The sequence below is a fragment of the Nyctereutes procyonoides genome, unplaced genomic scaffold (assembly GCF_905146905.1).
Source record: "Nyctereutes procyonoides isolate TBG_1078 unplaced genomic scaffold, NYPRO_anot_genome, whole genome shotgun sequence".
In the NCBI taxonomy this organism is placed as follows: Eukaryota; Metazoa; Chordata; class Mammalia; order Carnivora; family Canidae; genus Nyctereutes; species Nyctereutes procyonoides.
This window is the reverse complement of record NW_026575025.1, coordinates 15,057,478-15,129,566: the sequence shown is the minus strand read 5'-3', so window position 1 is coordinate 15,129,566 and position 72,089 is coordinate 15,057,478. Positions and strand designations below refer to the sequence as shown.

Genomic DNA, 72,089 nt, shown 5'->3' with positions numbered 1-72,089 from the left:
CTAACTCTTTATTGGTTGTGTTGTTTACAAATATCTCCTCTCATTTTGTATGTTGCCTTTGAGCTTTGGTTGTTTCCTTCACTTTGTGGAAGCTTTTCGATTTGATGAAGTCCCAAGAGTATTTTTGCTTTTGTTTCCCTCGCCTCAGAGGCATATCTAGAAAGAAGATCCAATGGCCAATGTCAAAGACGGTGCTGCCTATCTTTTCTTCTTTTTATGGTTTCAGGTCTCACGTTTAGGTCTTTCATCCATTTTGAATTTATTTTTATATACATTGTGTAAGAGAGTGGTCCAGTTTCATTCTTCTGCATGTGGCTGCCTGGTTTTCCCAACACCATTTGTTCTTATCCTGGGGTCAGGGTTAGGGTTTGTTGAAAAGACTCTCTTTGTGCCATTGGATATTCCTTCCTGCCTTGTTGTCGATTAATGGATCATAGAGTTCCAGGTTTGTATCTTGTTTCCGCTTTCCATTCTGTTCTATTGATCTAAGCGTCTCCTGTTGGGAGATTCCTGATGGCTGATTCAATTTCTTTGCAGGTTATCTGTCTGTTCCATTTTCATATTTCTTCCTTTTACATTTTGCTATGATTCGATTCAATTCGATTATTTTCGATTTGATTTGATTATTTTCTTTTTTTTTAAAGATTTTTTTAAATTTTTTATTTATTTATGATAGTCACACCGAGAGCGAGAGAGAGAGAGGCAGAGACACAGGCAGAGGGAGAAGCAGGCTCCATGCACCGGGAGCCCGACGTGGGAATCGATCCCGGGTCTCCAGGATTGCGCCCTGGGCCAAAGGCAGGCGCTAAACCACTGCGCCACCCAGGGATCCCTGATTCGATTATTTTCGATTGGATTCGATTCGAGTATTTTCGATTCAATTCAATTAGTTTTGTTTCGATTCAATTCGATTCTTTTCGATTCGAATCGATTCAATTCTTTTCAATTTGATTCGATTATTTTCGATTCAATTAGATTATTTTTGATTCGATTCATTTCGATTATTATCGATTCGATTCGATTAGATTATTTTCGATTCGATTTGATTATTTTCGATTCTATTCTATTAATTTTGATTCGATTCGAATATTTTCAATTCGATTCGATTCGATTCTTTTCGATTCGATTCGATCATTTTCGATTTGATTCGATTATTTTCAACTCGATTTGATTATTTTCTATTCTATTCGATTCGATTCTTTTTGATTCGATTCGATTAATTCGATATGGATCGATTATTTTCGATCCGATTCGATTTGATTCGATAATTTTCCATTTGATTCGATTCGGTTATGTTTGATTCGATTCAATTTGATTATTTTCATTTCGATTCGATTAGATTTTTTCGATTTGATTCGATTCGATTATTTTCGACTCGATTCAATTATTTTCGATTTGATTCGATTATGTTCGATTCGTTTCCATTATTTTCGATTCGATTCAATTTGATTTGATTATTTACCATTCGATTCGATTCAATTCGATTATTTTCGATTCGATTCGATTATTTTCTTTTCGATTCGATTTGTTTTTTTCAGTCGGTTCGATTCAATTCGATTCTTTACCATTGGATTCGATTCGATTCGATTATTTTCGATTCGATTCAATTATTTTCTATTCGATTCGAGTATGTTCGATTCGATTCGATTATTTTCGATTACATTATTTTCAATTCGATTCGATTCAATTTGATTATTTACGATTTGATTCATTTAGATTCGAATCGATTATTTTCGATTCGATTCGATTCGACTTGATTATTTTCTATTATATTCGATACAATTCGATGATTTTCGATTCAATTCAATTATTTTCTATTCAATCATTTTCAATTCGGTTCTATTCGATTATTTTCAATTCGATGCGATTATTTCGATTATATTATTTTTAACTCAATTCGATTATTTCCGATTCGATTATTTTCGTTTCGATTCCATTCGATTATTTTCGATTCGATTATATTTGATTCGATTCAATTATTTTCGATTCGATTCGGTTCTTTTCGATTCTATTCGATTATTTTCTATTCAATTCGATTATTTTCTATTCGATTACTTTCAATTTGATTCGATTCGATTCGATTATGTTCGATTCGACTCGATTTTTTACATTTCGATTCAATTCGATTCGAGTATTTTCGATTCAATTCGATCATTTTCGATTTGATTCTATTCAATTATTTTCGATTCAATTTGATGCGATTCGATTATTTTCGATTATATTCTATACGATTCGATTATTTTTTATTCAATTCGATTCGATTCGATTATTTTCGATTCAATTTGATTTGATTCAATTCTTTTCGATTCGATTTGATTATTTTCATTTCGATTCGATTATTTTCCATTTGATTCGATTCGATTCTTTTTGATTCGATTTGATTAATTCTATTTGGATCGATTATTTTCGATCCGATTCGATTCGATTCGATTATTTTCCATTTGATTCGATTCGATTATGTTTGATTTGATTCGATTATTTTCGATTCGATTAGATTTTTTCGATTTGATTCGATTCGATTATTTTCGATTCGATTCGATTTGATTTGATTATTTACCATTCGATTTGATTCAACTCGATTATTTTCGATTCGATTCGACTATTTTCTTTTTGATTCGATTTGATTTTTTCGACTCGATTCAATTCGATTCTTTATGATTGGATTCGATTTGATTCGATTATTTTCGATTCGATTCAATTATTTTTCTATTCGATTCGAGTATGTTCGATTCGATTATTTTCGATTACATTATTTTCGATTCGATTCGATTTGATTATTTACGATTTGATTCATTTAGATTCGAATCGATTATTTTCGATTCGATTCGATTCGATTCGACTCAATTATTTTCGATTATATTCGATACAATTACATGATTTTCGATTCTATTCAATTATTTTCGATTCAATCATTTTCAATTCGGTTCAATTTGATTATTTTCGATTACATTCGATTATTTCGATTGTATTATTTTTAATTCAATTCGATTATTTCCGATTCGATTCAATTATTTTCGATCCGATTCGATTCGATTTGATTATTTCCGATTCGATTCGATTATTTTCGTTTCGATTCGATTCGATTTGATTATTTGCGTTTCGATTCGATCGTTTTCGATTTGATTCGATTATTTCCGATTCGATTCAATTCTTTTTGATTCTATTCGATTATTTTCGATTCGATTTGATTATATTTGATTCGATTCGATTATTTTCTTTTTTTAATTTTTTTTAATTTTTATTTATTTATGATAGTCACAGAGAGAGAGAGAGAGAGAGAGGCAGAGACACAGGCAGAGGGAGAAGCAGGCTCCATGCGCTGGGAGCCCGACGTGGGACTCGATCCCGAGTCTCCAGGATTGCGCCCCCGGCCAAAGGCAGGCGACAAACAGCTGCGCCACTCAGGGATCCCCGATTCGATTATTTTCGATTCAATTCTATTATTTGCGATTCGACTCGATTCGATTATTTTCGATTTGATTCAATTATTTTTGATTCGATTCAATTTGATTCGATTCGATTATTTTCGATTCGATTTGATTATTTTCGACTCGATTACTTTCAATTTGATTTGATTCGATCCGATTATGTTCAATTCGACTCGATTATTTTCGTTTCGATTCAATTCGATTCGAGTATTTTCGATTCAATCATTTTCGATTCGATTCGATTCAATTATTTGTGATTCGATTCGATGCGATTCGATTATTTTCAATTATATTCTATACGATTCGAATATTTTTTATTTGATTCGATTCGATTCGATTATTTTCGATTCGATTTGATGCGATTCGATCATTTTCGATTATATTCATTTCAATTCAATTATTTTTTATTTGATTTGATACGATTCAATTATTTTCGATTCGATTCAATTATATTTGATTCGATTATTTTCAATTCGATTCGATTATTTCCGATTTGATTAGATTATTTTTGATTCGATTAGATTTGATTATTTTCTATTCGATTCGATTATTTTCGATTCGATTATTTTCGATTCAATTCGGTTATTTTCAATTCAATTCGATTATTCTCGATTCGATTCAATTATATTTGATTCGATTCAATTCGATTATTTTCGATTTGATTCGATTCGATGCGATTATTTCGATACTATTATTTTCGATTCGATTCGATTTGATTCGATTATTTTCGATTTGATTTGATTATATTTGAATCGATTCGATTCGAATATTTTCGATTTGATTCGATTCGATGCGATTATTTTCGATTCAATGCGATTATTTTCAATTCGATTCGATTATTTCCCATTTGATTCCATTCGATTCCATTATTTTCGATTCGATTTGATTCGATTATTGTCTATTCGATTTGATTAGATTCTTTTCGATTCAATTCAATTCTTTTCGATTGGATTCGATTATTTTCAAATCATATCCATTATTTTTGATTCGATTCAATTCTTTTGGATTCGATTCGATTCGATTCTTTACTATTCGATTCGATTGCTTTCGACTCGGTTCAATTGTTTTCGATTCAATTCAATTCGATTCGATTATTTTTTATTCGATTCGATTATTTTCAATTAGACTCGATTTGATTATTTTTATTCGATTCGATCATTTTCGATTCGATTCGATTCTATTATTTTCGATTCGATTCGATTATCTTCGATTTGATTCGATTCAATTATTTTTGATTATATTCGATACGATTTGATTATATTCGATTCGATTATTTTCAATTCGATTCGATTATTTCCGATTCATTTCAATTATTTTCGATTCGATTCGATTATTTTCGATTCCATTTGATTCATTTATTTTCGATTCAATTCAATTATTTTCGATTCGAGTATTTTCAATTCAATTCGATCATTTTCGATTCAATTAGATTATTTTCAATTCGATTCAATTATTTTCGATGCAATTCGATTCAATTATTTTTGATTCGATTCGATTTGATTTGATTCGATTATTTTCGATTTGATTCAATTATTTTTTATTCGATTCGATCTTGTTTTTTAAATAACGATTTTATTTATGAGAGAGAGAGAGAGAGAGGCAGAAAATTAGGCAGAGAGAGAAGCAGTCTCCCCACCAGGAGCCCAATATGGGACACAATCCCAGACTCCAGGATCACACCCTGAGTCAAAGGCCAGAGGCTCAACCCCTGAGCCACCCAGGTATCCCGGATCCTGTTTTTTAAGCCACTCTGATACCCTATATCTTTTGATTGGAGGATTTAGGCTATGAGCATTCAGAGTGATTATTGAAAGATATTATGAACTTATTGCCTTTTTGTTACTGGTAGAGTTGGTTTCTGGGGACCATCTCTGGTCCTTCTAGTCTTTGTTGCTTTTGGTCTCTTTTTTCCCCCACTAGAAGAGTCCCTCTTAAAATTCCTTACTGAACTGGTTTAGTGGTCATGAACTCCTTTATATTTTTCCTGTCTGGGAAAATCTTTATCTCTCCTTCTATCCTGAATGACACCCTTGCAGAAGAAAGAATTCATACAAATTGGACTCCAATAAAAAGAAATTTAAAAACATAAAATAAATTCTTGCTATTATGATTGAGGAAAATGGCATTTAGGAGGAAAACCAGAAGCTGAAAGAGAGGAGGACAGATTTCACCATCCATAGCCTTCACAGGGACCTGGTGTCCTTTCCTAGGAGGGCCCCCCCTCCGTAGGATGCTTCCTGCCCCTCTGTGCTCCTTGTTGGAACCCAGCAGGCACATCTCCATGCCTCCAGCACCTCTGCAGTCGTGGTTTATAGCATCTTCCATGTATCCTAAAGGGGACCACAGCGTCGTGTATGTAACCATCCGGCTGCTGTTTGACAACATTGGGGGGATTCCGACTTTTGTTGGTTTGGGGGTGTGCGTGTGTGTCTATCACATGCAGCTATCACGTGCAACTATCTGATGCTCTGGCTGGGTCACCCAAATGCTGAAATGCTTGGCACAACATCATTTCTGGTGCTGGTGCTGGGCGGCTAGCTGTGCTCTCCTGGCCGACCTGGGGCTCACTACTGCAGTGACTTTCCGCTGGAGAGTCATCTGAGCTGGAAGGTCCTGCTTGGCCACATTCCAAGTAAGGGAATGGCCTAGAAGGCATATCTAGGCCTAGAAGTCCTAACGACGAGGGTTAATGAGGTGGAAGAACGAGTGAGTGACATAGAAGACAAGTTGATGGCAAAGAGGGAAAAAAGAGACAATTAAAAGACCATAAGGATAGATTAATGGAAATAAACGACAGCCTGAGGAAGAAAAACATACGTTTCATTGGGGTTCCTGAGGGCGCCAAAAGGGCCAGAGGGCCAGAATATGTATTTGAACAAATCATAGCTGAAAACTTTCCTAATCTGGGGAGGGAAACAGGCATTCAGATCCAGGAAATAGAGAGATCCCCCCCCTAAAATCAATAGAAACCATTCAACACCTCGACATCTAATAGTAAAGCTTGCAAATTCCAAAGATAAAGAGAAGATCCTTAAAGCAGCAAGAGACAAGGAATCCCTGACCTTTATGCGGAGGAGCATTAGGGTGACAGCAGACCTCTCCACAGAGACCTGGCAGGCCAGAAGGGGCTGGCAGGATATATTCAGGGTCCTAAATGAGAAGAACATGCAACCAAGAATACTTTATCCAGCAAGGCTCTCATTCAAAATGGAAGGAGAGATAAAGAGCTTCCAAGACAGGCAGGAACTGAAAGAATATGTGACCTCCAAACCAGCTCTGCAAGAAATTTTAAGGGGGACTCTTAAAATTCCCCTTTAAGAAGAAGTTCAGTGGAACAATCCACAAAAACAAGGACTAAATAGATATCATGATGACACTAAACTCATATCTCTCAATAGTAACTCTGAACGTGAACGGGCTCAATGACCCCATCAAAAGGCGCAGGGTTTCACCCTGGATAAAAAAGCAGGACCCATCTATTTGCTGTCTACAAGAGACTCATTTTAGACAGAAGGACACCTACAACCTGAAAATAAAAGGCTGGAGAACCATTTACCATTCAAATGGTCCTCAAAAGAAAGCAGGGGTAGCCATCCTTATATCAGATAAACTAAAATTTACCCCGAAGACTGTAGTGAGAGACGAAGAGGGACACTATATCATACTTAAAGGATCTATCCAACAAGAGGACTTAACAATCCTCGATATATATGCCACGAATGTGGGAGCTGCCAAATATTTGAATCAATTAATAACCAAAGTGAAGAAATACTTAGATAATAATACACTTATACTTGGTGACTTCAATCCAGCTCTTTCTACCCTCGATAGGTCTTCTAAGCACAACATCTCCAAAGAAATGAGAGCTTTAAGTGATACAGTACCAGATGGATTTTGCAGATATCTACAGAACTTTACATCCAAACTCAACTGAATACACATTCTTCTCAAGTGCACATGGAACTTTCTCCAGAATAGACCACATACTGGGACACAAATCGGGTCTGAACCAATACCAAAAGATTGGGATCCTCCCTTGCATATTCTCAGACCACAGTGCCTTGAAATTAGAACTAAATCACAATAAGAAGTTTAGAAGGACCTCAAACACGTGGAGGTGAAGGACCATCCTGCTAAAAGATGAAAGGGTCAACCAGGAAATTAAGGAAGAATTAAAAAGCTTCATGGAAACTAATGAGAATGAAGATACAACCGTTCAAAATCTTTGGGATGCAGCAAAAGCAGTCCTAAGGGGGAAATACATCGCAATACAAGCATCCATTCAAAAACTGGAAAGAACTCAAATACAAAAGCTAACCTTACACATAAAGGAGCTAGGGAAAAAACAGCAGATAGATCCTACACCCAGCAGAAGAAGAGAGTTAACTAAGATTCGGGCAGAACTCAACGAAATCAAGACCAGAAGAACTGTGGAACAGAACAACAAAACCAGGAGTTGGTTTTTGAAAGAATTAATAAGATAGATAAACCATTGGGCAGCCTTAGTAATAAGAAGAGAGAGGACTCAAATTAATAAAATCACGAATGAGAAAGGAGAGATGACTACCAACACCAAGGAAATACAAATGATTTTAAAAACATATTATGAACAGCTCTACGCCAATAAATTAGGCAATCTAGAAGAAAACGACGCATTCCTGGAAAGCCACAAACTACCAAAACTGGAACAGGAAGAAATAGAAAACCTGAACAGACCAATAACCAGGGAGGAAATTGAAGCAGTCATCAAAAACCTCCCAAGACACAAAAGTCCAAGGCCAGATGGCTTCCCAGGGGAATTCTATCAAACGTTTAAAGAAGAAACCATACCTATTCTACTAAAGCTGTTTGGAAAGATAGAAGGAGATGCAGTACTTCCAAATTCATTCTATGAGGCCAGCATCACCTTAATTCCAAAACCAGACAAAGACCCCACCAAAAAGGAGAACTAGAGACCAATATCCCCGATGAACATGGATGCAAAAATTCTCAACAAGATACTAGCCAATAGTATCCAACAGTACATTAAGAAAATTATTCATCATGACCAAATAGGATTTATCCCCGGGACACAAGGCTGGTTCAACACTCGTAAAACAATCATTGTGATTCATCATATCAGCAAGAGAAAAACCAAGAACCATATGATCCTCTCATTAGATGCAGAGAAAGCATTTGACAAAATACAGCATCCATTCCTGATCAAAACTCTTCAGAGTGTAGGGATGGAGGGAACATTCCTCAACATCTTAAAAGCCATCTATGAAAAGCCCACAGCAAATATAATTCTCAATGGGGAAGCACCTGGAGCCTTTCCCCTAAGATCAGGAACAAGACCGGAATGTCCACTCTCACCACTGCTATTCATCATAGTACTGGAAGTCCTAGCCTCAGCAATCAGACAACAAAAGACATTAAAGGCATTCAAATTGGCAAAGAAGAAGTCAAACTCTCCCTCTTCGCCGATGACATGATACTCTATATAGAATACCCAAAAGCCTCCACCCCAAGATTGCTAGAACTCATACAGTAATTTGGCAGAGTGTCAGGATACAAAATCAGTGCCCAGAAGTCTGTGGCATTTCTATACATTAACAATGAGACTGAAGAAAGAGAAATTAAGGATCAATCCCATTAACAATTGCACCCTAAAGCATAAGATACCTAGGCATAAACCTAACCAAAGAGGTAAAGGACCTATACCCTAAAAACTATAGAACACTTCTGAAAGAAATTGAAAAAATTTCCATGCTCATGGATTGGAAGAATTAATATTGTAAAAATGTCAATGTTACCCAGGGCAATTTACACGTTTAATGCAATCCCTATCAAAATACCATGGACTTTCTTCAGAGAGTTAGAACAAATTATTTTAAGACGTTTGTGGAATCAGAAAAGACCCCGAATAGCCAGGGGAATTTTTAAAAAGAAAACCATAGCTGGGGGCATCACAATGCCAGATTTCAGGTTGTACTACAAAGCTGTGGTCATCAAGACAGTGTGGTACTGGGACAAAAACTGACACATAGATCAATGGAACAGAATAGAGAACCTGGAAGTGGACCCTGAACTTTATGGTCAACTAATATTCGACAAAGGAGGAAAGATGATCCACTGGAAGAAAGACAGTTTCTTCAATAAATGGTGCTGGGAAAATTGGTCATCCACATGCAGAAGAATGAAACTAGACCACTCTCTTGCACCATACACAAAGATAAACTCAAAATAGATGAAAGATTTAAATGTGAGACAAGACTCCATCAAAATCCTAGAGGAGAACACAGGCAACACCCTTTTTGAACTCGGCCACAGTAACTTCTTGCAAGATACATCCACGCGGGCAAAAGAAACAAAAGCAAAAATGAACTATTGGGACTTCATCAAGATAAGAAGCTTTTGCACAGCAAAGGATACAGTCAACAAAACTCAAACACAGGGATCCCTGGGTGGCGCAGCGGTTTGGCGCCTGCCTTTGGCCCAGGGCCCGATCCTGGAGACCCGGGATCGAATCCCACATCAGGCTCCTGGTGCATGGAGCCTGCTTCTCCCTCTGCCTGTGTCTCTGCCTCTGTCTCTCTCTGTGTGTGACTATCATAAATAAATAAAAATTTAAAAATAAAAAAAAAACTCAAAGACAACCTACAGAATGGGAGAAGATATTTGCAAATGATGTACCAGATAAAGGGCTAGTTTCCAAGATCTATAAAGAACTTCTTAAACTCAACACCAAAGAAACAAACAATCCAATCATGAAATGGGCAAAAGACATGAACAGAAATCTCACAGAGGAAGACACAGACATGGCCAACATGCACATGAGAAAATGCTCTGCATCACCTGCCATCAGGGAAATACAAATCCAAAACACAATGAGATACCACCTCACACCAGTGAGAATGGGGAAAATTAACAAGGCAGGAAACCACAAATGTTGGAGAGGATGCGGAGAAAAGGGAACCCTCTTACACTGTTGGTGGGAATGTGAACTGGTGCAGCCACTCTGGAAAAATGTGTGGAGGTTCCTCAAAGAGTTAAAAATAGACCTGCCATACGACCCAGCAATTGCACTATTGGGGAATTACCCCAAAGATTCAGATGCAATGAAACGCCGGGTCACCTGCACCCCGATGTTTATAGCAGGAATGTCCACAGTAGCCAAACTGTGAAAGGAGCCTCAGTGTCCATCGAAAGATGAATGGATAAAGATGTGGTTTATGTATACAATGGAATATTCCTCAGCCATTAGAAACTAGAAATACCCACCAGTTGCTTCAACGTGGATGGAACTGGAGGGTATTATGCTGAGTGAAGTAAGTCAATCGGATAAGGACAGTGTATGTTCTCATTCATTTGGGGAATATAAATAATAGTGAAAGGGAATATAAGGGAATGGAGAAGAAATGTGTGGGAAATATCAGAAAGGGAGACAGAACTTAAAGACTCCTAACCCTGGGAAATGAACTAGGGGTGCTGGAAGGGTCGGGGGTGGCGGTGAATGTGTGACGGGCACTGAGGGGGCACGTGACGGGATGAGCACTGGGTGTTATTCTGTATGTTGGTAAATTAAACACCATTAAAAAATAAATTTATTAAAAAAAAAGATCAAACAACTAAATATTTATGCTGCCAACATGGGAGTACCTAAATACAGAAACCAATTAACAAAGAGTTAACAGGTCCAGGTGGGTCCCTGTTAGGGAACAGTGTAACCATGTCCTGATGCTACCCAGGTGGGTACCAGAGCCACCAGGTCCAGGTGAGGCCCAGGTGGGGACCAGAAACATGAGGTCCAGGTGAGGTCCTGGTGGGAATCACAGTCACCAGGTCAGGTGAGGCCATGCTGAGGATCAGTCACCAGTTCCAGGTGAGGCCCAGGTGGGGCCAGAGTCACCTGGTACAGAAGAGGCCAAAGTGAGGACCAGAGTTACCAGGTCCAGGTGAGTCCCAGTGGGGAATAGAGTAACCATGTCCCGATGATGCCCAGGTAGGGACCAGAGTCACCAGGTCCAGATGAGGCCCAGGTGGGGAGCATATTCACTAGATCCAGATGAGGCCCAGTTGAGGCCCAGAGTCACCAGGTCTGGTTGTTGAGGCCCAGAGGGGTACCAGAATCACCTGGTCCAGGTAGGTGACATCCAGATGGGGACCAGAGTCACCAGGTCAGGGTGAGGCCCAGAGGGGTTCCAGAGTCATCATGTCCAGGTGAGGCTAAGGTGTGGAACAGAGTAACCAGGGCCCAATGATGCCCAGGTGAGGACCAGAGTCACCAGGTCTGGGTGAGGCCTAGATAGGATCAGAGTCACCAGTTCCAGGTGAGGCCAAGAAGGAGTCCACAGCAATCAGGTCCAGGTGAGGCCCAGGTGGGGACCAAAGTCACCAGGACTGGGTGAGGCCCAGATGGGGACCAGATTTACCAGGTCCAGGATTTAGAGTTAGGGTTAGGGTTTAGGCTTTAGGGATTAGGGCTGGAGGGACTCCATCCCTGGTCTCCAGGGTCACACCCGGGCTGAAGGCAGCGCTCAACTGCTGGGCCACCAGGGCCGCCCCCCAATTTTTTTTTGTAAGATTTTATTAACTTATTAATGAGAATACACGGAGAGGAGAGAGAGAGAGAGAGAGGCAGAGACACAGGCAGAGGGAGAGGCAGGCTCCACGCAGGGATCCAGACGCGGGACTCGGTCCCGGGTCTCCAGGATCACGCCCTGGGCTGCAGGCGGCGCCAAACCGCTGAGCCCCCCGGGCTGCCCCCCAGTTTCTTAAAAGCTGCGCCCCATACAGTCACCAGGCCTTCTCAAGCTGTGGCTCGACCGCCACGCACGCGGTTTCTTGACTGACTCCCAAAGTATCTGAGCAAAAGTTTCAATCGCCCACTAGGGGGTGGGCGGGGTCCCTGGGGCCACGTTAAGAGGCGACTGGCGCGTTCACATCACTTTGAAAATAGCTTTGAAACTGACGAACTGGGATCCTGCGCCGCTCACTCCGCAGGCCTGGGGAGCAGGCGGCAAAGCCAGGTTTTGCGGTCCTCTCGCCTCAGCTGCGTCCCGGGACCACAATTACAGGTGCCCCGGCGGGACCCTTCCAGGCCCCGACAACCCGGAAGTGCCTGCCCACGCCTGCCCACTGCGCCTGCGCGAGGCGCCCCTGTCCGGCGAGCGAGGAGACTGGCGCTGGGCCTGCCGGGAGGCTCGTCGCGCCTGCGCGGAGGGCTCCTGGCGTGCTGCGTCCTTACTTTTGAAACGAGTGGCGGGGAGCTTCCGTTGGAGGCTGTGGCGTCGCCGTCTGCCGGGTAGCGGCGCGCTCCCTCGTCCCTAGGCCTGGCCATGGCGCTGCAGCTCTCCCGGGAGCAAGGCATCACCCTGCGCGGGAGCGCCGAAATCGTGGCCGAGTTCTTCTGTAAGTCCCCGTTGCGCAGGCCAGAGGGCGGGGAGAACTGAGGCCAGGCCGCCCTGGAGGCCCGCGGCCCGGCCACGGAGGCGGAGGCGGAGGCGGGGTCGGGGTGGGGGTGGGGGCGGGGGTGGGGGGCGGGGGCGGGGGCCGGCTCTCTCTGCTCCAGCCCCCGCCGGGCCGGAGAATCTAATCGAGGAAGAGGCGGATGCAGGCGCCACCGCCGGGCGCCTCGCTCCTGGTGGAGCGGGAAGCCCAGGTGCTGCGGAGGCCTGCCTGGCGCTGCGGCCCCTCCACCAGCAGCCTTGCTTTACACTGCGGATCCGACACGCGCCCCAGCCCGGCCCCTACGCCCACCCCGAGCGGGGTGGGGCCCCAGTATATTTTGAACAGCCCATCCACCAAGCTTTGATCCCGGTACTGACGGCGATGGACTAGATCTAGGAAACTCTGCCCTGGACCAGGCCATGTTTGTACCCTCTGATAGAATCTGGTAGGAGAAGAGGAGGGAAAAGTGAGGGAGAGGCTTGCTTTGGAGCATTGGGCCGGTTAATCAGTTGCTAATCCAGACGCAAAAGCCTATTTCGACACCCTGTGATCACATAACCTGAATTGGGGCTTGCATTACCGTGAGCTTGTAGTTCTACTTTGACACTAGGTCAGTGCAGTTTGGCATTTTTATTTCCGCATAAACGCAGGTATCGTGTTCTTTTTACTTAGAAGCAACATTTTTAAGGATTTTCAGTGGCACTTTTCACCTACTCTGCTTTCAGCAAGACACCCACAAATGCACGTTTAGGCTTTTTCAGTTTGAAACCAGGAATGAAACCGCAGCCACATCTAAATAGGTTTTATTTTCCAGAGTTACAAAGTGAAAATGACGTTAACATTCCTTTTGTTTTCAGCATTTGGCATCAACAGCATTTTATATCAGCGTGGCATATATCCATCTGAAACCTTTACCAGAGTGCAGAAATACGGACTCACCTTGCTTGTAACAACTGATCCTGAGCTCATGAAATACCTAAATAATGTAGTGGAACAACTGAAAGGTATTTAAAGAATTCTTTTTTTTAAAAAAATTTTTATTTATTTATGATAGTCACAGAGAGAGAGAGAGAGAAAGAGAGAGACAGAGAGAGGCAGAGACACAGGCAGAGGGAGAAGCAGGCTCCATGCACCGGGAGCCCGACGTGGGATTCGATCCCGGTTCTCCAGGATCGCGCCCTGGGCCAAAGGCAGGCGTTAAACCGCTGCGCCACCCAGGGATCCCCGTGAAAGGTATTTAATTGTTGAAAACCATTTTGAGTTCTGCAGGCCTTCTTGGACCCGTACTTTCTGGCATCTTGGTGTTCATTTTTCAGCGCTATACAAAAAGGTGTAAAACACTGCAATCTCAAATACAGTGATTCTCAATTGGAAGGAAGCAAATAATAAGTTGAAAGAAAGTCCACTCTTCCCTACCACATTTTGAGTGGGTTAAATACTTTGATGTTAGTAATCTGATCTGGCTTCACAAAACAATCTCTATCAATTCCCTTTGAAGTGATTTTTGCAGTTCGTGTAGCCAGGTGGAACAAGTTGGAATTTTACATAACTATGATGATGTTTATTATTGGAGAGAAATCCACTATATATCTTTAACATGAAATGTTTTCTATAGCTGCCTAGAGTTTAAAACCATCATTATTTTAAGATAAAATGAAATTGGATCCAGCCTGGGAACTAAACTTAAAAAAAAAAAAATACTACTAATAGAGTACCCAATAAAGTTTTTTAATGTCTTACTGTCTTCATTTGTCTTTGTTAAAATCCTGCCTGTAAGTTAGCCATTTCTATCTGAACACTCACTGTTTTTTCTTAGCTCAAGAAATTACTGAATACCTGTTGAATGAATACTTGTTCTCCATCTATTCTTTTTTTCCCCTCATGTTTTTCTCTACTTAGGATTCTCACTTCTAATTTTTCTGTGTTATAGGATGTTTCTCCCTGGCTCCTCATTTGACCTTCCAAAACTAGTTCCAAAAAAACATTACAGTAATTTTTTTTAAAATTCCTGAGTCATATATATATTTTCTGTTTCAAGGGGCTTTATTTTTTAAATTCTATTAATTGTATTTTTATCATCTTCAGGGCTAAATCACCCAGGGCTATACTCAGATTACTTAGCCTGAAACGTAGAAGTAACTAAGAATCTATGTCACCTTAATTTGATGAAGAAGCAAGCCCTGCCTAAGCTACTGATTTTAGGTTGTCTCCTTTAAGACTACACTGATGACATTTCACCTCAGTTGTATGTAGACCTTCCGATTTAATTTGTCCCTTTTATTTTAGTTAGAATGGAGGAATTGCTCTTCTTAGAGGCAAATTGTTCGATCTCTGAATCCCCATCACTCTAGCCTTCCTAAGGACTTTACCCTAGTTCTTCTCTGGTATTTTTGACTTCTTTGTTTTGAGATATTTTCATTGGTGTCATCTGTCTTCAGTTTTAAAAGAAAAAAATTTCCACCCACCCCAGATCTTTAAGTGACTACCCAATCTCTTCCTTTTCAGAGCAAAATTGAGAAAAAGTTGATTTTTGTCAAGGGGTCAGCAAGACTGACCGCCCATATCCAGCAAGTGGCCTATTTTTGTACTACCTGCAAACTCAGAATGTTTTCAGATTTTTAAAAGCTAGTTTTTAAAAGACTACGCAAGAGACCTAGGTGGCCCACAAGCCCTAAATATTACAAGATTGTTTTTGTCTCTTGAAAAAAAAACAACAACTGTGTATTCTTGAGTATATTATGCCAAGTTCCAAGATTAATTCTGGGCTCATTATGAGGCCCTCTTATTATGATCTCTAAGATGATTTCTGACACATACATAACTTCACTAACAATCTTTGTGTAGTTGACTCACAAACATACATCCAACCCAAGTCTTCTCTTTGCTCATATAGTAAGTGGCTCCCTTGATATCCACATGTGGCTATCCTAGTGATACTTGAAAACTAAATTTAAGGGGGTCCTGGCTGGCTCAGTCAGTAGAGCATGCAACTCTTGATCTTGGGTTGTTAGTTCCTGCTCCACATTGGGTGTGGATATTACTTTAGAAATAAAACCTTAGGGCAGCCCGGGTGGCTCAGCGGTTTAGCGCTGCCTTCAGCCCAGGGCATGATCCCGGAGACCCGGGATTGAGTCCCACATCAGGCTCCCTGCATGGAGCCTGCTTCTCCCTCTGCCTGTGTCTCTGCCTCCCTCCCTCTCTCTGTCTCTCTCTCTGTGTCTCGTGAATAAATACATAAAATCTTTTAAAAAAATGAAGAAAAAGAAAACCTTAAAAAAAAAAAACTAAGCATCATGTCTCATTTCCATTCTCTTTCTCTCAGTGAACGAGAGGTTGGATCAACCTTCCAACCAGTGGTATAAACCAGAAAGTTGGGAACTATCCCTGAGTATTTCCTCTTCCTTAGTTTCATTAGTATCCAATAAATCTTAACAATTTTAACCACAAAATCTCTGGACTCTACCTATGCTTCTCTATCTCTACCAATTTATCCTTCTATAAGCCTTCAGTACCTCTTGCTTGAGGTAATCATTTAGCATCCCTAGATCCTCTCTTTACTTCCACTCTACTTTCCACACATCACAGGCAAAAGCATAGTCTGAAATATAAGTTTAATCACATCACACCCTATACAAAGTAATGACTTCCCTGGTTCTTGAAGTATAAATTCTTAAATTTAGTCCATGTGGCCTTGTGTGGTCTGACCCCTATGTATCTTGCACAAACCGACCTTGTTCATTCTCCCTTTTTTTTTTTTAATTTTTTTTAAAATTTTTATTTATTTATGATAGTCACAGAGAGAGAGAGAGAGAGGCAGAGACACAGGCAGAGGGAGAAGCAGGCTCATGCACCGGGAGCCCGACGTGGGATTCGATCCTGGGTCTCCAGGATTGCGCCCTGGGCCAAAGGCAGGCGCCAAACCGCTGCGCCACCCAGGGATCCCCATTCTTTCTTAACTGTATTTGTATTACCCTTTCAATCCTCTGGTCAGATACTTTGCGCTTTTCAGTATTTAAGACCTGAACCATTTTCTGTATCCTTTTGCATATTTAATGGTATTTATTTAGAAGTGAAGTCAAGTGAGAATTCCCTGAGTCAAATTTTCCTATATTCTCTCATTGGATCACATACTGTACCTTCTTAGCATTTATTACAATTAAAATTTTACATTTATTACTGCAGTGATTAGGTTAATGCTCATCTTCTGCAGTTTACCTTGGATTAGAGTATACTGCATGTTTACTACTCTGTCCTTAGCATTCAGTACTAACTACATCTGGTACAGATACTAAGAATTGGAAAACAGGGGCTAGGTTATTATGAGGCAAGTTTTCTGTACAGGTTGGAGGAGTTCCAAAATACCAGTGGTAGGAATTTGCTAAGGGTAGAAAGTGAGACCTGGGAAGAGAGTTACTTTGTAATGCAGTGAACCAAAAAAGATGCCTTGTTATGCATTGCAGATTGGTTATACAAGTGTTCAGTTCAGAAACTGGTGGTAGTCATCTCAAATATTGAAAGCGGTGAAGTCCTTGAAAGGTGGCAGTTTGATATTGAGTGCGACAAGACTGCAAAAGATGACAAGTAAGTATGAATTAAATTGCTTCCACTTTCATAGATTTTTTTTTTCCCCAAAACTTGTTTTCTTGAGTAAATGAGTTCTAACTATATTGAAATAGTTTCGTATAAGGTAGTTTGTTTCTAACTATGTTAGATTCGATCTTTCATCTCCCGTGGAGAATTAGACTCACAAACTGTGGTCACAAAAGAGTTGTGCCTATTATGGACTTGTATAGTGTACTTTTAACATAATTGCCCTTAGTCTAAAATCCATAAATTTCAACCTTTAGTATTTATGGTGCTATATGTAAGCTACACATGATGTATTAGGTGGGCCATTTAATGAATTGTGTCAAGGTACTTTTAACCATGAAGTATTATCCTAGACTTTCTACTAGCTTATTTTGCAGCTCTACTGTATTTCATTTAATGCTATGAACTTCCTAAGACACTCTTAACTGAAGTTCTTAGGTCCTCTGGTTGGGAAATGCCCCTCATTATATGCTAATTCTTAGCATTGTCCTAGGCATGCTTACCTGTAAACTCAGAACTCTCATAATGAAATGTAGTTCCTGAAGCCTTTGGTCTATTTTAGAAAGTGTTTAATTATAAAAATAACTTGATATAACATCTTATTTGAAGCACTACAGAATTAGACATTTAGGTATTACTAAAAATACCAAAATGATTATGCCAATTAAAGATCTTAGGTACTACTTGTTATCTTTGTTTTACAATATGCTGAATGTTTCCTGACTTGAAGCACTTGGCAGGTTTTCTAGTCATCTGTTATTTAATGACCTGATACTAAGATCAGCCTTAAATACTGGAATAATAAATGAAATTATAATCGTTTTTTTAAAAACTCCTTTTGAATGCATTACTTAATTTGAGTTTTGAAGCATTTAATCAAACAATCTTACCAGTGTTTTAAATAATTTGTTAAAACTTAAAATGTATCAACTCATTTGGTTTCCTCGGTAGCACACCCAGAGAAAAGTCTCAGAAGGCTATCCAGGATGAGATCCGCTCCGTAATCCGACAGATCACAGCTACCGTGACGTTTCTGCCACTGTTGGAAGTCTCTTGTAAGTATTAAATGACTTCACGTTGGTTCAGATTTGTTGTGGAAAGACTAAGCTATTACTTTAAGAACAGTTTTGTTGAATTTTTTCTTAATTATCCATGTCATGGTATACAAGTGAGAAAAACGTCATGAATCTAAAGTAATGCTGGTTGCATTTTATTTACAAGTGCTGAAAAGGGAAAGAATGAAAGTTTTCTACAGTACTCCTGAATATTTTGATGTAATTTCTTCCATTTTATTTTCTACATATTTCCTTGTATATAATTAAGACTTACAGGTATAACTGTGTCTTTCTTTTCTAGCTTAGTTACTCCTTCATTCATCAGATATACCCTAAATACCTACTGTATGCCTGACACGGTATTGGGCATTGGGATACAATGGTCACAGAACCAAGATGTTCTCTTTCTCTGGCTTAGATTCATGCTGTCTCGTGATTAATTATATACTTTCTGCAAATATCTTTAATCGCTTTTCTCTTTGAAGAAAAAAAAAGATTTTTTTTTTTTTAGTTTTTCATTAAGTAAAAAGGAGTACAGTATTTTCTGTACTAAAATTTCCATTGAAGAAAAGCAATTAGCTAATATAACTGATTAGAGATCAAGCTAAACTAGCTTTTCTGACATGATAGGTGGCTCATATGTGAGGGAGACAGGAAGGATAGTTGTACCTTTCAAAAAATAATTGTACTTTAATGATCTTATCCCCAATTCAGGTTCATTTGACCTACTGATTTATACAGACAAAGATTTGGTTGTACCTGAAAAATGGGAAGAGTCGGGACCACAGTTTATTACCAATTCTGAGGAAGTCCGTCTTCGTTCATTTACTACTACTGTCCACAAAGTAAATAGCATGGTGGCCTATAAAATTCCCACCAATGACTGAGGATGAGATAAGGACAGTGATGTACTTGTAGTTCTCAGATGCAGTTTTCCTGAAACCAAGTCAACTATAGTTGATAAATTTTGTTTCACTGGTTAATTTTTAGACTGGGAAAACTTAACATTATACATCTATTGAACTGTGCATAATTGTTCCATTTTTTTGTTACCTGTATGACTTTATACAGGGTTGGCATAAATTATTGCACGTTGTTCAAAAGGGAACTAGCAGATCACATCAGCATTGTTGTCAATTCCTTGAAAGTGGTAACTGTAGATGGATAACTTTTGCCATAAAGCTAAATGCCTTCTTAAATCAGACCTTTTGGTTAAGTACTTTGACTCTGGAATATAGGCAGGGAGATATTGAATGTAAAATACAGCAAAAGAAGTCTGAATATTGAGAGTCTTTGTTTAGATTCTGAAATTATCTAATGATAATCTGCAAGTAATGAAACATTGCTCATAATAGGTCTCTGCCATTTATTTCATTTGTATATTTTCCATATTGAAAACATTTCCAATTATTTGATTTTAATTTGTTGTAGAACTCGAACCTACAAAGCTATGTATATTGCCACTGTTTAAATTCCTGTGATACAGAACTCTTAAATTTTTTTTTATGTTTTATAAAATCAAGCTTTAAATGATGGTGAAATAAAGTTAAATATGTATGTTTAAAATTTGTCTTAAAATATGTTTATATTGGTGTGGTATTAACACATACAATAGAATGGATTCAGTATAGCAAATAATATCTTGTGCCTACCAAGGCCTAAAGATACAAACTTGAATAAATCTGGAGGTACTTTCAATTTAATGGACAAGCTTTGATTATATCCCTTTAATCTTATAACCTTAGACCTAAAATAAGCATCATTCTCTGTATAAAATAATACATGTCATTTGGAATTAATTCATTTTAGCATGTAGTGGACTGGAGAACTTTTCTATGCTCTTAGCCTTATTGCCAGCCTAGTTTTCCTTATTTTTTAAGGATCAGTTTAAGGCAAACTTCTAAAGACTTTTCTAATCTCTATTCTAAATGTTACCTTGTTTTGTAATTGAGTGCTTAGTATCAGACACTGTTCTAAGCTTTTTATATGAATTAACTCATTAACCTTCACTATAAAGTAAAAACACATAGCCTGTATCACTCATTCAGAAATTACAAAGTGAGCACCTGTAAAAATGCCAAGTATTAGGATGAATGAAACAAAGTCCTGGTCTTTCTGAAGCTTGAGATATGGATAGGAAAATAGATGGCAAGCTTCCAGGCAGTTACTACACAGGTTTATCTCATTATGTATTTGTCTTTGTTTTTTCACCTGAGTAATCTAATCTCTCTGATCCAGTTGCCTGCTTGTTAAGAATAAAGGGCAATTCTCTCATTGCAAGACAAATAAGTGCCAGTATTTGATGACAGGTATAGTGAATGCTATTGTGAAAGCCCATTGCCTTGAGAATCGTTGAAGCTATCTAATTGAGGTCCACCCACATGTCTTTTTCCTGAATAAGAAAAGTAGTTCTGCAGAAATGAAAAAGATGTTGAATTAAGGTATGGTCAAGTCTGGTTTTCCAAACATGAGGTATGTTACAAAGTGGACACTAGCAAGATTAAAACATTTAAATTCTGGGCTGTTAAACTGTGGGAGGAGCCATGATGTCCTTGGACAGATGAATGAATAAAGAATATGTGTATGAGAAAAAAAAAATATGTGAGATCTACAGATAGGTAGATAGATAGATAGATCTTGCCATTTGCAAAGACTGGGATAGAACTAGAGGGTATCATGTTAATTGAAATAAGTCAGTCAGGAAAGAAAATTACCATATGGTTTCACTCCTATGTGGAATTAAAGAAGCAAAACAGATGGACATCTGGGAAGGGAAGGAAAACTAAAGAAGATGAAAACAGAGAGGGAGGAAAAAAGGGACTCAATCATAGGAAACAAATAGGGTCACAGGATGGGAGGAGGTTGGGGAAATAGGGTAGCTGGGGGATGGGCATGAAGGAGGACAGGTGATGTCATGAGCACTGGGTGTTATATCCAACACCTCTTAAATTCTACCTCTGAAACTAGTAATACACTATATGTTAATTAATTGAATTTAAAATAAATTCTTCAAAAAACATCAAAAAAATAAATCCTGGGCTGTTTGTAACCTCTAAACATGAAACATTAGGTTGAGAAGGACAGCAGAACTGGAAGTTCAATAAAAATATGAAGAGTTAAAAATTCTGGTCCTACTTTTGGGACAAAAGTTTGAAATTCTTTTTAGAAAGCAGTAACTGCTTTAGGAAACACTAAATGCCTCTGCTAAATAACCAGAAATAATGTGGTCGTTCCCTGAAAAACGTTCACCAGTAGCAACTTTAATAGATCACTGATAATACTTAAATTTCTGTCAGTTGTTTTTATTTGCCAAATTAAACGATCCTAATATTACCACTTATAATTTGTGGCTTATTACACTAGTGATTCCTACTAGTACATATATTGGAGTTGAGTTGGAGCCAAGCTATGAGCTTTATTGGCAAAGCTCAATTGGAAAAGCTTTGGCCTATGGCCCCAACTAAACTTGTCCTGCCCTCTTTTCCTATACCTTGAAGTCCACCTTAAGAGGAAGATATTTAAACCAACAGATGCAAGAATTGCGAATGACCTATGAACAGTTAGTATTATATGTAATGATGAATCACTAAATTCTACTCCTGAAACCAATATTACACTATATGTTAACTAAGATTTAAATAAAAATTTGGAAGAAAAAAAAAGCCCTACATGACTTCCACACCATGTTAAACAGAGAAACCAAGATTCTAAGAGAGTCTGATGGGCCTGCCCTGGACTCTTGACTCAGCTTTGCTTACCATAGGTAGAGGAATGGAAACATGTTCCAGCTGGGCCTATCAGGGTCTGAAATAGAGCCCCAGAAGGGACTGAACCACATGTCTCCAGGATTCTTCTCCCAGTGTCATCAATTGAAGAGAGGAGTCAAGCCTCCATGGGAATTCACACAGAGGTGTGTAATAGTCTCATGTATTAATTGGCTTTTGCAGCAACCATAGAATAACAATTTTTTTTTCCCCTGGAAGTCTGTGGGTTACCTGGAGTGCTTGTCTTCTTCTCATGCAAGTCTGCAGGGCACATGTCTCGTTCTATCGTTGAAGGGGCAATGCCTCACCAGGACTCTTAAAGCTTATATTCAGAACTTTCACACTGACATTTTTGCCCATATTCCACTGATGCAGGTAAGTCTTAAGGCTAAGCCAAACTTCAGTGGAGCCAGAAAGTACACTCTTCCCATGGACTTGAGGAGAGGGCTGTGTGAAAATCTGATGAAAATGATATTATACAGGAAAGATCAGAATACCTAAATAATGCTACACTGTAACTCGTTTTCCACCAGATGTCACTAATGCTACAATATTCAAATTAAGGTGAACTTTTAACTTTAATATTCAGCTTTTCCTATTGGAAATTAACATTGGGATTTCTGGCTACAAAAATAAAAAGACATCAGAGGAAGAAAACACAGCACCTATATTGGCTAGGTAATATTTAATTTTCCTGCTTTAGTGCACAAGTAGAATTGCAGGATCAATGGACTCACAAACAGCTCTACATTTTTTAAACTTTAGATGGTCTCTTCTGTCCATGATCAAGAAGCTCATTTGGCTCCTCAGCAAGCACATCAAAAGAAGTGTTTCTTCATCTTTCCTAATGGCTCCTACCCTTTTACATCCTTTTAGCAATTGAATGTCCATAACAAATTACTTTCTATTTACTTTCCATTTCCATTTCCAGGTTTCTTTGGGAGCATTATATTTACACTGTCTTCAGATGACTTTAACCAATTAATGGCAGGAACCAAAAGACAGAGGACTTAATCCTGTAACTTATCTATATTGTTCAAGGAATAAATAAAATATGAATTTGTGAGCAGTGGTGAAACACTTTCCCAACCAGTCAAAAGAATTGTTCATTAAATAACCTGTTACTCTTTAGGGAATTAATTTTTTGCTAAAGTTGTAAATAATAATATCTTATTTATTTTATTTTATTTTTAAATTTACGATAGTCAGAGAGAGAGAGAGAGAGAGGCAGAGACACAGGCAGAGGGAGAAGCAGGCTCCATGCACCGGGAGCCTGACGTGGGATTCGATCCCGGGTCTCCAGGATCGTGCCCTGGGCCAAAGGGAGGCGCCAAACTGCTGCGCCACCCAGGGATCCCAATATCTTTTTTTATTAAATATGTAAAGTTCTGTTTTAAGTTATTTTTGTTCAGTGTAACCATGATAAAAACTTCTGTGTTGGAATAACTATGGAATAGAAATGCTGCTAAATTTCAAATTTTATTAGTTACATCTTCTTAGAGCAGATCTGTATTTTTTATTTTTTAAATTTATTTTGTATTGGAGTTCAATTTGCCAACGTAGAGCATAACACCCAGTGCTCATCCCGTCAAGTGCCCCCCCCAGTGCACGTCACCCAGTCACCCCATCCCCCGCCCCCTCCCCTTCCACTACCCCTTGTTCGTTTCCCAGAGTTAGGAGTCTCTAAGAGCAGATCTTTAAAGATCTTTCCATTCTTCGTGATTATGGCTTTGAAAGCCAGCAGCATTAACTGATGCTTATTTTTTTTTTAAAAATCTAGTTGGGAAAGCTAGTTAATCTTCATTAGAATTGACAATCCTCTTCCAATCTGGCAAAAACATTGTAGCCTTAGCAACAAAACTATTAGAAAAAGCTTAGAGAGGAAAATATCAAGAATTTACCCTCTGATTACACAAGTCAGTTTATGTTACCATTTCACCTATTTTTGTGCTCTTACCATTTGGTCTATTTTTTTTTAATTTTTTTTTAAATTTATTTATGGTAGTCATACACACACAGAGAGAGAGAGGGGGGCAGAGACACAGGCAGAGGGAGAAGCAGGCTCCATGCACCGGGAGCCCGATGTGGGATTCGATCCCGGGTCTCCAGGATCGCGCCCTGGGCCAAAGGCAGGCACTAAACCGCTGCGCCACCCAGGGATCACATTTGGTCTATTTTTACACTAGAGAAACATAATTTCATTTATTTGTATGAAGTCCATTTTCATCTGTGTTTACACCATTTTGCTATGCAAGCTTGTTTGCACAAAGGAACACATGAGATCAAAATCTTTATTGTTTTGGCATTTTATCTGTGCTATAAAAAGCCTCTGAGTATAAGCACGACCACTCCTGCTCCACTTCCATGCAAGGGAAAGATCTCAAACCTCTTCAAAAACTATCTAGTTATGGACATACCCAGTGGATACCTAGACATGGATCTGAATTTCTTTCTGAATGGCAGGGTCACTCACTCACAAGCATTATTACTTAATCCTCACAACAACCCTAGAGGGGGGTATTGTTCCCATTTTACATGTATAAAACCTGAGACTCAGGAAGGCCAGGTAATTTGCTGAACTTCAGACATGCAGGGTCTAGCACCAGGCCCGACCCCAAAACCAATATTCTTTCTCACTGGTTTTCAGAATCTAGGCAACAGGGGAAGGTGCCCTGCTCCAGTTGCAGGGACTCAGCCAGAAAGACTGGAATATTACATGACTCTACCAGCAAGTTGGGGAAGGAGAACTCAACACTATTTGAGTATTGAGTTGCATTAATTTTTTAAAAAACACTTTTTCAAAATAAGCTATCATTAAATGTTTATATATACATAGTATTTTGCTGTATAATAGCAGCATGCATTTTCTTCCATCAACATTTTCTTCTCTCATTCTTTCACTTGTTTTTGTAACTACATGCTGTGTTGGAATTTGGGCTTCTTTATGGGTTGGAACCAGTTTGGGAAAGAGGGGAGAAAGAAGGCGATTGAGATGTATGTTATCATCCAAATTATAGGGTTCCCTAGTAAAGCTGGATAGAAGCTTAGACCTTTAGCAAAAATAGGGCTTGCTGCACCTCCATAAACAAGCCATGGGATGGCCAGACAACTGCAGTTGTCCTCACTCAAGCCCATTCCAATAGGGGACCAAGAAGCTCTTTAAGTACAAAAGCTTTACACAGCTTCTATAGGTCTTAAAAAGGTCTGTTCTGGGATCCCTGGGTGGCACAGTGGTTTGGCGCCTGCATTTGGCCTAGGGCGCGATCCTGGAGACCCGGGATCGAATCCCACATCGGGCTCCTGGTGCATGGAGCCTGCTTTTCCCTCTGCCTGTGTCTCTGCCTCTCTCTCTCTCTGTGACTATTATAAGTAAATAAAAATTTAAAAAATTTTAAAAAAAAGGTCTGTTCTACGTTGCTTGGGATGGTGTGAGAAAGTGAAGACAGCGAACCCAAATCTCTTCTCCAAAACCATGTTCTGTCATCAGGATTGGAGTAGAATCCTGAAGAGGGGAATAACACGCATCCCTCCTAATATTTGCCAGCTTTTTAATTTTTTAAATATATTACATTGTGGATTCCGCTGGCATCATGTGAGTTGTTTTAAGTAGCATACTCAGAGGCTTTTGTTTTTTCAGTTTTAGTAATTATGTATGTATTTTCTTTTTTTTTTTTTTTTAATTTATTTATGATAGTCACACAGAGAGAGAGAGAGAGGCAGAGACATAGGCAGAGGGAGAAGCAGGCTCCATGCACCGGGAGCCCGACATGGGATTCGATCCCGGGTCTCCAGGATCGTGCCCTGGGCCAAAGGCAGGCGCCAAACCGCTGCACCACCCAGGGATCCCTATGTATGTATTTTCATCTGTAGTCAGAAAGATACCTGTTTTTTTTTTTCCTAGCATGTTTTAACACATATTACCCTGAGCAAAGATTGTAAAGTCCACGCTGAATACTTAAAAGCATGTCACTTTTTGTAGAAAAGTCACGAAGGCAGTTCACACATGATGGAAGGCTGAGAAACAATGTCATAACCCTTTGTACTCAGGCATCAGAAGGGGACCAGGGCAGCTGTCCCTCTCAGCCGAGTGGTGCATGCTCACAGTGCTGCTGTGTTCACACAGGCCCCAAGTCTGCTTCTCCCTACACAGAGTCCTTCTGGAACTGCTTGAAGGGCATTTTGCTTTTTGCCCACAAAAGACTAGCACCATGAGTCAGAAAGTACTAAGCTGAAAATTCTCTCTCTGATTCTATTTCTTATCACTAATTATGCCCAGTCATGTCGTCCAAAATAGCTCACCAGAGGGAATGTGAACTGGTGCAGCCACTCTGGAAAACTGTGCAGAGGTTCCTCAAAGAGTTAAAAATAGACCTGCCCTATGACCCAGCAATTGCACTGCTGGGGATTTACCCCAAAGATACAGATGCAATGAAACGCCGGGACACCTGCACCCCGATGTTTCTAGCAGCAATGTCCACAATAGCCAAACTGTGGAAGGAGCCCTGGTGTCCATCAAAAGATGAATGGATAAAGAAGATGTGGTTTATGTACACAATGGAATATTCCTCAGCCATTAGAAACGACAAATACCCACCATTTGCTTCGAGGTGGATGGAACTCGAGGGTATTATGCTGAGTGAAATAAGTCAATTGGAGAAGGACAAACAGTGTATGTTCTCATTCATTTGGGGAATATAAATAATAGTGAAAGGGAATATAAGGGAAGGGAGAAGAAATGTGTGGGAAATAGCAGAAAGGGACACAGAACATGAAGACTCCTAACTCTGGGAAACGAACTAGGGGTGGTAGAGGGGGAGGAGGGCGGGGGGTGGGGGTGAATGGGTGACAGGCACTGAGGGGGGCACTTGACGGTATGAGCACTGGGTGTTATTCTGTACGTTGGTAAATTGAACACCAATAAAAAATTAATTAAAAAAACAAAATAGCTCACCAGACTTTATGAAATGAACACAGAGAACTGTATCAATATTAAAATTTCCCAAATTTGAACAATATGAAACTCATTTTTATTACTCAACTTCCCCACAAACTAAATCCCCTTGCAAATAAAAGCTCATAGAAATTAAAGTCCAAATGCTCTCACTCTCCATTTTATACAATTGGCTCAGTGTCAGCCAGAGGCTTTTACTCAGGGCCAAGGTTCCTACAGCTGCAGCTGTGTCCTGGGATTTCACAGGAATGAGTATAGCTTCTTCAGCCTCTTCAAAGTTGGTTCAAATCTCTAGTTCTAGTCTCCAAGGGGTCAGCAGTCACAAAAGAAACTGCATCTCCACTATAGAAGTTGTCACAAACAAAACTGTGGTACTCCAATTAAGTGAATATGTAATGTCATCTGACACTGCTATCGGCCAAAGAGCATAGCAGATAACTTAGTAGCACCTATGCTGGAGACAGCGAGGACCTGGTCTCAGTCTGGTGGCAAGCCAGCCAGCTGCACCAGCACTGAATCCACGGCCTGTGAATCTGTATGACTGAGCAGAAAGTTCCCATCAATAGTTGTGCTTCCACATGTTTAATATAGGTATTCCTTTGCTTTTGCTGTTGTTATTGTTTTGTTTTGGTGATGTGTGCAGGGGTCTTCCATATATATTACCTACTTTCTCTCAGAGAGTGACATTTGAGACATTATTGCCTTCTTCAAAAATGTAGATAGATATTCTGGTTTCTTCATTTGCTTGTGTCTTGTGTCTCATGTTTTGGCTACTTTGGTGCAAGATTGTGAGACCACAAGTCTAGAGAAAACTTCTACTCCCAAATTCTTCCAAGTCTGTTCTCTCCAGAACAGTGAAGTATACTCTCCTCTGTAAACGCATGAGGAATGGGATAATGAACATCACCCTACTCCCTTATTACTATGTTTAACTTACTAATATATGACATTTTATTTATTCTGAAAATGATAATTGTCATCTCTTCCATAGACATTTCATTCCTACCTAGGCAGGTTGAGTTGGGCCAGGCAAAGCAGTAGTTCGCCAGAATCAAGATTCTAAGAAAATAAAATACTGTGATCACAGTAAGAGGCAATGAGTCAGGATTAGTCTTTTGTCAAGAAGTAAAAGAAGGATAACAAAGTTTAGCAAAACTTTCAGGAGATTCTAGATATCACAGATTAAAGTAGTCAAAAGTTAGTATTCCAAAGAGTTGCACCATTGAAAAGATAGAACCTAAGCACAAACCAAAAAGATTCCAAAAAACTTAAATTTCAGGACAGAAACTTTTCTAGTCTCTTTTACTCCTTCTATCTCTGTAGGATTGGACCACTGGTGTAAGGAGAGAGATTGCAGCTGGGAAGGAAGTGGTGCCAAGAGCTGCAGCTGCAAAAAGTTGAGTTGTTTTTTTTTCTTTTAACTTTTATACTTAAAATTAATACATACACATGTTTTAAAAATCAAGCAGTACAGAGTGATACCAAGTGAAAAGTAAATTCTCAGCTTGAACTTGTTCCCCGACTCATTTCCAGCTCCCTATTTTTAAGTATTTTCTGTTCTCCTGGTGGTTATCACAATACCTCTGAAATATATGTTAATACTTGCACTTCTTTTATCTTGTTTATCAACTTTAGGTAGCATCTATTAGAAGATGAGAAACTTATTTCTTTGATCCATCCATGTCTATGTTTTTCCAGTTACATTGCTTTGATATTTCTGATGATTATCATTTTAAAGAGTATACTTAAACTCTATTTTGTTACATCAATTTTAGACAGTATATAATTGATTTCTTGCTATATAAATAAATAGGTGAGAAAAATCTGTGACATTATCCTCCATATCTCTCTGCTGCTTTAATATTCAGACTTCCATTTTTTCATATTATCAGTGTTAATATTAGATTCTCTTTTACAGTTGTTGTCTTCCAAGCTTTGTTTGTATGTTGATTCTACAAATTAAAATAGCATTTCCGTTATTCCAATGATTAAATTACTCCTTACTGAAGGACTAAATAGCTCTATTTGTTGAGAAAAAAAAAAGGGTAACCGTAGGTCATTAAAACTGAAAGATGAATGTTCCAAGTGTCAAGGTCAAATGGGATTCCTTGAACCAATCTTCAAGACTTTCTTTTAAATTCAATTTGGTCGATGATACCTTTAATATACAAGAAATCTTTATCTGCCTTTGTTCTTATTTCATAGCCACCTCTTTTTTGGCTTCTTGACTCTGAAGATGTTAGTTGGTTTTGTTTTCTTAATTTTTTTTTTCCATTCTCTTACTTGTTTTCCTCAGGAGTCTACTGTTACAATATCTGTTCCACTTGCACCTTCTCTCCCCCCGCTTTTTTTTCAGTTTATTCTAAATTTCCTGGGTCTTTTTCCCATATATGCAAGTGATGAAAAAGGTTCATCAGCACTGGTAGCATGATTTTCCACTGTGGTATTAAACCTCTTTCTTGAATGAAAAGATGGATGGCAGGGTCTTTGTACATATAAGCTAGTAGTACTGTTTTAGGGTACATTTCGGTATTTTGTTCATCATGTATTTTTTGAAAATTGACTTTTAAAAATATTACATTAAAATATATCTTCCTTAGTTGTTTGGTGCATCTCAAATTTTGTGTGCCTGGTTTCACTCAATGCAGTATTTCTGCTTTGGGACAAGGACCTAGAAGGTTAAATGTAATTTCCAGATATGGTCAGTAGAGGGCAGCAAAGGGTAGTGGCGTGAACACTCACTGTCAAGGCCTGGGCATCCCTTTTTTCCCTCTTTATAGAGATCAATTAGTGGTAGTAGAAAATCCAGAGTGCCAGAATCAGGAGAGAAATTACCCATAATACTGATCCAGGATGGGCATAAAGCTTAGACGGCAGTGGAAATGTTTAGCCACAAATTCATAGCCTGGTATCTATCAAAGAGATGTGAACCATGGACATTAGGAGGGGAATCATTAGACTTTTCACAGTCCTGACTCTTACTCCCAGACTGTCTAAAACCTAAGATCTCATTCTGTAAAGTACCAGGAGTCTCTTATCCACATTGAGAGCTGATGCAAATTTCCTGTCTGACAGTCAGTTCATGGTACCAGCAGTAGCTCTAGGTTCCACAACCAGCCATTCTCGGGAGAAGAGACTGAGTGGGACATGGGCACCATATGTGAACACTGACAGTTGATGAAAACACTCACTTATGTGTCAATTAAATATTTGGGAGCCAACCTAAATGGGATGTGGCTTAAAATATATTTTATTTCCTCTTCCAGGAGGGAAACATTGTTTAGGCAAGGAAAAATTATAGGACTTTGAAATTAGACAAACTTGACTCTATGAATTATTAGGTATGTGGTTTTCAGTCACTTAACTTTACTAAACTTCAGTTTCTCCAAGTGGAAATAATGATTCTTACCTCACAAACCTGCTACAAGGAAATGAGATGATGTCCATAAACTGCCTGGCAAAGAACTTGGCAATTTGTAGTTACTCAGTTGGCACTATTACAATCTCTCCCTATCTTTGGTCATGGAGAATACCCATGATATTGTTACTATTTCTGAATAAAAAGTCTCAATGTCTCTTATAACTAAATCATTTGAAGGATTACTCTGTTAGGTATCATACTAAGATTTCTGCAGTATGATCTCATTTAATTCTCATAACAACCCTATGAAGCTGCTTTTATCACCATCCTGATTTTATAAATGACAACAGTGAGGCTTCAGAAGTGTAACTAGTTTACCCAGTGTCATATAGGTAGTAAATTATGAGGAAGGATTAAAACTGCATAATTTGATTCCAGACCTCATGCTCTTGCCATTACATAATGTTTTCCAATGTACACATGTAATCAAAGATTTAAAATTTTAAGAGAAGAAATCAAAGAAGAAGTTTAAAAATACTTGGAGACCAATGAAAATGAAAACACAATGGTCCAAAAACTTTGGAATCCAGCAAAAGCTGTTCTAAGAGGGAAGTTTAGAGCAATCCAGCCCTACCTCAAGAAGCAAGAAAAATATCAAATAAACAACCTAACCTTACACTACAGAAGCTGGAAAAAGAAGAACAAATAAAACCCCAAACCAGCAGAAGAAATAAAATAATAAAGATTAGAGCAGAAATAAATGAAATAGAAACTAAAAAAACAAACAACAACAACAACAACAAAAAAACCCACAAAAAACAATAGAACAGATCAATGAAACCAGGAGAGCTGGTTCTTTAAAAAGATCAACCAAATTGATAAACCTTTAGCCAGACTCATAAAAAAGAGAGGGGCGGGGGACGCCTGGGTGGCTCAGTGATTAAGCATCTGCCTTCAGCTCAAGGCATGATCCCGGAGACCCGGGATCGAGTCCCACATTGGGCTCCATGCATGGAGCCTGCTTCTCCTTCTGCCTGTGTCATGGATAAATAAAATCCTTAAAAAAAAAGGATAGAGAGGGAGAGAGAGAGGACTCAAACAAGATCAGAAATGAAAAAGGAGAAATAACAAACAACACCACAAAAATATAAAGGATTTTAAGAGAATATTATGAAAATGTATGCAAACTAATTGGACAACCTAGAAGAAATGGATAAATTCCTAGAAACATATAACCTCTCAAAGCTGAGTTGGGAAAAAATAGAAAATTTGAACAGACTGATTATCCACAATGAAATCAAATCAGTACTCAAAAAACTCCCAAAAAACAAAAGTCCAGGACCAGATGCCTTCACAGGTAAATTTCACCAAACATTTAGGAACACCTGGGTGGTTCAGCAGTTGATCATCTGCCTTTGACTCAGGTCATGATCCCGGAGTCCTGGGATCGAGGCCCACATCGGGCTCCTTGTGTGGAGCCTGCTTCTCCTTCTGCCTGTGTCTCTGCCTCTGTCTCTCTCTGTCATGGATAAATAAATAAAATATTAAAAAAAATTTACCAAACATATAAAGAAGAGTTAACACCTACTCTTCTCAAACTACTTCAAAAAACAGAAGAAGGAAAGCTTCTATGTATTCTATGAGGCCAGATACCAAAACCAGATAAAGAGACTACAGAGAAAGAAAGAGAACCACAGACCAATATCTCTGATGAACGTACATGCAAAAATCCTCAACAAAGTATTAGCCAACCAAATCCAACAATACATTAAAAAATCATTTACCATGATCAAGTGGGATTTATTCTTAGTATGCAAATGTGATTCAATATTCACAAATCAATTGACATCATACATCGCATCAACAAGAGAAGGTTAAAAAACCATGATCATTTTAATAGATGCAGAAAAGCATTTAAAAGTACAACATCCATTCATGATACAAACTCAACAAAGTAGGTTTAGGGGGAATATACCTCAACAGAATGAAGACCATATATAAAAAAACTACAGCTAATATCATACTCAATGGTGAAAAAGTGAGAGCTTTTCCCCCAAGATCAAGAACAAAACAAGGATTTCCACTCTCACTACTTTTATTCAGCATAGCCCTGGAAGTCCTAGCCCCAGCAATCAGACAAAAAAATAAATAAATAAATGGCATCCAAATGGGTAAGGAAGAGGTAAAACTTTCACTATTTGCAGGTGCCATGGTACTATATGTAGAAAGTCACAGGATACAAACCAATATACAGAAATCCATTGCATTTCTATACACTAATAATGAAGAGCAAAAAGAAATTAAGAAACAATCCCATTAACAATTGTACCAAAAATAATAAGATACCTAAAAATAAAGTTAAACCAGGAAGTGAAAGTTATATATATACTGAAAAACTATAAAACATTGGTGAAAAAAATTGAAAACAACACAAATGGGAAAATATTCCAATATGCTTATTGATGAGAGAACAAGTATTAATAAAATGTCCCATACTCAAAATAATCTACAGATTTGATGGAATCCCTGTCAAAGTACCAATAGTATTTTTCACAGAACTAAAACAAGTAATTCATAAGCATTTATGGAACCAGAAAAGACCCCAAATAGCCAAAGCAATCTTGAAAAAGAAAAACACTGGAGGTATCACAATCTCAGATTTCAAGATATATTACAAAGCTGTAATCAAAACAGTATGGTATTGACAAAAAGAGACAATAGATCAATGGTATGGTGTTACGAGCATAAAGATCACCTTACAGTATCTCTTCTATTTGATATTTAGGGTGAAAACATAGGTGTTCGGTGAAATAGATGAAAACAGATCCTAGGGCAGCCCAGGTGGCTCAGCGGTTTAGTGCTGCCTTCACCCCAGGGCATGATCCTGGACCCGGGATGGAGTCCCACATCGGGCTCCCTGTATGGAGCCTGCTTCTCCCTCTGCCTGTGTCTCTGCCTCTCTCTCTCTCATTCTGTGTCTCTCATGAATAAATACATAAATAAAGTCTTTTAAAAAGAAAAGAAAACAGATCCTATCACTATTCTATTTAGAGCTCATTCATCAAATTAAAATAAATAACAATGGTATTATGGAAGAAATTAAGCTTTAGCTATTACTGCAAAGGTAATTATGACATGGTAAAACAAAGCTCCCTTTATCTTTCTCAGACAAACTTTTCTCTCCTTTGCTTTACTACAAGGAGAAGATGCTATCAAACACTGTATCTTTCTCAATTAATTCCTGAAAACCAGTGACTCACAATCCTGGTTACATGTAAGAATCACTCAAAGAGCTTTTTCCAGATCTGATGAATCAGAACCTCTGGGGGAGGCAGTTTCAGAATGAGTGCCTGAAAAGCCTTCCAAATGAGTCTGATGCATATCAGAATTGATCAACAGGACTAGATTCTTTTTTTTACATATAAATTTTTTTAATTTATTTATGATAGTCACAGACAGAGAGAGAGAGAGAGGCAGAGACACAGGCAGAGGGAGAAGCAGGCTCCATGCACCGGGAGCCCGACATGGGATTTGATCCCGGGTCTCCAGGATCGCGCCCTGGGCCAAAGGCAGGCGCCAAACCGCTGCGCCACCCAGGGATCCCAACAGGACTAGATTCTAAAAGGAGAGGTTTTCCTGGCCTCTAAATCTCTAACCTCCCTGAAGGGAGATGCAGAGAATGGGACACAATCTGAGAATTGGGGAAGGTGCAGAGATAAGTCTGCCTATATTTTTGACCTGAAATAGATTATTTTTTACCTGAAATAGATTTTGACAGGTGCTTGATGGGAGGCCAGAAAGTCTTGCCCAATGAGCCTCCATGGTTCTAAATACAGTCAAGCATGGCCAGACTAGCACTTGTCCTTTAAAAGTGGTGAGAAGGGGCACCTGGTGGCTTAGTTGGTTAAGTTTCTGACTCTTGATTTCGGCTCAGGATTATGATATCAGGGTCATGAGACAGAGCCCCAGGTCAGACTCCACACTCAGTGCCATTTGTGCTTCTTCCTCTCTCTCTCTCTCTCTCTCTCTCTCTCTGCCCCCCATCTCTTGTGCACATGCACTGTCTCTTTCTCTCTCTCTCTCAAATAAAAAATTTTTTTAATTTTTATTTATTTATGATAGTCACAGAGAGAGAGAGAGGCAGAGACACAGGCAGAGGGAGAAGCAGGCTCCATGCACCGGGAGCCCGACGTGGGATTCGATCCCGGGTCTCCAGGATCACGCCCTGGGCCAAAGGCAGGCGCCAAACTGCTGCGCCACCCAGGGATCCCAAATAAAATATTTTTAAAAAATAAATAAAAGTGGTGAGAAGTCTGGAGGCCACTATCTACATGCCACTTCTGTGTTAGTTTGGTTTTAAGATGAGAAGCCTTAATAAAGTCTAAAAAGACTACCAGGACTTGTGCTCTCACCTCTACCTAATTTACAGGCCGGTTTCACTCTCCTGTACCTTCTGCTTGTGTCTCCAATCCAGCAAAGTCTTCCATGTTTCTGAAACATCTGTCAGTCACATTCTGTCCCTTCAACTGACAAATGTATCTTCCCTCCCTTCCCCCTTCCTTCCTCTTTCTCTCTTCTAAGTAATCCCAAATTATTCTTTAAAGGTCATTTCAAATGAGCTCTTCAAAGAAGCCTTCCTCTCCATAACTGAAATCAGGTGTCAAGTCCCTCTCTAAATTTCTCATCTCACTCTTTAATTTTCCTCTGCAGTACTTTCCAGAGGCTGTGTTAGGCAGTTATTGATGGCATTCTCTGTTTAATTTCTGTCTCCCCCCCTCCTCATTTAAATCCTGGTTTTGTGAGAGTTGGGCCTGGCTCCCTGTTGCCCAGACCTATCAAGTGCCTTTCTCCTAGTACAGGTTCTAACACTATCTGTTGAATGAATGAAGTAAATAAGAGAAAGACTGTTTTATGTCATGCCTTTTTCCCTGTCCATCCCTGCCAGAAAACTATTTCATTCACTTGTTCAATACAGAATTTTTTTTATTCCTCTGACGTGCCAATGTTTGTGAGAATTTAATGATAGATCAGACACAGACTCTTTCCTTGAGGTCCATAGAGTCTAGTGGGGAATAAAAGATAGGTTTTCACATGCCTGTTACAGGAGCCTGTAAGGGAAACCACAAACTTTGTCCATAGGATCAAATTTCAGTCCTCCACAGTTGTCAAAGAAAGACACTGTCCATGTGGGAAGGTGGGGGGGCAGCTCACAGGAAGCTGCGTGACCTCCTGAGTCAGCTGGATTTGAATCCTTCATGCTACATCACGGCTGCTTGGATTCAGAGTCCAACCTGTATGTGCAGGAGCCTCATCATCTGTAAAACCATTAGTTTCCTAGTGGAAAGGGAACACCGTCTTCATGTAACATGTTTTTAACAGGCTCCTGTAGGTGCTGTGACACTGAAGGAGATGTCCAGGTGGCAAATCAATGGTTAGTATCACTAACCATTAGGGAAATGCAAGTGAAATCCACAGTGAGATATCACACTACACAGCTATCAGAATAGCTAAAATGACAACACCAACTGCTCGTGTGGATGAGGGGAAACTGAATGACTCATACAGTACTGGGGAGAATGTGAAATGGCACAGCCATTCTGGAAAACAGTTGGACAGTTTCTTAAAAAACAAAACATAGCAGCTACCATATGACCTGGCTCTTGCACTCCTGGGCATTTAGCCCAGAGAAGTAAAGACTTAATGCTGACACAGAAACCTGTATGCAGATGTTTATAGTAGCTTTATTAGTGACAGCCAAAACCTGCAGACAATCCTGAACTCCTTCAACAGGTAGTTAAGCAAACTGTGATACATCCATATCATGATGTACTACTAAGGGACACAAAGAAATGAACTGTGAATACTTGCAGCTGTCCAGATGAATTTCCAGTTACATCAAATGGAAAAAAGCAAATCCCCAAATGTCATAAACTATATGATCCCATCTGTATAACATTCTTGAAATGGCAGCATTATACACATGGAGAACAGATTTGTGATTGCCAGAGATTAAAGAGGTGGTGGAGGGGGAAAGAAATTTGTGTGGTTGTAAACGGGTAATAGGAAGGACCCTTGTGGTGATGGAAGCATCTCTGGAAGACTCCATCTGTAAAAAACTGATGTTATCTCTCTGTATTATTTCTTATAGCTGCAAATGAATCTACAGTTATCTCAAAATAAAAAGATAACTTTTAAAAAATCAAAACTTGGAGGCCAAGATAGGGAAACCAGTATGTCAGTTTGGCAGTTATGACATGAGCTTTGAATCTGTGACATCATAATGTCAGTGATCTCGGACCACTGTGGAATCTTCAGGCTTCAAGCATTTGACAGTACTCTGCCAAGTGCTGTAGACTCACTCGATTTCCCGTCCCATGAATTGAAGAAAAAAGGATGTTCACGTCAATCAGGAAGCATGCTGAACTTACAGGTGGTCATTCAAGGCTTCACTGCATGAGGTAATCTTCTGATACACTATTTCTGATCATCCAAACAGACTGGCAATAACAGGAAGTGGTGTTTTCTTTTGTTTCTTCTAATACATAGAAACTAATAAGTAACTTCAGCACCAGCTTCCTGAAAAGCTGCTCCTGTTCGTAAGATTCAGTGCTGATGAGCAGAAGGGAGCAAGCTTTATACATCCTTGGGGGAGGCGGAGATACTTTCTTGGCTCCACGAAAGAGCCAACTCTCTCTCTCCATGAGACAGAATTTTCAGCGGGTCTATAAAAATACCTGTCCTATTTATGAAAGAATTTTTACATTCTGTTCAATTGAGTTGTTTTACCTATTCTGACCAGGAAGTCCTGTCAGAGCTCAGCCAAATAATAGCTAAACTCTTGTGTTCAGAAACTTTCTGAGGTTTCCAGTATTTTTGCTCATCTTTGAGAATTTTTACCCCAATTTTGAATATTGAATTAGATAAGATGGGGATCAATTTCCAGAATCTTCAGTTATCTTCATTTTTATCTTAACATAAAAGCAAATTGTAGTTAATTCTTCACACATTGTTTTATTTTATATTAGGCCACAAGTTGTCCTGTTTGTTGTTGTTCATTCACCTTCTTGTAATCTGCTCTACCTTTGGCTTCTTGGCTCTCGCCCGCCTAATGGCTCATGATTAGCTTTGCTTCTTTCTCCACCACACCTCTAAGTGTTGGCATGCTCAAGGGCTTTGTCCTTGCAACTGTCCTCCCTCAGCATCAGTTCCTCAAGTGACCTCACCTCTTTCTATAGCTTTCTGTAACTCAGGGATCCCTGATTCTGAGCTCTGGAGCTCTGCTTTGGGGGTCGAGACTAAATTTTAGTGTTGTGTAAACCTTGACACTTGGCATTAAACTATATTGTGTATTTGACTAGTAACTAGCTGCTCTGTGTTTGATGTATTGCAGGAAGAGCTCGTCTGTGGAGGTGGACACCCACAGCGAAAGCACTACATCATCTGAGGGTGCCACTCGTACTGTGCTCATCCATGGCCCCGTTGAACTCAAGAGGGGCTGGAGGAGGCAGAAGCGGCAGCTTTTCTTGTACAGCAATTTGTTGCTGATATCTAATACCAAGTAGGTGTACCATGTTTCGTGCTCTTGTGATTCTCAAAAAAATTGCATTTCTCTGTGAGATTTCTGTTCATGTCTTTTGCCCATTTCATGACTGGATTGTTTCTTTGCTGTTGATTTTAATAAGTTCTTTATACATCTTGGAAACTAGCCCTTTATCTGATACGTCATTTGCAAATATCTGCTCCCATTCTGTAGGTTGTCTTTGAGTTTTGTTGACTGTATCCTTTGCTGTGCAAAAGCTTCTTATCTTGATGAAGTCCCAATAGTTCATTTTTGCTTTTGTTTCTTTTGCCTTTGTGGATGTATCTTGCAAGAAGTTACTGTGGCCAAGTTCAAAAAGGGTGTTGCCTGTGTTCTCCTCTAGGATTTTGATGGAATCTTGTCTCACATTTAGATCTTTCATCCATTTTGAGTTTATCTTTGTGTCTGGTGCAAGAGACTGGTCTAGTTTCATTCTTCTGCATGTGGATGTCCAATTTTCCCAGCACCATTTATTGAAGAGACTGTCTTTCTTCCAGTGGATAGTCTTTCCTCCTTTGTTGAATATTAGTTGACCATAAAGTTGAGGGTCCACTTCTGGGTTCTCTATGCTGTTCCATTGATCTATGTGTCTGTGTTTGTGCCAGTACCACACTGTCTTGATGACCACAGCTTTGTAGTACAGCCTGAAATCTGGCATTGTGATGCCCCCAGCTATGGTTTTCTTTTTTAAAATTCCTCTGGCTATTCGGGGTCTTTTCTGATTCCACACAAATCTTAAAATAATTTGTTCTAACTCTGAAGAAAGTCCATGGTATTTTGATAGGGATTGCATTAAATGTATAAATTGCCCTGGGTAACATTGACATTTTCACAATATTAATTCTGCCAAGCCACAAGCATGGAATATTTTTCCATCTCTTTGTGTCTTCCTCAATTTCTTTCAGAAGTGTTCTATAGTTTTTAGGGTATAGATCCTCTACCTCCTTGGTTAGGTTTATTCCTAGGTATCTTATGCTTTTGGGTGCAATTGTAAATGGGATTGACTCCTTAATTTCTCTTTCTTCATTAACCCTTACTATAAGAAAACATTACTTTTTTTTTTTTCCTTTTGTGTTTGCCAATACTTGAGTCCTTCATTCCATGAGTACTTCTGGAGGTCTTGTTTTGTGTCATGTCCCTGCAGCAAATACAATTGACAATGTGACAGGCCAGTGTCTCTCCTGCCTGGGACTTACAAATGATAAAAATAAGAGGGGGGATGATAATGATTAGTGTTGCTGATAGAAGGTGGATGGGGGCTGTGCGGAGAGGGTGGGAACATTATTAGAGAGGAATAGTCTAGGAGGGCCTCTCTGAGGTGGAGCATTAAAACCAAATCTATGAGAGGAGAAGCAGCCACATTCCCAGACAATGTGCCTGAGCTGTCGAGGCTGAGGGACTTGCAAGCCTATGTGCATACAATCTGACCCCTCAGAGAGAGGGGCTCAGGGAAGACTGATTTGACTAGAGCCTAGAGCATGGGCCATGCTATCAGATATGATACTGTGCTCAAGGGTCTAGTCACACAGGGTCTTCACAGGCCATGGTAAAAAGGTGGAAATATTTTGCCAAAGGATTTTTAACTAGGGGACTGACCAAATCTGATTTATATTCCTAGCAAATTATTCTGACTGTTGGTAGATAATAGATGGGTGGGTAAGCAAGAGTGGAAGCAGGGAGACTAGTTAGGGGAGGCAATAGTCCTGATGGATGGTATCAGGGCTCTGTCTTAGCAGTTTAGTAAAAAGGAAAGATGGAGCAGGGTAGCCCGGGTGGCTCAGGGGTTTAGCGCTGCCTTTAGCCCAGGGCGTGATCCTGGAGACCTGGGATCGTGTCCCACATCAGGCTTTCTGCATGGGGCCTGCTTCTCCCTCTGCCTGTGTCTCTGCTTCTCTCTCCTCTCTGTGTTTCTCATAACAATAAAGAATAAATAAAGAATAAATAAAGAAATCTTAAAAAAAAAAGATGGAGCAGACAGATGGAATGTAGGAGAAAGAATCGACTGTGTGCACTATCCTCTCAACCCTGAACACAAATGCATCAAATATCCAGTCTAGAACATAATTGCTCAATAAACGTCTGGGAGCAGGTCATGGAAGGTCACCTGTTTACTTACTCCATCTCTGTTTGCATTATTCACAAAACATGGAAGACAAAGAAGACTCCCACAAACAAAATATCAAGAAATTTTTTGGTCATGAGAAAAAAACTAACCCCCTCTTTTTTTACTGCCTTCACCCTAGATCCCAGTTATGCCATGTCATAGGTAAGACATGCTAGTAATAATTTGGCAAAATGCTATACTCATCTGAGTTACATTAATAATTTATGAGGGGCTTACTACACGTCAGATGTTATGCTAAAAAACTTTATGTACCTAATTTTGTCCAACCTTACAACTACCCTGCGAGATCAGATTATTTTTATTTTGGAGAACCTTGATGCTCAGAGGTCTAATGGCTCTGCCCAGGTTACCATATTAGTAATTGACAGACTCTACATTTGAAATTAGGTCTATTTATTTCAAAGCACAGGCTTTTATTCACTATGTGGTGCTACCATTTCTATTCTCTCTTTTTTCCTGAATTTCATAGAACATTCCATGAACACCTAGATTCTTTCATTATTGAAATCAACCCTTCCTTTACGTTGAGTGAACAATGAACTCCAATCTGCTTGGTAATAAAGAAATCAGAACACTTAGTGAATTGAAAAATGAAGGAAGTATAGCTATCAAAAAAAATCAAAGGCAAAGATAGTAGTAAATATATATTTGAGATTAGGGAAATTGCCCATAGATGTAACCTTGAAGGTGGTGATGTCATAAGGAGGACAAAGAGAAAAAGAATGTCCAGACCTTGGCATGAGGTCCATATGAAAGACTCTACTCCTCCTGATAGAGGGCCAAGTCATTATTTTAAAAATGCAGACTAGTTACCGTTATCCAGATTTAACCAAGGTGAATATGGGAGACCAAAATATGTGGGATGCATGCTGGAAACCACACTAGGAACATCACAGATGCCTCACCCACCTGGGTTTCTCAGTGATTGAGCATCTGCCTTTGGGTCAGGTCATGATCCCTGGGTCCTGGGATTGAGTCCCACATCGGGTTCCCCACAGGGAGCCTGCTTCACCCTCTGCCTATGTCTCTGCCTTTCTCTGTGTATCTTTCATGAATAAATAAAAATTTTCTCACAGCCCTCCGAGGCCAGTATTTTTTATCATCCACAGGCTGCAGAGATGAAAATGGGGACAGGGGAAGTCTCAGAAATGGTACAGTCATACAAAGGGAAATCATGCAAGAGCTTCCAACCCAGGCCTGCCTTCATCCAAGGCCATGTTCTTCCTCCCATACCATGTTGTGCCCTTCCATCCTTAGCCCAAGAGACATGCTAACAAATAGCAAACTCATTTCCTGGTTGTTAGGACCTTACAGACCACTCATATTCAATTTATAAGGGGAATACTGTTCTTCCTTTTTTTTTTTTTAATCTTTGTAATTATTATAGCATTTAGGGAGAGGAGAAGACTTTCCTTTTCTTACTAGAACCATTTATTGTCCTGGGTGCTGGTTACCTTTCAGCGGGTTTTGGCAGAGCCTACGATGTTCTGCTAAAAAGATTTTATATAAAGACAGTGTTCTTTTTCCACTAGAGAGTTGCACCTATTGAAGGGCGGAATTTTTATTTCAAATGGTTCATTATGACAAAACAAGTTGAACATTTTTCATCTTTCTCTTTTTTTTAATTTTTTTTTTTATTTATGAGAGGCACAGAGAGAGAGAGAGAGAGAGAGAGGCAGAGACACAGGCAGAGGAAGAAGCAGGCTCCATGCACCGGGAGCCCGATGTGGGACTCGATCCCGGGTCTCCAGGATCGCGCCCTGGGCCAAAGGCAGGCACCAAACCGCTGCGCCACCCAGGGATCCCCATTTTTCATCTTTCACATATTGTTTTTGAGATATGTCCTTATGTCTACTCAAGGGTTTTTATGTGACAAAATCTTTATCAATTTATTTGTTAATGTTCTTTGAAAGAGACTCAGCTCCCAAAATATTATCTTATATACTTTATATATACATTGGGAATATTAGAAAATGTAAGTGATCTCAGGCATTTGAATTTCATTTTTAAGCCAAGGTCTTTGATATAGAGAGAACACAGATTTTTAGAATTCCGAGTTCGGGATATCATCACGGTCAGGTTCTGGTGAGAGCTCTTTTTCTGCTTGCACATGGCTGCCTTCTCACTGTGTACCCCAAGGCATTTCCTCAATGCATGTATGTACACACATACAGATCTCTCCCGCTTCTTACAAGGCCATCCATCTTATTGGATTAGGACCTTACCTTGATCATCCCATTTAAACTTAATTACCTTCAAAAGCTCTATATCAAAAAAAAAAAAAAAAAAAAAAAAAAAGCAGCTCTATCTCCAAACATCATGATACCGGCAGAGAGGGCTTTATGGTAAGAAGGCAGGAAAGCAGTAGGAGGGAGACACAATTTCATCCATAGCAGTAGCAAGCAGCACTTAATGCTTGTCACAATCTTTAGAAAACTACTATGAGATCATTCCCATAGTAAATATTTGGGTATATTTATGATCACTGTTAATATGAAAAAAATTACCTTTTTTTTTCTAGAAGGAAACAACTAAAAAGGAATAGCCCCTGAAATAACAAAGATATTTCATCCCTGTCATGCCTTGCTCTTACATGGAGGAATCAATACCCTCATTCAATCTATTCAAATTAATAATCTGAGTTTAGTGCCTAATTTTTCCAATTAGCCATAAAAAGGGTGTAGGGTGGCCCAGGTTCCATTTTACCTCAGCTCACCCTCAGGCATCAGCTGGAGACTCTCTCATCTTAGGTGGACACTACAGAATTTAACAGAAATTGAATAAATAGTTGATTAATTTCTACCTGTTTTTTTGGTCAGAATTAGTGAATTTTGGCTTGCGCATAATAATGAGGGGAATTAAATGTTTCTTCACAAAGAAATTCTATTTCTCCAGTTGTACAAGATGTTAATAATAGTGAAAATTGGGGATTTTTGTCACTTCTTTCATACACTAGAAACTTGTGTTCGCAAGAATTGAAGTCAAATGGAACCTTATCATTTTTGATATTCATTAGAATACTAAAGTTATTTTTCAAATAAAAATTACTTTAAAAATTAAAGTACTTTAAAAATTAAAATAAAAATCACTTTATTTTTAAGAAGAGTATCTACTTGGGGCACTTGGGTGCCTCAGTGGTTTAGTGTCTGCCTTTGGCTTAGGTCATGATCCTGGAGTCCTGGGATCAAGTCCCTCACCAGGCTCCCCACAGGGAGCCTGCTTCTCCCTCTGCCTATGTCTTTGCCTCTCTGTGTGTGTCTCTCATGAATAAATAAATGAAATCTTTAAAAAAAGAGAGAATAGTATCTACTTGATAAAATATTAAGATATTTATACTAGTAGAAACCTGTGAATTTAGAAAAAGGGACTGAACTTAGCTCACACCCTCTTTAGACATCACATTCCTCATCGTTAGTTATTAAAGAATATAGAAATGAAATAAAAAATGAATTTAATTTGGTCAAAAGATGAAGATGACTATTAACTCATTGTCAGTGAAATGACAAATAGTTACAGAATAGACTATGACCCCTGCTCCCAACATTTGTAAGAGAATACCTCTATCTTAGAACAGAGGAAATCTCCCTAGAATCCTGCAAATCTCCACAGTTCACTGGGGATTACCTTCTGGCATAAAGGTTAAGGTAGTGGAAAGCAAGGACATCCATCATGTTAATACAACTATAGTAAAGGACTATTTTTAGAAGTAAAAACTGCAGTTCTCCTCCTTTTCCTTCTTCTTGAGTCAGTTTACAGTAGATTAACACTTTCAAATTTCTGCTGAGATAATCCAGTTGGGTCAGTGATTGAGAGTAAAGAAACACAGTAAGACCTTAGAAGAATCTATTGAAGTATAAAGCTTTGTTTAAAACACATTTTAAATATCTCCAAGCTAGCAACTGGCTTTATTAATATAATGCCTTGAGATTTATCCTCTCACTCCCAATATAAATCCCATGAGAAAGCCTGATGGCTCTGGGGACAGAAATGAAGCTGAGGGTAGGAAAGATGAAAAGGCTACTTCATGGCCAAGTGTTTACAAACATGGACTTATGAGTTAGGCTGTCTGGGTTCAAACCCTGTCTCCTGCGTTTGACAATTTATTCACACTTTCTGAGTTTCCTTATTTTTAAAATGGAACTAATAGAGACCATCTAGTGTAGTTGCTTGAGGATTAAATTTTTTATATTTATATTTATAAAATATTTAGAACAGAGCTTGGCATATGATAAGTGTTCAAAATGTTATAGGAGAGTAGAAACCATGCTCTGGGCTCTAGGATAATTCCTTGGTTCAACTAATCCTGGTGCTTTATTGAACTAAGGTTATTGGATGGCTTTTTCCAGGTCAATATATTTGGAAGTTTCCACATGGGATCTTAGGTGTCTGTATATACACAAATACCTATATTAGAAAGAAAAAAAAACTGTAAAAACAAGCAGATATCTATCATTCCCCTTGGCCATATATTTTTGATGTGACAATGCCTTTGGAATTACTATCTAGAAAAATGATTTTATCTGTTAATTGATTATGTTCCATAAAAATCTTCAAGCACACAGATACAGGACTTGGGTGTAATGCTGAAATAAAAAAATGTTGAAATAAAAAAAATGTGGAAAGATGTTGGTATCCATCATATTTATATTCATTATGTCCTAAGCTTTGAATCTAGACTATCCTTCAAGTGGGCTTCCTAAGAGATTATTTTTATTTCATAAATCCCATTGAAGAGTTTTAGCTTTAATTGTTTCATGAATCAGTGGAGTCATAGGGATTTTTGCACATGAGGTGTCTTTCATCTCAGTTTAGTTCAGTGTTTTCCACATGTGTTTCTGAATAGTAAGGAGTTCTAGAGTGGAGGATCCAAGTTCCCCAGGCATCCCTTAGAGGACTTGTAACTATTTAAATCTCAAGCCTACCTGTGAGCCCAAGTTGTGAATTAACCAAATTAATCAATTAATCAACCAAAATAAGTCAATGATGGTTTTCATCTTTGAGGTCAAAGAAGATTAGGCAGAGATTATCAAAAAGCGGTTTCACCCCTTTTGACTCCTCAGAGAAATGGGAAGTATCCATGACTTACATATAAGACCTCCAGACCACTGATCTGGGATTGATTGATGGACAGATGGATGGATGGATGGATGGATGGATGATTTTTCAGTCAGGCTCAGTCTGTAGGCTAACAGTTTTTTCGTTTTAGCCAGAATCTAAGGGAAAATTGTATCGACAAAATTTTAAGAAGGGAAATTGAAAATAACCTATGCTTTAAAGGCTAGAAAATATTTTTTTAAATTAAGGTTGAAAGTAACTTTTAAATCTTTCTGATCCAAGCTTATTTTTTTTTGCTTTGACTTTGTTTCTCTCCCTCACACTCTTTAAAAGATTTATTTATTTATTTATTTATTTATTTATTTATTTATTTATTTATTTTAGAGAGAGAGCAAGCATGAGCAGGGGGAGGGGCAGAGAGAGAGAGGAAGCAGACTCCTCATTGAGTGGGGAGCCCTACACAGGGGCATGATCTCAAGAGCCTGAGATCGTGGCCCAAGCCGAAATCAAGAGTTGGACACTTAACTGACTGAGCCACCCAGGTGCCCCTGGTTTGTCTCTCTTAAGAAAAAAATTGTATAACTATTTTTATAAATCATGTATCAGGTACCTTTGTTCAGCCCCTCAGACACTTTTTGAAGTATGCAAGTCATAAATGAATAATTAACTGTATTAATAGCCATAAAATTATGTATAATAAGTAACAAATCCAGCAATAGCAAATGAATTAATGGTTTTCTTACAAAGCTCTAAAATATACAGTGGTTACTCAACACTCACCATTCAAAAATACGGCTATTTGCTGCCATTAGAGTAAGTGTTTTCAGGTTTCCAAGCCAGAGTTTGCTCAACACACATGTTGCAAAGGCCCATCTAACCATTTGCTGTGTGTGCACAGAGGGTAATAGAGATGTGGGAGGCATGATTTACCCTGGAACAGTGAGAACTGGTCTCTAATGAGCACAGCTGCTCCCATAACATTTTTGAAATGAACTAAGAGAGGTCTTGTTTGGGATCTTTCTAGGTATAAAAAAAAACCTTTAAGATAAAAAATAAAATACCACTGAACACCATGTGGATTGCAACTGCATGGATACAGTGGGAGATGCCAACATCCATTCTGTGAGGTCCTTTGTGTTGGGCTGGCCCACGGTGAACTTCCTGGCTACCTTCAGGTAAGACCAATGGCTTGGTGTCCTGTATTTATATGGCTTGAAAAGGATAACCTTGTAATCTATTGTTTACCAAGCTGGTGACTCACTTTTTGACCTCCCATGACACTTGTTTTGCCTTGTACTCTGCCTAAGAAGGTGCTTATATCCACATGGAAGCAAGTAGATAATGTATACTGGGAACTACTGGAGTAATTTCCTTCGGTTTTGATCAGTGGTTTTTCAAATGGGCTCTAGTAGCCACTTGAGGAGTTAGGTGTTCTAGTTATGTAGAAGGAGAATCAACAGAGTGAGGTTCAAGGTCTCCTCTCCAATATCCTGCCCTCTGATTCCCAGGGAGTATCTGCATTTTTAAATCACCGGAATAGATTTATTGAGCAAGTACTATTAAAGGGTCCAATTAAATTTGAAAAATTGCTTTTACACTCCCAAGTTAATTCCCTTAACAATAGTATGTAATTATACAAATAAATTGATCATGTCATTGAATACTAGGTTGCCTGAATTGCTGTGTACAGATCATCTTAGTTGGTGACAATCTAAAACAAAAATATGATTCCATTGAGTAGAGGTTAGTTGTGTAAGACACATTCTTAGGCTGACATGAGGATGGGGAATGTGGCTCTCAACCCTGGATATCCTGAGCAGACACCTCTGAGTTTACAGGGATCATGCCACACTTGCATCTCTGTTTGAAACATCCACACCCCAAGCCTCGTTCCTATTTTACGCAGTTGCACTTAGCACACTGCTTTCTTCTCCTCACCCCACTCCAAAATCTCACACGTAAGACAACAAAAATGTTTACAAGTTGTTAATTTATTAATCCTAAAATGCAGCTGTTAACTTAGTGAAAAATTTTCAAAGCTTTTTGAGAAGAAACATGTATTTATATCCTCTCTGCGGGTCTTCTTTTCCATAAAGATCACAGTTCCCATTGCTTAATATCTTCTCCAGATTACAAATGGAAGGAAACAGTTTCAAATGAGAATATATAAAGTGTTTGGTAGGGGAGTGTCCAAGAAATTTTTTTCCCCTAATAGGAGGAAAATGTGGAAGTCAAGTTTATACATGTTGTATTAGTTAATAGGCTGTATAAATATATAGAAGGCATTTATAACAATGCCTGGCACCTAATGCTTTTGTTATTGATTATTATTACTGTTCTGCAGATTGGCATAGTAACTAGAAGCTGTGTCTATGCACCTAGTCAGGGTGGGACACTAAATGGGCATTCTACTTTCTTGATGCGACAGATCCTGAAATGGTGATGGAGGGGGTGGGGAGCAGTGTTGCTGGTAGAAATATAGAATGTGGCAGCCACCGTGGACAGTTTGATGGCTCCTCAATAAGTGAAACAGAATTACATATGACCTCCAGACACATATCCAAGAGAAAGGAAAACATGTCCATGCAAAAATTGATACACAAACGTTTGTAGCAGCATTGTTGACAATAGCGAAAGAAAGAAAGAAAGGAAAGAAAGAAAGAACAAACCAAGTGTTTATCAACAAACATACAAAATGTGGTACAGGAGCTAGGGACAGGAGGGAAGGGAGAATGACTGCTTAATAGACACATGTTTGCTTTGGGGTGATAAAAATGTTCAGTCATGATGGTTGCACAAAACTGTGAATGTACTAAAGGTCACTAATGGTCAATTTTCTTTTATGTGTAATTTACCACAATAAAAAAAAAATGCTGGTAAGTGATAAGTCCACGTGTGAATGAGCCTTAAGACATTCGCAACTTTGGATATTAAATGCTGTGAAAATTTTAACAGAGAAAATACTGATCTTTAGTAATTTTGCATCAGTGGATTGATCTTTCTCAGAAGATCACAGTGATGAAGAATAAGGTCTTTAGGAACTAATTTAACATATTACAATCTGCCATATGTATAAAGAAATAAAAATATTACAGGTGCCTTTCCCTAAAAAGATATTCTTGTTTCTGAGCCAAGACAGTTACATCAAAATGCTAAATTTCTTAAATATGATTTAATTTGAATGGTTATATTCTTTAAATGCGAATAGCCCTTGCAGCTGTAGGAACACTCTGAGCTTTAATTAACCCGTTTCCAGTTCTGGAAACTAAATATGAAAGTGGTTAACAACGTGCCCATGATCACATAGCTTGCATCACATAGTCACAATTAAGTTTTCAGATTTGAAATCACTGTTCTTCCTCTTTTGGATCTACTTCCCATTGCTTTAATACCACTCACAAAAGAGTGGAGTCCATCAAAAGCCCAACTCTAAGGGGAGTACAATTTACACATCCACATCCCTTAACAGTGGGCTGTGGATATTTTTAATCTGGAATGGTAATCTTAATATGTTAGTAGGAGTATTGTATGTTCCTCAATTTTTTTATTCTCATTTTTTAAATTGCAGTTCTTCGGAACGAAAGGAAAAATGGCGTTCTTACCTTCAAAAGTATTTTGTCAGTATACTTATTATAAGTCTTTAACCCATGATGAAAAAATGTAAATCTCTTCAAAGCAGTGCCCCCAAACTATGCTCCCTCCCCTTAGTAGAAATTGTTACACTATCCTCCAATAATTTCTTATTTAATTGTACCCTGGCCGTTACTACAAATAACCTGCTCTCCTTTACATGCATATATTGCTTATTTTTGATGAAATTCTGGTTATCACTCTCATCTTCCCCTACTCTCCAACCTCACGATTATAGCTAACATTATTCTCAAAACATATATTAAATTTCCATAAGTGCAGTTTACCCTACTGAGTAATGCTCAAAGCAACTTCTCATTCCTACATTTGAAGGTGCTGGTAGGCCCTCTGGTCTAGGCAGGAAAGCTTTGGTGACTGGATCTGCTGGTCAAATCTCACATGACGAGAGTGATCTATTGTTTTCCGAGTCACAGGTTATTTTCCTGAAATATTTTTGCATGTTTCCTTCCAACCCAAAATTTGGTTTTGCTGGGCTTATTTATATGTATTTAAAAATAATGAAGTATGTTGAAAATATGAGCAACACAAATCGATTTGAAAGTAAGGTAATTTATCCTACTCTATTTTGGGTTACTATCAAATTTGATTAGGTACATCATGCTAGCCAAAGAGAAAGAGCAACCAAAAAGAATTCCCCTCAAAATCTTTTTTTTTTTTTAATAATTTGGTTTTTTTTATTTTTATTATTATTTTTTTTTATGATAGGCACACAGTGAGAGAGAGAGAGGCAGAGACACAGGCAGAGGGAGAAGCAGGCTCCATACACCGGGAGCCCGACGTGGGACTCGATCCCGGGTCTCCAGGATCGCGCCCTGGGCCAAAGGCAGGCGCTAAACCGCTGCGCCACCCAGGGATCCCTCCCCTCAAAATCTTAACTGAGAACATCAAGAACTGTGCCTGTGTAAGTATTTTTAAGACCAACAATTAAATTCTGAGTTCCTAATTCTGACTGAATGAAAAAGATGGAGATAGAGGTGGAGAGACAGAGAGGGAGGAAGCAATGAGTTGAGAGAGGAAGGAGAGAGCAAAAGGTAGGAAGAGAGAGAGAATATTTAGAAAGGTACCATGTGGAAAGTGTATTTTCCCCCTCTACGTGTACTTCTGTGTAGACCTAAAAACTGTGTCCTAGGTAATATGAAGCAAGAGGAATACATACTACAGTGCTTAAGCAAGGAAAGAGTATTGGATGTTAAGTTAACATTTCTCTGGATCCTTCTAATTGCTTATAGTGGCTTGTAATACAGTAATTTAGAATCAACCATTTTTTTTCCAATGGCCACCACTTACATACAGAATGGTCTGGATTGTCTCCACAGTTCTTTTTCCCCTCCAGATATTTTATTTGGTATAACTATAAACTCAGAGAAAAGTTGTAAATATAAGTGTAATACAAAAAACACCCCGTATACTCTTTATCTAGATTCACCTATTAGTAACACTTTATTCCATTTGCTTTATCATTTATTTTCTTTCTCTGTGTCTATTACATGTATGTGTATACTTACGTTTGAGGATCATGCATATACTATGGCCCTTTTTCCTTAAACATAAGCATTTCTTAAGAATAAAGATATTCTACAGTTATCACCTTTAGTGAATTTAACCTTGGCATAATACTTTACTCTGCCATTCCCATTCTCATTTTGTCAGTTGACCTCAATAATGTCTCCTTTCTAGTACAGGATCCACTTAAGGATCAGGTGTTTCATTTAGTAGTTATGTCAAATGCAGAGGAGTTTTGAAAAGTCTTTTGTTCCAAGGAATATCAGGATTGAATTAAGAGGGATGACACTTTTAAGGGATCAGCATATTTCTATTTCATTTTCTTTATACCGTTGGGAGAAAAAAAATCAAACCAATTGGCCCAGTTTTGTGTAAAATTTGATTTCTGAAATTGTAGTACAGTAGCCAAGACATTTACAATGATGAACAAGATACTTTGGGTATCTTTAAATGTTATTTTTTGTGGTTGTTGTTATAAAGTAGCTCTAGATCACACAAAACAGTATTTGAAAGCAGAAAAAAAAAGGTATTCCTGGCTAAAGCAAAAGCCACGCAAATATTTTGATCTGTTTCTAAGTGCCGGCTAGATGCACTGCATGAAGGAGAAAGAATTCTCTAGTAGCAGAGCACATTCTTGTCTCTGCCTTTGATATCAATTGTGGCAGTGGTTTACATTCAGAACTTTCCTTGGAAAATTACCTTGAAATTTTTAAAAATCAACTTTATTGAGGTACAGTTTGTGTGAAATAAACATTTCTGATGTTCTTCACCCATTCTTAAAGATCCAAGTTTCCCACTGCACTATTTCATTTCATTGTAGAGAGATGATTCTTAGCATTTCTTGTTGTGCAGAACTGGTGCAAACAGGTTTACTTAATTTCTTTTATCTGAATACGGCTTTATTTCACACTGACTCTTGAAGGATATTTTTGGAGATGTAGAATTTTGTTTGCAAACTTTTTCCTTTTAGTCCTTTAGAGATGTTCTGGTCTTTGGGTCTTGATGCTTTCTGATGAGTAGTCTGTGATCATTCAAACATTAATCCTCCATAGGTGATTTGTCACTTTTTCTCTAGCTGCTTTCAAGATTTTCTCTTTATTTCTGGTTTTCAGCAGTGTGGCTATGAAGTACTTAAGCATGGTGTTCTTTGAATCTGTCCTATTTGACATATTCTGAATTTCTTGAATTTATAAATTTACGTCTTCACCAAATTTGGGAAATTTTAATCATTATTACATCAAATATTTTCTTCCTCATTATCTCTCTTTCTCTCCTCCTGACAGTCCCATTCTTTGTATATCAGACACTTTCTGATATTGTTCACAGATCCCTCAGGCTCTGTTAATTTTTTTTCAATCTTTTCCCCCCTTTTCTTCTTCAGACTGGATAATTTCTAGTATCTATTTTCAAATCACTGACTTCTTTTCGTCATCTCCATTATACAGTGTAGCCTACTTAGTAAATTTTTAAAAAATATTTTTCAGATAAAAATTTCTATTTTTAAATATTTTTCCTCTCAAAAAAGGAAAAGTCATAAATACTTCTTATTTCTATACTAAGATGCCTCTATTTTTGTTTATCTTGAGCATATTTTCATTTGTATCATTGAGCATTATTGTAATAGCTGGTTTTGGCTAATAGTCTAAGCATCTAGATCATCTCAGGTGTGGCTTCAGCTCTTGAAAATTGATCACATTTTCCTGGTTCTTCATATATTAAGTAACAGTTTGACTCGTGAACAAAAACTAACTTTTCTTTTTCTTTTGAATTATTTCAAAAAATAGTTTATTTTTCTTAAGTCATTTGTTTAGAGAGAGTTCTATCTAATGGAATTTGTCTGTTGGGAGAACCTATAACATGCAGGAAAATATACATACATCCCTTGAATTACTATTTGAATTACTATTGAATTACTTTTGGACCATCTGCCATATCAAGCAATTGCATTCAATTCATAAGAAGAAAAAGACAATGAAAGGACAAAGAATGAATTATGAAAGAGTTTCTTTTAACTTTGTTTTTAATATTTTCAAGGCCTGTGGGTGTCCACTTGTGCTGTTTGTCTTCTTTATGAACTGTTTCCTGAAAGACACGGGCCCCATTGCCTTAAAATGTTATAAAAACTGTAGGCATAGTAAATGTTCTGGTTACATATTCTCTTATTTTAAATTGATTTTTGGAATTCAGATAGTTTTATAAATATAATCTCAGATTCCTATTAACCCATTTCAGAAAATTTTCAGTAAACTTTTCCTAGTTGTATGGAGCAGTTTCTCAATGTATGGTCTGATAGAGAGCTATTATAAGTAACCACTTGCTGGCAGAGTTGTGAATGGAACATAAACTTCTAACATTTTTAGTCTCATTTCCTAGACTCATTGGTTTTATTTGTCTTAACAGATTTCAACAATGAAGGTCTTAGTAACCATGATGCCTGACACAAAGAAAATATGGACTAAATAGTAACTTTTAAAAAGTGTCTTTCATAGCCAGTTCTTATTCTGATTTTACTGAAACTGACTATGTAATTACAGAGGAACTAAGCCATACTATAAAAACACAACTTAGTAAGAGAGAAAAGTATCTAGTGCCTTCCTTTAATACTATCCCCACCCCCCTCCATTTTGGAAATAGCCTTATGGAGCTGAGGGTCACCCCATGTGCCCTTTGGAATTCTCAGTTTTTCTCTTCCTTGCTTAAGCTGCTGTATTTTGTATGCCACAAATTCTTGGAGGGAAATATATGTTTTACTGACATGTTTCCTACTAGCTTCATGTTATATAAAAAAATGAAAATATAATTAAGGGTTTGTGTTCTATATGTGCTTTACTTTGTCATTACCTGAAAACAAGCTTCACCTTTGGAGTATGGGTAATAATTTGACAATAATTATGGTCACATGCTTTAAATTTAAAAAAAATTTGGAGCAATTTTTCTCATTTATTTTTTATAGTCCATAACTGTAACAGTGACAAATTCAGACACAGCAAATGACACTATCAACATGTTACTACTACCAATGCTGGGAATAACCGTAAGTTGCCTACAAACTATTTTTAGTTTAAGAATCAACTTTGAGGGATCCCTGGGTGGCGCAGCGGTTTGGCGCCTGCCTTTGGCCCAGGGCGCGATCCTGGAGACCCGGGATCGAATCCCACATCGGGCTCCCGGTGCATGGAGCCTGCTTCTCCCTCTGCCTATGTCTCTGCCTCTCTCTCTTTCTCTCTCTGTGACTATCATAAATAAATAAAAAAAATTAAAAAAAAAAAAAAAAAGAATCAACTTTGAGGGATCCCTGGGTGGCGCAGCGGTTTGGCGCCTGCCTTTGGCCCAGGGCGCGATCCTGGAGACCCGGGATCGAGTCCCACATCAGGCTCCCGGTGCATGGAGCCTGCTTCTCCCTCTGCCTGTGTCTCTGCCTCTCTCTCTCTCTCTCTCTCTGTGTGACTATCATAAATAATAAATTAAAAAAAAAAATTAAAAAAAAAAAAGAATCAACTTTGACTTTTGAGATTTGTGTGTGTGTGTGTGTGTGTGTTGTGCGCCTCCCATCATAAGACATCTGATTATAATAGATAAAATAGTCATATTTTGTCCTTCCAAATTTAGAAATTGAAGGCAGCAAAGCTATAGTATTAGCTTATACATGAGTGCTATTCTTATATTCCCATTTTAAATTTTCTGCAAATTCAAAGTCATAGCCTAAAATCGGGCTATAATTTTAGAGTGCTAATAACAACATGCAGTTTATTGTATATATTTTAAATACAGACAATAAAAATGTTTCTAAATTTCTAAATATTCCCTCCTCTGTTGGACTCTTCTTTCTGTGTCTTCAATTCTGATACTTCCCCATCCCTATTGACCCTAGTTATCACACAAGGAAGCCTTCAATCTGTTTAATGAATCCTAAATTACATGTTCTGTTGTACATTTTGACATAAAGACTACATGGCTACAAGCTACCTCCTTTTGATGCAGATCCTGAGGATGAGGCAGCTCATACCCTTTATGAACTGGTAAAGACGAAGACAAGTTCTGAATAAGACCATGGATCTGAGGCATTTGTACATATCACTCTCATCTTGTTTTGGTTTTAGCTGTCTGTTCTTCTTTACGTTTTGATGGTGCTCGTGTGAGTTGCTCATATCTTTTTATGAAAGAGAAATATATTTGAGGATGAGGTTTTATAAGGGAAAAAAGAGGGACAGTGATAGATGGAGAGAACCAAAGGGACCACTTGGAAAGCACAGCTTCTTATCTAAAATCCTCTGTAAATATGACATGACATAATCATAAGATTGTTTGTAAATTCTATCTGATCCACTGGTATAATAAAGCCCTTTAAAATTTCAGAGCAACTAGAATTTGGCAGGATAAATCAATGATTTCTGCACAAACATTTAATAATACATCCAAAATAAAATTGAATTTATATGTACTAACTAAAGCACATGTCTACAGACTTTTCTAACCCATATGATATATAAACCCTAAGTAAGAATTGAATCCTGGAAAAGAGAGTGAGTGGTTTGAGGGATGAAGTTGGGGAGATTGAGTAATGATATAACTCATTTTATTTCATGTTTGTGATTTTCTTTGCTTAAAGTGATCAATGTCACTAGGCAAATAATTTCTATTTTAATGAAGAACTGGGGTTATTTGGCTTTATGTATACCTTATTTAAGGGATTCCAGCATAGCATTTCCAAACCCTACTCTACCTTATTAGCTCTTACTTCTTATTTGCAGCACAATTTTGAGCAGATTTAGCTCTCTGTGTGTGTGTGTGTGTGTGTGTGTGTGTGTGTGTCTGTACGCATACCTATGACATTCCTTCATAAGGTGAAGGCCATGATTTTTAATCAAGAGTCAAGGGCAAACATGGTAACTATTACCAATAATTCCATTTCAAACATTTTTTGTTTTAGTCTCCTGGAAGACTCTTTAAAATAGTTCAGCAATCTTTATAATTTAGAATTGTTTGTTTCAAGTGGGATTTCCAGTATTACTGGGCAATAATTCTGCTGGGAGTAATCATTTTCTGCATCTGACCTGTTGTCTAGAGTCCTCATCCTTTCTCTCCCTAAAGTGGGGCTTGCCTGCACTAAAGCCAGTGGCTGACTTCCGTCCACTATCTCCTCAAGGTCTCTTGGGCATTTGTCTCCTTTTGCTCAGGGCTGCTGAGCTATTGATGCCTCTCAACTTACTTTGCTCAGGAATAGTCATAGCAGAGTATATGGCTCTCTGGACAATATGCATGTCTGGGCAGGGACATTTGGAGACAAAAGCCAACGTTATCCAAGGAGTCTGGAGACAGCAGAAGAGAGGACTCTGAGATGAGACTTTTCCCCCTTGGTAAAGGGACACAAATCTCATTTCTTATGCCATGGGCCACCCACAAAGTGAGGGGCTGACTGTACTGTGGTTTTCCGGTCCTTATCAAAAATGACAAGAATCTGGGACAGTCTATTGGAAGCTGTGAGGGGAACTAGTTAACAAGTACTATAGCTACCTCCATGGACCAAATAACATTTATACTAGCCCCAATTCTTTCTTTTTGGAAACACAGATATGCTAAGGAAATGTGTTCTTCAAGTACTGTGAAAGATTTGTTATGACACCTAGTTCTTTTTGTTTTCAAGGGCTCTGAGAAAGACTACCAGCTGTGGGCAAGTTCTGGCAAGGAAGAACTTCCACTAATTGGTAAGTGTCAGGGAAAATATAAGATGGGATTGATTAGGTTCAAAATTGTAACTCTTAAGTTTCAAAGTAATAGTTGTTCTTTCTTAAGCTTCAAAATCCTTAAAAGTGAAAATCACATGCAATATTCACTCACATGTTTATTAAATCATTACCAGGTACTGTTTCCCAGGCACTGATAACATCTTTTCATTCAGTAGCTATGATCTAGTGAGGGAGAGAAATGTAAATTTTTGTTTCTACTTCTTTTTACCTGACAAACAGAGCTGTCTTGAAAAAGTGTGATTATTTATTACTTACTTACTTATTTACTCACTTAGGTCTGACAGCGAAATGGATTGGAATTTTTCCCATACATTTATTTTTCATATTTCAATCTTGAATTCTAGTTCCTAGCTACTAAGAAGCCTCTATTTTGTGAGAATCCTCTAAAATCCAGTTATGTCTCTAAATCCAGGTATAGATATGTATTTAACACCCCTGCCCTGTGCCCAGTTTTCTCTGCATCATAAAGAAATGAGATAATCACATTTAAACTCCTCTAGTCTTCACTGATGAAATCACCTGCACTTTGTTGTTTTTCAGGTTTTTTTCCATCACTGTTCTTAAGGTTATTGATAAACAGATTGCACCTCTTCTAAAATAGCTGTTAGCACAAGTTCTCTGAAAAAAACCTTTGGATTAGCAAAATTGTTTAGTGTTTCCAGTAATGGAAGGATTTTTAAAAAAGAAAAAGGAAACAGGATCTGTAGCAGACCTTGAAGTATAGTAATGGATGGTAATGGTGACAATAATCTCTTCTAGAAATCTTAAAGCATTCCTTCTTACATGAATTTTTTTTATCCTTTTAACAAATCTGTGAAGCTTTAACTCTTTTTCAAATAATCTGGAAATCTAAACAACCAATTTCTCTTTTTTTAAAAACAACCAATTTTCTTTCTGCAAAATATATATTCCCAGTCTTAGACTATAGAGTCACAAAGCGCATCACTGAGAACAAAATCCCCCAGTACCACTTCCTGTTTTGAATTAATGTTGACATCTTTGTAAAAGTTTGTCAGGAGCAACCCTGGTGGCTCAGTGGTTTAGTGCTGCCTTCAGCCCAGGGCTTGATCCTGGAGAGCTGGGATTGACTCCCACATCGGGCTCCCTGCAATGGAGCCTGCTTCTCCCTCGGCCTGTGTGTCTCTGCCTCTTTCTCTCTCTGTTTCTCTCATGAATAAATAAATAAAATCTAAAAAACAAAAGTTGGTTAGCAGTAAAAAGGAAAAAAAGCTCTAAATACTTATATATTTAATAAAGTGCATTAATTTAGATAAAATGATGTAGATGATAACTTTTTAGACTTTGAATAGCTTCACACATGAAACCAGCTCTAAGGAATCCAAAGAGCCTGTTGTCCATGATGATCTATTAGCAGCATTCAAAATGCATTTTTTTAAAACATACTCTCAATTCTCAATTGTGGATTAACTCCTGGTTATCTTGGTTTGGTTGTATTGCTGTCATAGAAGCTTCTTTGTCCTTAATAGAGGGAAGTCTCTGTGATTCTTGTGAACATTGCATTTATGACAGATGAAAAGAACAGCAAAAGCTCCCTTAGGGGGGATCCCTGGGTGGCGCAGCGGTTTGGTGCCTGCCTTTGGCCCAGGGCATGATCCTGGAGACCCGGGATCGAATCCCACATCGGGCTCCTGGTGCATGGTGCCTGTTTCTCCCTCTGCCTCCTCTGTCTCTGCCTCTCTCTCTCTCTCTGTGTGACTATCATAAATAAATAAAAATTTAAAAAATTTAAAAAAAAGCTCCCTTAGGTACATTTAATGATAAATCAGTAATGACAGAATGAGAATTTTCATTCTATTCTTAAAAAATGAAATCCATATCATAGCATAGGGTCTTTGAGAATTCTCTAGAAAGGAAAAACAATTTAAAGCATAAAAGAGCAAAACAAATCACTTGGCAGGCAATTCTGGATGGCTCTGGGAGTGGTTTTCTATTCTCTAACCATCGTTTTACAGTTTGCTTCTGGGTTTCCAACTCTGTGCAGCCTTCCTTCTGATCATTGCCTGGCAGGACACCCCTTGGAGGGAGGGCAGCAGTGGGAGGGAACCATAAAGCATCAGGGCAACCCATCCCACTACTCTAGAGTAGCTCTGGCTCTAGAATTGACAAAAGGAAATGAAAAAAAAAATCTGTTCAACTGACATTATGTCGGAGAGAATAGTGAAGATAGCAATTCTTAATATATATACTCCAAATATTAAAAAAATATTAACCAAAAAAAAAATAAAAAATAAAAAAATAATATTAACCACCAATGCTTATTAATATATTCACTCTGATAAGTTTGTGTGCAGATAAGCATTTCAAAGAATGAATGTAAGGCTCGATGGGGTCAAGTAATTTGCCTAAGATGTATAGATCTAGTTAGTATCAAGGCATAAACTAGAAAACCTTAACTATTCTCAGACAGAAACATAGCAAAAGTCAGCATTGTTTAATGCACTCATGAATATATGTATTCCAAGCAAAGTAACATGCTTTAAATTATTTCTCTTCTTAGGGATCCCTGGGTGGCGCAGTGGTTTGGCGCCTGCCTTTGGCCCAGGGCGCGATCCTGGAGACTCGGGATCGAGTCCTGCGTCGGGTTCCCGGTGCATGGAGCCTGCTTATCCCTCAGCCTGTGTCTCTGCCTCTCTCTCTCTCTCTCTATGTGACTATCATAAATAAAAAAAAAAATTTAAAAAAATCTTTCACTTGGGCACATGCTTTCTGTAGGGTGTTCCCGTCAAGGGTGTATATCATGCTCACTCAGGAGGCACAGTCTTCTTTATCTAGAAGTCACAGAAAAATAGCAATATATACCAGGGTGATGCTTACACTAATGGTAAGGTAGGTTTGATGATAGCCATCACCATCAGCCTGAATATTCAGATTTTTTTCCCTACAGGACATGAATATCCCTATGGAATTAAAATGAGCCATCTTCCATCTACTAAACTGCTGCCAAAGGAACCAGAGGACTCCATCTCTCCTTCCACAACTCAGGAGTCCCTCCTTCTGGAGCAGAGGATCACAGAGATGCAAAGCCAGTTCATCCTGAAGCCCAGGCACCCAGCCCAGAACAAGCAAGGGAGAGGTGAGCCACTTGCCTTTCTTCAAGTGCCTTCTCTTGACTCATGTCTCCACACTTAAACACAATTCATGACAGAGTTTATTCTTTCTGGGTGAGCTTATTGTCATTGATGAGGAGGAACAGTATAGGCAAGAATGCAAAAACTACCCAAAATCAAGCTTAAAAAAACTCAAATCAATGCTGCCACCAAGAACCAACTCATTTCTATGAAGATTGTTTGCTTGTTTTAAATCTTTTAAGTAGACCATTACTCCTTTCTTTCTCTATATCTCCAGAGCACTTTCAAGGCTGCCCTGAGCCATGCCTTGTGCTGAGTAGTATATTATATAGTTTAATGAGTTGTAGGCAGCATCATGTATATTAAAGTTGAGCAAACCGAAGCCTTAAAATGTTGAGCTTCCTAAGTGGCAGAACCAGGATGCTTGTGGTGCAGTGCTAGCACCCACATGAGTAGAGGTGTGGTGATGCACTCACTACGTCGCAGAAAAGCCAAGTGACCAGGTGTTTAAAGTTATTTGGCGAAATGTTGCTCATCTGTTTATCCTTCGACAGCTTGGCTCATCTGTTGACCCTTAAAGAACTCAGTTATTTAAGCAAAGTTAAGGTATCTTCAAACGACAACATTCACAGCTGAGCACTAGAAACTTTGAACTCAGCTTTTCACTGCTGATCACCTTTTCTTTGGAAAGGTCTTCCTTTGGTAGGGAATGTTGAGTAATTAAAAATCATCTCTGGAAACTGGGGGTAAATAAATGCATTCATAACCTCTCCTTGTTTTTCTCTATGTTTTCTTTCAAGCCTTGTACTTGTGTGTAGGTGTATATATACATGTATGTTTGAGTGTGTGTGTGAGGAAGTGTGTTTCCACGCTTCATTGTGGTTTAGGCCCTTTTCAGTAAATGTTAAACATATTGAACTGAAAACATCATCTCTGGGTGGGTTGGTGGGGTATGACAAGAAAACACAGGCACCACATAGCCAGCATGTAATGACAACTTCCCAAGGACACTGACTGCAGAAGTCATCCTTGAAGATGGCCCAGAGCAGAGGAACCAGAGAAGTAGGGTCAGGCAGATTGTGTCCTGAGAGGCAGATCTTTTGGATGGTAGAAACTTGAGCACTCAGAAAGCCAAAGAGGAAATCTGAGGCACAGGGGAGACTGGCTGTGAGAGCAGAGGATTACCAAACTCAGCTTGATTTCAAGACCAAATCCTTCTAGTTTTGAAAATCAGATCTGACCCCTGAACCCACTGATCATACCAGTAGAAAACAAACATCTACAGGTTCAGTGCCTCCTGATGCAGTGTAACTGACAGTAACTGATGGCACAGGAAATACTGACCTTGAGTCTGACCGAGTCCCCAGGTTTAACCATCAGTCTGAAGGATATGGGCAAGAACTCATCAATGCCATGAGGATGCTGGTAGACAACATCAGAACGTGGAGAGTTCTACACAGCAAATGACTCAGTTTCCCCTCCTCTAGCCACTACAATGAACATGCTGTATATAATGGCAATGGTGAAAATAAGGCTAAGTGAATTAAAACACACCAATCTCCCTTGTTCCTGAGATTCAGGCCAGAAGATCATGCAAATCAGTGCTTTCAGAAACTCGGCCTTTTGCCAGTGCGCTGGCACTTGCCAGAACAACCAGTGCACAGCTGCACCATCTGCAAAACCAGGACAGCTCTTTGGAGTTTCCCTCATGGATATCTGTGATAAGGACAACTTGCCCTTCCCAATTCTGGTAGGTCTCAGTCTGGTGTTTTATTGCCTTCCTGAGGAGGGGGACCTTGGAGAGGCCAAGTGTTCTCATGCAAAGCTACCCCCAAATGGAGAAATCATTAGACAGCCCCGGGCTGTGGCTGAGAAGCTTTGGTAGTGTCATTTGATTTACCCACTGCAGAGTCATGAGGCCAATACAACAGGACGACGTTTTGTCCATTCCACTTGTTTCCACAGAGACCCATGTAGACCTGTTCAGATCAGTCAAAATGGACTCTGTGTGCATGAATCATCTTCACATTCTGCCATTGTCTTCCTGAACTCGCAGTAGTCTCAGGTCTCCTTCAACTGAGTCTACTTAATCTAACAACTAAACACATCCTACCTAAGCATAAAGACTCATCCTGCAGCAAATATGAATCCAGTAATCCTAACAGAGTATGTTAAATGACAGCCACAGAGTTTTCCTGTGTTATCTCAAATCGGTGTATTGAATTGTCAGTGTGGAAATTTGCTGAGTATCCAGTACCTCTGCAAGCCCTGCACTAGATTTGGGAATGTTACCCTAGGTGTGAAGAAATTTACCACGTTAGTTACATGCTAGCTACTACCCCAGTCTTTGCATCACAGCAATTTTAGGGGGTAGCTAGCACTATCATCCTCCACACTTTACAAACGAATTAGAAAGGTTTCAGTACAGTTCACATGTGCCCCAGGTCACACAAATGATCAGAAGCATAATAGGTTTCTGATCCCTTGATCTATCTGACTCCAGCCCTTGTTATCTTTCTACACTGCAGGGAGAGGACATGAAGATAGAGCAAAGGACAGTGAAAGACTCATGAAGGGAATGCAATCAGAGAATAAGAAGAGAGCATTTGAGCTTTTTTTAAAAAAAAAAAAAAGAGGAAGGGAAATAGAGATAGTAGGAATGCAGGATACAATCACTTAAAGAGGAATCAACAAATGGGAAATGAGTATGGCAAAAAGATTTCCATACTTGTGGAAGAGCATCTATGTAAGGGAATAAGAAAAGACTGGTAAAGTGGGAGACAGACGAGGATTCCACAAAGGACTTGAAACACGGAAGTTTGATTTAAAAGGGTAAATTCAATGAAATAATCTGATTAAAATAAGTGATTAAAATGTTTCCGTGTATGACCGTAAGGTGGACGTTTGGGTAGAAACTATAGAGAGACATTGACTAAAGAATCTAAATTGACTTTAGTCAGCTCTAAAACCATATACCATCCCATAGCCTAGCTCTTTCAAAAAGGAAGCAAGCTTTTGCTCTGGGCTTGCGATATGAAATGCCATATACTCCTCTTTTTTTCCTACAGGATATGCTTTCCTTTATCAATCAGAAAGGGCCACTCATGGAAGGCATCTTCAGAAAATCAGCCAGTATAAAATCATGCAGAATCCTAAAGGAGAAATTAAATTCTGGGGACACAGTTAACTTGGACAGCGAATCTGTTCTTGTGGTAGCATCTGTTTTCAAGGTGGGGAAAGTTCTAGTTTTATCCACACATGAGTAACTGAAGCTGTGATTGGTGTCTTTCATTATGATTGCCCAGGAACCATCATAGGCATAACTGATTAAGGCCTTGTCAAACTGAAAAACACTTCATGAAATCAAAATTTAAGGAAGCTACTGTAGGAGTTAAAAGCCCCATATATTAGAAATACTTTGTTTTCACCACACACCACCCACCTGAGGACTCCATGCAAAATACTAATACTAAAATGACTACTAGTAATAATAATAAACTTCAAAATATACACTGCCACATACATAATGTTTACCAAAGCAAACATCCTGCTTTTGATGACTTCCTCACCACCCTCTTAATGAAGGCAGTTTCCAAAATAAAAATCATATGAAACATTTGAAAATAGGTATAGAAGTTCACAATAGTAAGCAAATGTTTACTTTATGAGGAATCCAAAAAGGCTCGGTGAGGCGACCAAATCATTCTTAACCATCACTGTCTCCTCTTTCTTAATGCCTTTTACAAGTCATGGAGGAAGGATTTCGGCATTTGTGTCTCTTTCCACCACATCCTAAGCATCCTTTCGTTAATATTTGTGATGTCTATCCCACCATCCAAGGCTATAATGACATGGTAACCAGCTCTTGCTACATGCCTCTTTTGATAAATCTAACTTTTGGAGTAGGTGCAACAGACAAAAGGAGTTTGGAATTCTGAAAATGCAATAGATCGACTCAAGAAATAGATTAATTTTGAAATTATGCAGCTAAATCACAGATATCCAATTCTATTGCTAAAACGGTAAATGGAGAAAGAAGTGAGAACTAGAACCAAAAATTTAATTCATCTACCTTGGCACTTGCTAACAGCTCTGGTCAAATCTATGGTAATGCAGTAATGATGACACTCTTAGAATCAAGGTCATATTTGGTCTTTCCTTGTCACATTTGGTCTTTCCTTGTCCCCCATTACTGTTCAACTACACGATAAATAGCAATAGTCCCTGCCCACTACCTCACAGGCCTGCAGTAAAACACAAAAATAAATATATATACAGGCATCAAGAGACAGGGGAAAGAATGATGATACATTAGGTACTTGGATAGCATGGTAAGTGTTGCCCTCTTTAAGGTGCACACATGGAATTGATGTTTCTAGCAAGACAGTAGGGTCTTTTCTATTTCTGTGTTATAAACACAGACTATATGGTGACCACGTGTGCATACAGTCCTTAGACATTTCTAAAGTTTTCCCTTCCTAAAGTTGACTAATCTTTGTGGAGAATCGGACTCTGCAACCTTGGCCTGAAAAGTATGTCAAACTATCTGGAGAATTGGCCTACACTAGAAATGAATATATCCTCAGGACCATCATGAGTTTGCCATTAGACTGTCTACTTTTGTATAGTTAAAGAAAGGAGGAGGGGGGGCAAGACGGCGGAAGAGTAGGGTCCCCAAGTCACCTGTCCCCACCAAATTACCTAGATAACCTTCAAATCATCCTGAAAATCTACGAATTAGGCCTGAGATTTAAAGAGAGAACAGCTGGAACGCTACAGTGAGAAGAGTTCAGGCTTCTATCAGGTAGGAAGACGGGGAAAACGAAATAAAGAAACAAAAGGTCTCCGAGGGGGAGGGGCCCCGCAAGGAGCCGGGCTGAGGCCGGGGCAAGGGTCCCAGGACAGGAGAGCCCCGTCCCGTCCCGGAGGAGGAGGAGCTGCACCAACCTTCCCGGGCGGAAAGGGGCTCGCAGGGAGGTAGAGGAGGACCCAGGAGGGCGGGGATGCCCTCGGGCTCCCGGGGACACTAACAGACACCTGCGCCCCGGGAGAGTGCGCCGAGCTCCCTAAGGGCTGCAGCGCGCACGGCGGGGCCCGGAGCAGCTCGGAGGGGCTCGGGCGGCGGCTCCGCGGAGGGGGCTGCGGGGCGGGAGCGCGAATCCCACAGCGCAGGCCCCGGAGCACAGGGCGCCGGGACACAGCCCAGGATCCGGCCTCCCCCGGGACAGGCAGAGGCCGGGAGGGCCCAGGACAGCGAGGACGCTCCTGCCCCGAGCTGAGCAGATCAGCGGCCCCGCCCCGGAGCCTCCAGGCCCTGCAGACGGAGAGCCCCGTAGTTCCTGCGGAGGCTGAATCCAGGCTTCCAGAGCTGCCATAGCCACTGCGGCTGTTCCTCCTGGGGCCTCACGGGGTAAACAACCCCCGCTGAGCCCTGCAGCAGGCAGGGGCAGAGCAGCTCCCCCAAGTGCTAACACCTGAAAATCAGCACAGCAGGCCCCTCCCCCAGAAGACCAGCTAGACGGACCAGTTCCAGGGGAAGTCAAGGGACTTAAAGTACACGGAATCAGAAGATACTCCCCCGTGTTTTTTTGTTTTTTTTTTCTTTTCTATTTGATTTCTGATTGCTTCCCCCACCCCCCTTTTTTTTTCACCTTTCTTTTTCTTTCTCTTTTTCTTTTTTTCCCTTTTTTTCCTTCTTTTTCTTTTTTCTCTTTCTCTTTTCTTTCCTTCTCTCTCTTTCTCTCCTTTTCCCAATACAACTTGTTTTTGGCCACTCTGCACTGAGCAAAATGACTAGAAGGAAAACCTCACCTCAAAAGAAAGAATCAGAAACAGTCTTCTCTTCCACAGAGTTACAAAATCTGGATTACACTTCAATGTCAGAAAGCCAATTCAGAAGCACTATTATACAGCTACTGGTGGCTCTAGAAAAAAGCATTAAGGACTCACGAGACTTCATGACTGCAGAATTTAGATCCAATCAGGCAGAAATTAAAAATCAATTGAATGAGATGCAATCCAAACTAGAAGTCCTAACAACGAGGGTTAACGAGGTGGAAGAACGAGTGAGTGACATAGAAGACAAGTTAATGGCAAAGAGGGAAACTGAGGAAAAAAGAGACAGACAATTAAAATACCTTGAAGACAGATTAAGGGAAATAGAAGACAGCCTAAGGAAGAAAAACCTACGTTTAATTGGGGTTCCCGAGGGCGCTGAGAGGGCCAGAGGGCCAGAATATGTAATTTGAACAAATCCTAGCTGAAAACTTTCCCAATCTGGGAAGAGAAACAGGCATTCGGATCCAGGAAATAGAGAGATCCCCCCCCCCTAAAATCAATAAAAACCGTTCAACACCTCGACATCTAATAGTGAAGCTTGCAAATTCCAAAGATAAAGAGAAGATCCTTAAAGCAGCAAGAGACAAGAAGTCCCTGACTTTCATGGGGAGGAATATTAGGGTAACAGCAGACCTCTCCACAGAGACGTGGCAGGCCAGAAAGGGCTGGCAGGATATATTCAGGGTCCTAAATGAGAAGAACATGCAACCAAGAATACTTTATCCAGCAAGGCTCTCATTCAAAATGGAAGGGGAGATAAAGAGCTTCCAAGACAGGCAGGAACTGAAAGAATATGTGACCTCCAAACCAGCTCTGCAAGAAATTTTAAGGGGGACTCTTAAAATTCCCCTTTAAGAAGAAGTTCAGTGGAACAATCCACAAAAACAAGGACTAAATAGATATCATGATGACACGAAACTCATATCTGTCAATAGTAACTCTGAACGTGAACGGGCTTAATGACCCCATCAAAAGGCGCAGGGTTTCAGACTGGATAAAAAAGCAGGACCCATCTATTTGCTGTCTACAAGAGACTCATTTTAGACAGAAGGACACCTACAACCTGAAAATAAAAGGTTGGAGAACCATTTACCATTCAAATGGTCCTCAAAAGAAAGCAGGGGTAGCCATGCTTATATCAGATAAACTAAAATTTACCCCGAAGACTGTAGTGAGAGATGAAGAGGGACACTATATCATACTTAAAGGATCTATCCAACAAGAGGACTTAACAATCCTCAATATATATGCCCCGAATGTGGGAGCAGCCAAATACTTAAACCAATTATTAACCAAAGTGAAGAAATACTTAGATAATAAGACACTTATACTTGGTGACTTCAATCTAGCTCTTTCTACCCTCGATAGGTCTTCTAAGCACAACATCTCCAAAGAAACGAGAGCTTTAAATGATACACTGGACCAGATAGATTTCACAGATATCTACAGAACTTTACATCCAAACTCAACTGAATACACATTCTTCTCAAGTGCACATGGAACTTTCTCCAGAATAGACCACATACTGGGTCACAAATCGGGTCTGAACCGATATCAAAAGATTGGGATCGTCCCCTGCATATTCTCAGACCATAACGCCTTGAAATTAGAACTCAATCACAAGAAGTTTGGAAGGACCTCAAACACATGGAGGTTAAGGACCATCCTGCTAAAAGATAAAAGGGTCAACCAGGAAATTAAGGAAGAATTAAAAAGATTCATGGAAACTAATGAGAATGAAGATACAACTGTTCAAAATCTTTGGGATGCAGCAAAAGCAGTCCTGAGGGGGAAATACATCGCAATACAAGCATCCATTCAAAAACTGGAAAGAACTCAAATACAAAAGCTAACCTTACACATAAAGGAGCTAGAGAAAAAACAGCAAATCGACCCGACCCCAGCAGAAGAAGAGAGTTAATTAAAATTCGAGCAGAACTCAACGAAATTGAGACCAGAAGAACTGTGGAACAGATCAATAGAACCAGGAGTTGGTTCTTTGAAAGAATTAATAAGATAGATAAACCATTAGCCAACCTTATTAAAAAGAAGAGAGAGAAGACTCAAATTAATAAAATCATGAATGAGAAAGGAGAGATCACTACCAACACCAAGGAAATACAAACGATTTTAAAAACATATTATGAACAGCTCTACGCCAATAAATTAGGCAATCTAGAAGAAATGGACGCATTCCTGGAAAGCCACAAACTACCAAAACTGGAACAGGAAGAAATAGAAAACCTGAACAGGACAATAACCAGGGAGGAAATTGAAGCAGTCATCAAAAACCTCCCAACACACAAGAGTCCAGGGCCAGATGGCTTCCCAGGGAAATTCTATCAAACGTTTAAAGAAGACATCATACCTATTCTACTAAAGCTGTTTGGAAAGATAGAAAGAGATGGAGTACTTCCAAATTCATTCTATGAGGCCAGCATCACCTTAATTCCAAAACCAGACAAAGACCCCACCAAAAAGGAGAATTACAGACCAATATCCCTGATGAACATGGATGCAAAAATTCTCAACAAGATACTAGCCAATAGGATCCAACAACACATTAAAAAAATTATTCACCATGACCAAGTAAGATTTATCCCCGGGACACAAGGCTGGTTCAACACTCATAAAACAATCAATGTGATTCATCATATCAGCAAGAGAAAAACCAAGAACCATATGATCCTCTCATTAGATGCAGAGAAAGCATTTGACAAAATACAGCATCCATTCCTGATCAAAACTCTTCAGAGTGTAGGGATAGAGGGAACTTTCCTCGACATCTTAAAAGCCATCTACAAAGAGCCCACAGCAAATATCGTTCTCAAAGGGGAAGCACTGGGAGCCTTTCCCCTAAGATCAGGAACAAGACCGGGATGTCCACTCTCACCACTGCTATTCAACATAGTACTAGAAGTCCTAGCCTCAGCAATCAGACAACAAAAAGACATTAAAGGCATTCAAACTGGCAAAGAAGAAGTCAAACTCTCCCTCTTCACAGATGACATGATACTCTACATAGAAAACTGAAAACACTCCACCCCAAGATTGCTAGAACTCATACAGCAATTTGGCAGTGTGGCAGGATACAAAATCAATGCCCAGAAGTCAGTGGCATTTCTATACACTAACAATGAGTCGGAAGAAAGAGAAATTAAGGAGTCCCACTTAAAATTGCACCCAAAAGCATAAGATACCTAGGAATAAACCTAACCAAAGAGGTAAAGGATCTATACCCTAAAAACTATAGAACACTTCTGAAAGAAATGGAGGAAGACACAAAGAGATGGAAAAATATTCCATGCTCATGGATTGGAAGAATTAATATTGTGAAAATGTCAATGTTACCCAGGGCAATTTACACATTTAATGCAATCCGCATCAAAATATCATGGACTTTCTTCAGAGAGTTGGAACAAATTATTTTAAGATTTGTGTGGAATCAGAAAAGACCCTGAATAGCCAGGGGAATATTAAAAAAGAAAACCAAAGCTGGGGGCATCACAATGCCAAGTTTCAGGTTGTACTACAAAGCTGTGCTCATCAAGACAGTGTGGTACTGGCACAAAAACAGACACATAGATCAATGGAACAGAATAGAGAATCCAGAAGTGGACCCTTAACTTTATGGTGAACTAATATTCGACAAAGGAGGAAAGACTATCCACTGGAAGAAAGACAGTCTCTTCAATAAATGGTGCTGGGAAAATTGGACATCCACATGCAGAAGAATGAAACTAGACCACTCTCTTGCACCATACACAAAGATAAACTCAAAATGGATGAAAGATCTAAATGTGAGACAAGATTCCATCAAAATCCTAGAGGAGAACACAGGCAACACCCTTTTTGAACTTGGCCACAGCAACTTCTTGCAAGATACATCCACGAAAGCAAAAGAAACAAAAGCAAAAATGAACTACTGGGACTTCATCAAGATAAGAAGCTTTTGCACAGCAAAGGATACAGTCAACAAAACTAAAAGACAACCTACAGAATGGGAGAAGATATTTGCAAATGACGTATCAGATAAAGGGCTAGTATCCTAGATCTTTAAAGAACTTATTGAACTCAACAGCAAAGAAACAATCCAATCATGAAACGGGCAAAAGACATGAACAGAAATCTCACAGAGGAAGACATAGACATGGCCAACAAGCACATGAGAAAATGCTCTGCATCACTTGCCATCAGGGAAATACAATTGAAAACCATAATGAGATACCACCTCACACCAGTGAGAATGGGGAAAATTAACAAGGCAGGAATCCACAAATGTTGGAGAGGATGTGGAGCAAAGGGAACCCTCTTGCACTGTTGGTGGGAATGTGAAGTGGTACAGCCACTCTGGAAAACTGTGTGGGGGTTCCTCAAAGAGTTAAAAATAGACCTGCCCTACGACACAGCAATTGCACTGTTGGGATTTACCCCAAAGACACAGATGCAATGAAACGCCGGGACACCTGCACCCCGATGTTTCTAGCAGCAATGTCCACAATAGCCAAACTGTGGAAGGAGCCTCGGTGTCCACTGAAAGATGAATGGATAAAGAAGATGTGGTTTATGTATACAATGGAATATTACTCAGCCATTAGAAATGACAAATACCCGCCATTTGCTTCAACGTGGATGGAACTGGAGGGTAATATGCTGAGTGAAATGTCAATAGGAGAAGGATAAACATTCTATGGTCTCATTCATTTGGGGAATATAAATAATAGTGTAAGGGAATAGAGGGGAAGGGAGAAGAAATAGGTAGGAAATATCAGAAAGGGTAACAGAACATGAGAGACTCCTAACTGTGGGAAACGAACTAGGGGTGGTGGAAGGGGAGGAGGGTGGGGGTTGGGGGTGACTGGGTGGCGGGCACTGAGGGGTGCTCTTGACGGGATGAGTACTGGGTGTTATTGTGTATGTTGGCAAATTGAACACCAATAAAAAATAAATTTATTAGAAAAAAATCTAAAGGTTGGAAAATTAAATTCATAGGAAGGAAAGAGAGAACAGATACAAATCAAATTGGTAGTTGTTTCCTTATTAGGTGTTTGCAGGGCACTGAATAAATAGCAAGGGATCTCATTAAAACAAGAAGTGTTTTCACACCTACTTGTCTCGGAATAAATAGTAATTCAAAAACTTGATTAAGTGTTTTCCATTGAAGTCAGAGGCAGCATCAAAAATTCTCTAAACTTATTGCGGCAATAATTTCTTAATACATACCTATATCAAAACATTATGTTAAAAAAACAAAACAAAACAAAACATTATGTTGCACACCTTAAACTGACACAATGTTATGTGTCACTTATATCTTTAAAAAACTGAAAAAAAAAACCCAGTTTGCTACATAAAATAAATAATTTAAAGAGCTCTTATATAAGAGTCATAAGACTGAGAAGTCATGGCTACTATTGTATACATCTACACAACTGCACAAAACGTACTCACAAATTAATGTTTTTAATTATCACAAGAACAGTATTCTGTCTCACCCTGTTTCCTGAACACTCTCTTCAAATTAGAGGTGAAAAAACCAAGGACTGGAGAAGTCAAATTCTTAGCCAATGCATTACAGCCAAACAGCTAAATCAATATTTAACATATGATGACTTCAAACCCATAAATATTCACCTTGGAACAATGCCTCCCTCTCTGAAATATTGGTTCTGTCATTAATAAGCTCTATGACATCAGACAAAATTATTAATTTCTCTGGATCTTAGTTTCCTTCTGTGTAAAATTCTCTGAAGACAGGAATTCCAAGTTCTCTCTTTTGTTTTATATAAATAATCCATCATTTCTCTATTAAAAGCATATCATAAAGTCATAAATAAGGCACATGATCGTACCGTGAAGTCTTTTGTTTTTAAAAGATTTTATTTATTTATTCATGAGAGACACCGAGAGAGAGAAAGAGAGGCAGAGACACAGGCAGAGGGAGAAGCAGGCTCCATGCAGGGAGCCCAACGTGGGACTCAATCCGGGGTCTCCAAGATCATGCCCTGGACCAAAGGCAGGTGCTAAACCGCTGAGCCACCCAGACTGCCCACCGTGAAGTCTTTTTAACATAAGTGGTTATTTCCCTCAGAAAAGTAAATACCACTTGGAAAATCAATAAATAAGTAATCATTAAATTAATACTTATTGAGGGCTGACTGTGTATCAGAACGATGCCTGTGATTGACATGGAGAATGCAGCAATAAAAAAATAAGATTGCTGCCTTCACAGAGCTCAGAGACAACTGGAGGATATAAGCAAGACAAGGATGAATTACAGCATCATGCGTTAGGGCAAGAAACTGCACATGAAAGCAGCAGCGTGTAATAGAGACCTGGAAGTCAGGACAGATCCCCTGCAAACCACAGTGTGGGAATACACCTTCAAGGACTTGAGATTAAATAAACAGACAAACAAGGAAGAGAAGGATGTTTTATACAGAGAGAGCTGCAGATAAACAAATATGAATAAACTAATATCCAGAGCTAATGTGCATATTTAACTATTCAACTTTCCAAAGGTACTCGTAATCGCCATTTAAACCACAAGACCTGATACAGCAAAAGTCATCTGAAATAAATCCAATTCTACATTCACACAAAATAATTTTCATAGAGGTTAAGTGGCATGACAGGCAATCCAGTTGTGCCTGATTCCATCATTAGAAACCTGTGTTTTTTACTTCTAAGCATTGCCACTTTCCCACACATATTTTTTCTTGAAGATCACTAAACACAAAAATGATCCTAGTGCAGAAACACATTTAGGGACACTGGACTGCTGAAATAATTCCTACTGAGTAATTCAAGAGAAGATACATAAATATAAACTCGGCTGAAGAACCAGATATGAACCTGCTCTAAAGCCATTTGGGAAGCTTCCCTTATTCTATGTTATACCCACATACTAAGGCATCTCAA

General features: G+C 39.0%; 2 protein-coding genes across 4 annotated transcripts; both read left to right on the top strand.

Moving 5' to 3' along the window:
• Positions 1 to 12,184: 12,184 nt before the first annotated feature.
• On the top strand, positions 12,185 to 20,371 carry LOC129502613 (mitotic spindle assembly checkpoint protein MAD2A). The gene is made up of 5 exons (XM_055314351.1): positions 12,185 to 12,821; positions 13,718 to 13,864; positions 17,321 to 17,441; positions 18,402 to 18,505; positions 19,220 to 20,371. Exons 1-5 carry the CDS (start codon positions 12,749 to 12,751, stop codon positions 19,390 to 19,392), a joined length of 618 nt encoding a protein of 205 aa, XP_055170326.1. The 5' UTR covers positions 12,185 to 12,748; the 3' UTR covers positions 19,393 to 20,371.
• Positions 20,372 to 22,110: 1,739 nt separating this feature from the next.
• On the top strand, positions 22,111 to 63,666 carry LOC129502596 (rho GTPase-activating protein 20-like). Of its 3 annotated transcripts, XM_055314321.1 has the most exons (10): positions 22,111 to 22,415; positions 28,544 to 28,616; positions 36,730 to 37,039; positions 37,972 to 38,139; positions 46,365 to 46,515; positions 49,697 to 49,892; positions 56,139 to 56,199; positions 59,147 to 59,335; positions 60,905 to 61,080; positions 62,399 to 63,666. In XM_055314321.1, the coding sequence occupies exons 5-10, from the start codon at positions 46,430 to 46,432 to the stop codon at positions 62,594 to 62,596; spliced, it is 906 nt and encodes a 301-aa protein (XP_055170296.1). In that variant the 5' UTR covers positions 22,111 to 22,415; positions 28,544 to 28,616; positions 36,730 to 37,039; positions 37,972 to 38,139; positions 46,365 to 46,429; the 3' UTR covers positions 62,597 to 63,666. The 3 variants fall into 3 exon arrangements, with proteins under 3 accessions (XP_055170296.1, XP_055170313.1, XP_055170305.1); XM_055314338.1 differs by lacking the exons at positions 22,111 to 22,415; positions 28,544 to 28,616; positions 36,730 to 37,039; positions 37,972 to 38,139; positions 46,365 to 46,515 and adding an exon at positions 53,448 to 53,528 and having other exon boundaries at positions 49,693 to 49,892; XM_055314330.1 differs by lacking the exons at positions 22,111 to 22,415; positions 28,544 to 28,616; positions 36,730 to 37,039; positions 37,972 to 38,139; positions 46,365 to 46,515 and having other exon boundaries at positions 49,693 to 49,892.
• Positions 63,667 to 72,089: the final 8,423 nt, after the last annotated feature.

Bases quoted from the DNA above. Each gene is read 5' to 3' on its own strand.
- LOC129502613 (XM_055314351.1), top strand. From the start codon at position 12,749: ATGGCGCTGCAGCTCTCCCGGGAGCAAGGCATCACCCTGCGCGGGAGC. The intron at 13,865-17,320 runs GTATTTAAAGAA...TATGCATTGCAG, and splicing joins TGTAGTGGAACAACTGAAAG to ATTGGTTATACAAGTGTTCA. The intron at 17,442-18,401 runs GTAAGTATGAAT...TTTCCTCGGTAG, and splicing joins AAGACTGCAAAAGATGACAA to CACACCCAGAGAAAAGTCTC.
- LOC129502596 (XM_055314321.1), top strand. From the start codon at position 46,430: ATGGATACAGTGGGAGATGCCAACATCCATTCTGTGAGGTCCTTTGTG. The intron at 56,200-59,146 runs GTAAGTGTCAGG...TTTTCCCTACAG, and splicing joins GGAAGAACTTCCACTAATTG to GACATGAATATCCCTATGGA. The intron at 61,081-62,398 runs GTAGGTCTCAGT...TTTTTCCTACAG, and splicing joins ACTTGCCCTTCCCAATTCTG to GATATGCTTTCCTTTATCAA.